The sequence below is a fragment of the Mytilus galloprovincialis genome, unplaced genomic scaffold, assembly GCF_965363235.1.
Source record: "Mytilus galloprovincialis unplaced genomic scaffold, xbMytGall1.hap1.1 HAP1_SCAFFOLD_42, whole genome shotgun sequence".
NCBI lineage: Eukaryota > Metazoa > Mollusca > Bivalvia > Mytilida > Mytilidae > Mytilus > Mytilus galloprovincialis.
In genome coordinates, this window is record NW_027467991.1 from 95,213 (window position 1) to 164,758 (window position 69,546).

The following is a 69,546-nucleotide window of genomic DNA, read 5'->3' on the forward strand; positions in this document are numbered from 1 at the left end:
TAGAGATACACCTTGGTTTGTTGTACGTTGCACCTTTTAGAAAAGGATTTTCAATTGTGTCCATGTCTCTGGTGATAACAATGTGTTCTTAGAGATGAAATGTGTTCTTATAGATGAAATGACCCGCTCGGTTTATATCCTGTTACTTATTCGTTCCTTAATCGCTTTTAATACGCGTGATTTACGTTGCACCTTGAAATAAATCGTTTTTTAATTGTGTTCATGTCACTGGTGGTAATTATGTGTTCTCTGAGTTGAAAAACCCCTATTAGCGCCTATGTACCCGTTTCACCGCTACACTGATATCCTGTTAATTATTCGTTCCTTATTCGCTTATAAAACGTGTGTTATGCGTTTCACTTTAACAAAAGAAATATTTTTGTGTCTCTGGTTGTAATTGTCGGTTCTAAAAGGTGAAATAACCTTAATAGAACATATCTTCCCGTTTCAGCGCTCGACTCAGTGATACCCTGTTACTTATTCGACCCTTATTCGCTTTTAAAACGTGTGTTATGCTTTGCACTTTAAAAAAGAAATGATTTTGTGTCTCTGGTGGTAACTGTCGGTTCTTAGAGGTGAAATAACCCTAAAAGAACATATGTACCCGTTTCAGCGCTCGACTGGTACCCTGTTACTTATTCGTTCCTTATTCGCTTTTAAAATGTGTGTTATGCGTTACACTTTAAAAAAGAAATAGTTTTGTGTCTCTGGTGGTAACAGTATTGGTTCTTAGAGGTGAAATTACCCTAATAGAATATATGTACCCGTTTCAGCGCTAAAGTGATACCCTGTTACTTATTCGTTCCTTATTCGCTTTTAATGCGCAGGGTATACGTTCTTATAATACGTTTGTTGTACGTTGCACCTTTTAGAAAAGGATTTTCAATTGTGTTCATGTCTCTGGTGGTAACAATGTGTTCTTAGAGATGAAATGACCCTATTTGCGCGCATGTACCCGTTCCAGAGCTCTGTTAATACCCTGTTACCTATTCGTTACCTATTCGCTTTTTTACGTTTGTTGTACGTTGCACCTTTTAGAAAAGGATTTTGCAATTGTGTTCATATCTCTGGTGGTAATAATGTGTTCTTATAGATGAAATATCCTTATTAGCGCGTATGTTCCCGTTCCAGCGCTCGGATAATACCCGGTTACTTATTCGTTCCTTATTCGCTTTTAATGCGCAGGGTATACGTTGCACTTTAAAATAAATCGTTTTTTAATTGTGTTCATGTCTCTGGTGGTAACAATGTGTTCTTAGAGATGAAATTACCCTATTAGAGCGCATGTACCCGTTCCAGCACTCGGTAAATACCCTGTTACCTATTTGTTACCTATTCACTTATAATACGTTTGTTGTACGTTGCACCTCTTAGAAAAGGACTTTCAATTAAGTTCATATCTCTGGTGGTAATAATGTTTTCTTATAGATGAAATACCCCTATTAGCGCTATTATTTTTATTGAATATTGCGGTGGACACGTTGCTTGTTTATGTGTTCTGTGTCATTTTGGTCTCTTGTGGAGAGTTGTCTCTTAAGCAATCATACCACATCTTCACATTTTTATATGTCTTATTATGTATATTTTATGTATATGTTCCGGACCATATGAGTATTTGGACCATACGCGTATGGTCATGACCATATGGGTATATACTGATATGGTCCGACCGTACGCGTATGGTCGGGGTAATTAACACTCTGTTACAGTTTACTTTTTTTAAATACTTCTAAACTCTGCATATGGTATGACCGTTCATTAAAAAGACGCTATCATGTAGGTAATTTTATTATTATATTATAATAAAAAGATAAGCTAAATAAAAATAAGAAGTTTCACATAGTTATTTTACTTAATTGTCAAATTTATAGTAAACACATTTTATACCGATGGTCATTACCGATGGTCATTACCGATTTGTTATTTCGAGTAAATGGCAATAGGTCGACTAAAAAATTAAATACCAAAAACTTCTTAATGAACTGTTACATTTATATAAGAAGTCACTGCACTGGAAAGTAACATTCAATTAGTTTATTTAAGTTGTGTTGTGAAGATGGTGTATTGCAGTCATGTTACGATATTTGAGATGTAGAGCTTCTTAAAAACACCGTAGACATCGGAATGGCCAAAGAGCTCGGTATCACTGTATGCAGCTGCAAGAAAGGCTTGTTTTCACTCGCAAACAAAATGTGTAAATGAAAACGATCGTGCACAAATTTCTTGCAAATGCAAAAAAGCTATGATACCATGTGGAAGTGAATGTCAACCAAGCCTACATGCACGAATGTAACTAGCGATGAAAACTAACTATGTCATCAATATTCAATTTTTACGAAGTTTTTGGATTATAAAATTAAAAAATTGTCATGTTTTTAGATAAAGTTTTTGTATTATTGAAACATTATATACCCTTCCGGAGCACCTGAGATCACCCCTAGTTTTTGTTGGGGTTCGTGTTGTTTATTCTTTAGTTTTCTATGTTGTGTCATGTGTACTATTGTTTTTCTGTTTGTCTTTTTCATTTTTAGCCATGGCGTTGTCAGTTTGTTTTAGATTTATGAGTTTGATTGTCCCTTTGGTGTCTTTCGTCCCTCTTTTATAATGTAATTTGAAAAAAAATATACCTCATATGGTCCGGCCCGTTAAAAACCAAATGAGTATTATACTCATATGGTCCGACCATACGCGTATGGTCGGACCATATGAGTATACGCATATGGTCATGACCATACACGTATGGTCAAAATACTCATATGGTCCGGAATATATATAATGAACGCATTTCTAACCCTTTTGAAACCATAAAGCACATGCATATGTATAAAGAAAATTGCAAAAGATTTATATTTTTTTTATTAGATACTATAATCAATAACAGATAAGAATAACAATACATTAAATCATTCGAAAACTGTTCATCTCAAAATGTTTAAATGTTCAATAAATGTTCAATACTGTTCAATCACACAATTGACCACTGAGCGTTTTTCAGCTCTATTGTTGCTTATCTATTCTCTATATGAGCAATCTCATATTTGATTATTGTTTTTACATATTTTAATTCCAGTGAAATATAATTTAATTAGAGCCGGCTAAATAGCAAATTTGCTATTTTGCCGCTGCCAGTCAAATAGCCACTGCCTTTTTTTTTACTATACATTCAATTTTTACTTGAGATCAACAATGTTAATTTTAGAACTGTATTTTCTTCAATTTAAGAACCTTGCTAAACTGCAAAAAAGATATGTTTTAGGAAAACAAAGTTCTCAATCACAACTTCGAAGATATTTATAAATATCTTGATCTTGGACTACTTGGTATTTTTTGCAATTTATTTTAATCTTTATATGATAATGTACTCCAAAGGTTAGTTTTATTTATAGACGAGATTAAAAAATGCAGAAGAATATAAGCTCTCTAAATATAAAAATGCTGTATATTATATTCCCATGAAGCATTTAAAATAAGAAAAGCAAAACCTGAACCTCGTTGGCATTTTGACTGTCCCTCTGGTATCTTTCGTCCCTCTTTTTTAGATATCCATGATTTATCCTTATTCTGTACATGGGATTTGAAAACTGACATGTATTCTTTTAACTTGCGAAAACCAAGAAAATGCTTATTTGGGCCCTTTTTGGCCCCTAATTCCTAAACTGTTGGGACCAAAACTTACAAAAACAATCCAAACCTTTCTTTTATGGTCATAAACCTAGTGTTTAAATTGCATAGATTTCTATTTACTTAAACTAAAGTTATAGTGCGAAAACCAAAAGTATTCGGACGACGACGACGACAACGCCAACCTGATACCAATATACGACCAAAAAATTAAAATTTTTGCGGTCGTATAAAAAAGTTAAAGCACTTTACCCATCTTGGTCGTTGGGTCCAAACAACCTTAGGTAATTCCCTATCATTTGTACTTATTGTTGACAAAGCTGTGCCGTAGGGAATTTTTGATAAATTAAAGTTGGAAGGTGGTAACACTACCCAAACTTTAAACCTTATAAAACCTTACCCACCTTGGTCCCATCATTTGAACTAAGTGTGGACAAAACCTTTCCCGATGGGATTTTTTTTTATGCATTGCAGAATAAAGGAGGTTGTTTCACCCTACCATAACTTTGGAACTCAACTAAAATAGTCCCACCTTTTACCACCTAAGGATTCGGGTCAAAGCAACCTTAGGCAATTGGCTATTATTGGTACCGTGTGTGGATAAAAGCTTAGCATAAGGTTGTCTTAAACACATTTCATTTACCAAAAACTTCTCATTTCCTCTTGCTAAACTGCATCTGCTATGCTTCTTTAATATGTACACATGTATGAATTTAAATGAAAATTTAATTCACTTATTTTCATTCTTCTAAATAATCAAAATTTGTACATTTGTATTCATTGAAATGTATACTAAAGTAATTCAACAGTATAACCAAAATCATATATAAAATAGTGTATAATGTTGCAAAGCATGAGCCAATAAAAAACAGTATTGTGCCTGCACAATTTCTACTTTCAGAATGATAAAACAGAAAAAACTATATTGACAATCCTGTGTATTGTTAGCTTAATTTTGTTGTAAAATTTAATATAGAAAATGTGGAAAAATGATGCAAATTTTACAGATCATAACTATAAAAGAACATTTTTGCTGTAAAATTAGTCAGTTGGCATTTCAACAACCAGGAGTATAGTTTCGTCATTTGATCGAAATAATTTGTTTAATACTCCCGGACAGTTCGCTGATTTGAATTTCATTATTTCTCAAAAGATCACAATTTGAAGTTCGTTCGTCGTCATTTGAACGCATTTTCGTCACAATTAATATAAATTGTCATCAAAAAACTTTGGACATTTCCATTTAAAAAATGACTTGAAATAAGTTCCTGTACTTTACATGATTAAACATATTTATCCTTGTCAACACAAATCACAAAAAAAAAAATCACAGACACTGGATTTCTAATAGTATTTCTTTGTCTTTGGTGTCAATGAGGTTGCACAGGTTGAACATTAGAGCAACAAAAACTTTTTTTTTGTTCACTATAGCACTTGTTGTAAAAACATGAGATTGAATAAGATGCATGGTTGTCTTCTTTGAACAATTAAGTCAAGTATAATTCAATATGTGGAAGACGATCTAGATGATTGAGATAATGAAACAACCACTGCCTATTAGTATAAAACACAGTTGTCAGTGAATGCCTCGTACATGAGAGAGACTATGATCATGATGATATGATGGGATGTATACTGTTACAATCATCTAGATTTGGATATTCCTGAAATGAAAAAAAAATATATTTGAAGAAGTATTGCAACTTTAGTTATAGCTAAAAATGGCAAAGTTTACTTAAAACTACTAATTAATAAGCAGGTTGTCTGATTCATTTGAAAATGTCAGGGCAGACAGATCTTGTCCTGATTAACAATATTACTCCATGTCAGATTTGATGTAAATGCTTTGGTTTCAGAGATATAAGCCAAATCTACATTTTACCCTTATGTTCTATTTTTAGCTATGGAGGCCATTTTGGTTATATCTTTTAAACACTTTACTCCAATGATGATTGTGGCCAAGTTTGGTTAAGTTTGGCCCAGTAGTTTCAGAGATTTTTGTAAAAGTTCAGGCTAGGTGAGCTAAAAATAGCCAAATAATTTTGATGAGAGAAACCTGTGTTCAAAACCCATAACAATAAGTTTGTTTCACTTTTTTGTCATAATTCAATAAGATGTATCACCTCAAAGATTAAATGAACCTGTCAAAACGTGGAAGTCGTCAAGTTAAAGTTAAAATAATTTGGAATTTTCTTGTTTCATAAATAATAAAAAAAACAAAAATCTTCCTTTTGGATAACAAATAGTTATCAAAGGTACCAGGATTATAATTAAGTACGCCAGACGCGCGTTTCGTCTACATAACACTCATCAGTGATGCTCATATTAAAATATTTATAAAGCCAAACAAGTACAAAGTTGAATAGCATTGAGGATCCAAAATTCCATTATTGATATTCAAACAGGAATGCATGACAACTGATGAATTCCAGGAAGACAACTATGAGGATCTGTTTGTGAAATGACAATATAATGTTGTCTTTGTCTGTAGACAAAACTTGGATGAGGATACCATACATTTTTTGTTTATAACCGTTGAGTAATTAAATTTCAAGGATAACAAATTTAAGAAATGATGACAAAATAGCATACCACTCATATTGTTAGAAATGTGAAAGATATTTTTTTTTACATATTTGTGGTCTTGAAAGATATTTTTTACTTTTTTTTCCTACCGACCAACCTGACTTTTTAATGTGAAAAATATGTAAACCAGCAAAATTGAAAAACCCTGGCCTAACAGAAAATACATACAAAATTACACTGACATTTGTATAATATAGACATATATTTGAGAACAAGATTTATAAAGTAAATATCAAACTTTAAATGAATTTATAAAAAAAACCATTTTGACTATTTATTTTTTCTGATAATTCCATAATTATAGAATAAATACTTACTTCACTTCTGTTGTCCATAGAGGTCAACATTTTATTAAAATCAATAACAAGGTTATTGAAAGATGGTCGCCCTGATGGATTCTCATGCCAACAGGACTGCATCGTTTTATTAATTATTTCTGAAGCATATGGAGGTCTGCCCATTCTATGACCTTCTTTTAAAAGTTCAAATAATCTTTCCACAGGTACAGATGGATAAGGATTCCCTCCGAGTGTAAATATCTCCCACAACAATACTCCATAGGACCAACTATGAAAAAAAGATTAAAATTGTAAAGAACAAGGATTAATATATTTATGAATAAATTTAAATTACTTAGTGAATCAAAATATGCTTTTATTTCAACCATCTTTGCAATTTATTTTTACTTGAAGCAAGGTCCTACAAAAATCAGTCATCATAAAGTATCTGTAAGGCCTTTTTTGGGGGAAAATATTACTGCTGTAGAACCTGTGATATAAATTCGTTAAGGTGGTACCCAACACTTTAACTCAAATTAATTTGGCTCCTTTAATTTTCTTAAAATGTTGACAAAGTATTTACTTTGACCCTTTGACAAAAATATAAAAATTTCAAAAAGTTTGAACCAACCGTTTGATCAGAAAAAATTACACTGGTTATATAGCAGTTTGACAAACACTTATTTTGATCATTGAGAAGCTTAATACTCCCTTATGATGCCCCTCATGGGGGGGTCCTAGTAATCACATAATCACCATTTTTTTGCCAATATAATCACATAATCATTAAATATTTGCTTATCGTTAGTAATCAAATAATCATAAACTAAAAATACAGTCCTAGGTAATCAAATAATCATGAAATATTTGGCTTAATAATCAAATAATCATTAAAAAAACGGCCAAGTAATCACATAATCAAAAACCCCATGAGGGCCCTCCCTTATGAACACAACGTCATTAAAACGTTCTGCTGATTTTACAGAGTTATCTCCCTGTAGTGTTAGGTACCATCTTAAGATGATATACAGGCATACATGTCAAGTGACATGATATTCGCGTGTAATACACGCTTTTTTAACAGTTTACACACGAGGATTTTGTCACTTGCGTGCATTGTACAGTACAATATGAAACAAGTTGAATTAAACTATAGTAGCAGTCTTTTGACCTTTGTTTTCGTAAGACTTAATTTCCAGAACATCTACATCATGTTTCTTATAAATGCTAACACAAATTCTTTATAGAATATGGAATCATTTTACTGTTTGTTCAAATCTTTCAGTATTTTAAGCTATAAAATAAAATCCTCTGTTCAAAACAGTTCTCTTTTTTATGTTTTTATTAATATCCAATAATGGCACTTTTCCCTAGTTAATTAAGATTGGAGTTGAGTGCACCTACACAAGGGTGCAATCAACATTTTTTTTCTCTATGACATCATATTTTAGGGACTATGCATGAGTGACCCTTAGTGGTGGAAGGATTAATAAAGATACTTGTATAAAACTAGATATCACTGAAATCAGAATGATCCCTAGTTTATAATGAAATAAAAAAAAAGCGACTTTTAATATATTAAAATAATTTCATCCAAAGAACATTGGGAGGGGGGGGGGGCTTAAAAAAAACTGAAATCAGGTCATGCACACACCTATGAAGACCTGATTGATGTCTTTTGGGGTATTGGTGGCAGAGTGCTCTATAGTAGTCAAAAAAATAACAAACCAGATGCCCCGCAGGGCGCAGCTGTATACTACCGCAGAGTCAAACCTTGAAAAGTTGGCGCAAGTATGGACACAACATAAAAGCTTGGTACAGCTCTGAATTTGGATTGTGATTAAATAGTTGACACAATATAGGTTTCTGACACGAATGAATGTGGTCTATGAACTTAAACATAAAAACTTAAAAATTTCAAATTGGACATTTAAAAACCAATTATGCCCAAATTGGCACCTCAATCAACCAGATGCTCCGAAGGGGGCAGCTTTATACGACAGCAGAGGTTGAACCCTGAACGGTTGGGGCAAGTATGGACACAACATAAAAGCTTGATACAGCTCTGAATTTGGATTGTGATTAAATAAATATAAATAGTTGACACAATATAGGTTTCTGACACAGAATGAATGTGGTCTAACAACTCAAACATAAAAACTTAAAAATTTCAAATTGGACATTTAAAAACCTATTATGGTCCAATATCCAAAATCTAAATATATGGTTAGATTCAGCATATCATAAAACCCCAAGAATTAAATCTTTGATGAAACCAAATCATGTTCAATTTTAGATCCCTTTAATTAGACCTCAATGTGGACCAATTTGATAACCAGGTCCAAATATTAACCAGATGCTCCGCAGGGCGCAGCTTTATACGACCGCATAGGTTGAACCCTGAACGGTCGGGGTAAGTATGGACACAACATTTAAGCTGGATTCAGCTCTAAATTTGGATTGTGATTAAATAGTTGACACAGCATAGGTTTTGGACACAGAATGAATGTAGTCTAATGAACTTAAAATAATTTTTTTGTCTTTGAGCAATCACTATGCTGTTGAATATTAATCCTCTCAAAAAAATGGTTGAAGAAATTTTCTTTTTATTTATGAAATCTGAAATGAGAAAAATTAACCCCCCCCCCCCCCCCACCACCATTTTTTTTTCACATCCCCCTTTCCCTTTTTTCAAAACTGATCTCAATTCAAATTTCTAATGGAGTTTGAAACAATAACTACTCATTTAAATACATCATAAAATATTAAAATGTAACAAAAAGTGCTTGTTATCACTGAATGGTAAAGAGTGTTTTAATTTATCAGTTGGTAGTAAAAGTGAATATACATTGTGCATTGTATAAAACAATGATTTAAGTTGATTCAACTACTATTCTGGACAAAGAAAGATAACTCCAATCAATTGAAAATTTCTTGCTATTGCACAATATTGTGCAATTAGATATTTCTTGCTATTGCGCAATACTGTGCAATTGAAAATATTTGCTATTGCACAATACTGTGCAATTGAAGATTTCTTGCTATTGCACAATACTGTGCAATTGAACATTTTTTGCTATTGCACAATACTGTGCAATTGAAGATTTCTTGCTATTGCTGAATACTGTGCAATTGAAAATTTCTTGCTATTGCACAATACTTAATATAATAATTTTGGATCCTGATTTGAACCAACTTGTAAACTGGGCCCATAATCAAAAATCTATGTACATGATTAAATTCAGCATATCAAAAAAGCCAAAGAATTCAATTTTTATTAAAATCAAACTTAGTTTAATTTTGGACCCTTTGGTATTTAATGTAGACCAATTTGAAAACGGGACTAAAAATTAAGAATCTACATACACAGTTAGATTTGGCATATCAAAGAACCCCAATTATTCAATTTTTGATGAAATCAAACAAAGTTTTATTTTGGACCCCGATTTAAACCAACTTGAAAACTGGGCCAATAATCAAAAATCTAAGTACATTTTTAGATTCAGCATATCAAAGAACCCCAAGGATTCAATTTTTGTTAAAATCAAACTAAGTTTAATTTTGGACCCTTTGGACCTTAATGTAGACCAATTGGAAAACGGGACCAAAAATTAAGAATCTACATACACAGTTAGATCAGGCATATCAAAGAACCCCAATTATTCAATTTTTGATGAAATCAAACAAAGTTCAATTTTGGACCCTTTGGGCCCCTTATTCCTAAAAACCTGTTGGGACCAAAACTCCCAAAATCAAACCCAACCTTCCTTTTATGGTCATAAACCTTGTGTTTAAATTTCAAAGATTTCTATTTACTTATACTAAAGTTATGGTGCGAAAACCAAGAATAATGCTTACTTGGGCCCCTTTTTGGCCCCTTATTCCTAATCTGTTCAGACCTCAACTCCCAAAATCAATCCCAACCTTTCTTTTGTGGTCATAAACCTTGTGTTTAAATTTCATTGATTTCTATTCACTTATACTAAAGTTATTGTGCGAAAACCAAGAATAATGCTTATTTGGGCCCTTTTTTGGCCCCTAATTCCTAAAATTTTGGGACCAAAACTCCCAAAATCAATCTCAACCTTCCTTTTTTGGTCATAAACCTTGTGTCAAAATTTCATAGATTTCTATTTACTGAAACTAAAGTTATAGTGCGAAAACCAAGAAAATGCTTATTTGGGCCCTTTTTGGCCCCTAATTCCTAAAATTTTGGGACCAAAACTCCCAAAATCAATCTCAACCTTCCTTTTGTGGTTATAAACGTTGTTTTAAAATTTCATAGATTTCTATTCACTTTTAGTAAAGTTAGAGTGCGAAAACTAAAAGTATTCGGACGACGACGACGACGACGCAGGACGACGACGCCAACGTGATAGCAATATACGGTCGTATAAAAATCTAAATACATGGTTAGATTCAGCATATTGAAGAACCCCATACATTCAATTTTTGTTGAAATCAAACAAAGTTTAATTTTTGACCCTTTGGTCAAAGGCTGTTCCAATAGATAAACCATCTAACATCATAGTACTATCTTACTACACCATAAAAAAACAATTATACCAAGGATGTTTCAATAGATAAACCATCTTACATCATATAATTATATTACTACACCATAAAAACCAATTATACCAAGCATGTTTCAATAGATATACCATAAAAAATCGTAGTACTATCTCACTAAACAATAAAAACCAATTATACCAAGCATGTTCCAATAGATAGACCATCTAACATCATAGTACTATCTTACTACACAATAAAAAGTAATTATACCAAGCAGGTTTTAATAGATAGACCATCTAACATCATAGTACTATCTTACTACACCATAAAAACCAATTATACCAAGGATGTTTCAATAGATAGCCCATCTTACATTATAGTACTATCTTACTACACAATAAAAACCAATTATACCAAGGATGTTTCAATAGATAAACCATCTAACATCATATAATTATATTACTACACCATAAAAACCAAATATACCAAACATGTTTCAATAGATAGACCATCTTACATGATAGTACAATCTTACTAAACAATAAAATCCAAATATACCAAGCATGTTTCAATAGATATACCATATAAAATCGTAGTACTATCGCGCTACACAAAAAAAAAACCAATTACATCAAGCATGGTTCAATAGATAGCCCATCTAACATTAAAGTACTATCTTACTACACCACAAGAGTGCACACACTGAAATGTCTCGCCTTCTTTACTAATTCCTGATACTATCTTGATAGACCTAAATATAAAGCTTTATTACAACTGTCACATAAACTCAACATTAACCAAGAAAAGGAAACATTTATCAATCAACCATGAAAATGAGGCCAAGGTCAGATGAACCATGCCAGGCAGACATGTACAGCTAACAATTTTTCAATACAACAAATATAGTTGACTTATTGCTTATAAATAAAGAAAAACAGACCACAACACACAAACACTTAAAACTTAGCAATGGACCGTGAAAATGAGGTCAAAGTCAAATTAAACCAGCCTAACCAACATAAAGATCATAAAATATGTCCATACACCAAATATAGTTGACCTAATGCATAAAGTATTAGAAAAATAGACCAAAACTAAAAACTTAACTTTGACCACTGAACCATTAAAAAAAAGGTCAAGGTCAGATGACACCTGTCAGCTAGACATCTACACCTTACAATCATTCCATACACCAATTATAGTAGACCTATTGCATATAGTATAAGAAAAACAGAGCAAAACACAAAAACTTAACTATAACCACTGAACCATGAAAAAATGAGGTCAAGGTCAGATGACACCTGTCAGCTAGACATGTACACCTTACAATCATTCCATACACCAATTATAGTAGACCTATTGCATATAGTATAAGAAAAACAGACCAAAACACAAAAACTTAACTATAACCACTGAACCATGAAAATGAGGTCAAGGTCAGATGACACCTGTCAGCTAGACATGTACACCTTACAATCATCCATACACCAATTATAGTAGACCTATTGCATATAGTATAAGAAAAACAGACCAAAACACAAAAACTTAACTATAACCACTGAACCATGAAAATGAGGTCAAGGTCAGATGACACCTGCCAGTTGGACATGTACACCTTACAGTCCTTCCATACACCGAATATACTAGACCTATTGCTTATAGTATTGAAAACGGGACCAAAAATTAAGAATCTACATACACAGTTAGATTTGGCATATCAAAGAACCCCAATTATTCAATTTTTGATGAAATCAAACAAAGTTTAATTTTGGACCCTTTGGGCCCTTTATTCCTAAACTGTTGGGACCAAAACTCCCAAAATCAATACCAACCTTCTTTTTATGGTCATAAACCTTATGTTTAAATTTCATAAATTTCTATTTATAAATACTAAAGTTATGGTGCAAAAACCAAGAAAAATGCTTATTTGGGTCCCTTTTTGGCCCCTAATTTCTAAACTGTTGGGACCTTAACTCCCAAAATCAATACCAACCTTCCTTTTATGGTCATACACATTGTGTTTAAATTTCATTGATTTCTATTTACTTATACTAAAGTTATTGTGCGAAAACCAAGAATAATGCTTATTTGGGCCCTTTTTTGGCCCCTAATTTCTGAACTGTTGGTACCAAAACTCCCAAAATCAATCCCAACCTTTCTTTTGTGGTCATAAACCTTGTATCAACATTTCATAGATTTCTATTTACTTAAACTAAAGTTATAGTGCGAAAACCAAGAAAATGCTTATTTGGGCCCTTTTTGGCCCCTAATTCCTAAAATATTGGGACCAAAACTGCCAAAATCAATCCCAACCTTCCTTTTGTGGTCATAAACCTTGTGTTAAAATTTCATAGATTTCTATTTACTTTTAGTAAAGTAAGAGTGCGAAAACTAAAAGTATTCGGACGACGACGACGACGACGACGACGACGACGCAGACGACGACGCCAACGTGATAGCAATATACGACGAAATTTTTTTCAAATTTTGCGGTCGTATAAAAATTTTAAAAAATCTTGATTTATTAAAACAGGGGACAATATTAGAAATTTCATCTAACATTTTGATCCTAGTTTTATTAATTTCTGAACATGTTATGATAAAATGAAATTCATCTTCCACCTCTTTATGGCATAAAGGACATATTCTATTTTCTAAAGCTGTTTTGTTGTATCTACCGCGATCAACAGCCAACATACTATAATTACTTATTCCTATTTTAGCATAATTTTTTGTAACATTTTTATCTAAATTCAATATAAGGTACTTTTCTAGTTCATACTTTACTTTAAATTTTCTGTAGGTTCTTAGTTTATTTCCATTTATTGAATTATCATCATTAAAGAGACAATTTCTCCAAAATATAATGTAAATTCCATTGAGCTTCTTCACGACGGCTAAAAGTAATCGTTTTTTTAGAGAAGAACCTACTACCACTTCATCAACAGACCACAGCTCACGTGGGGCTCTTGCTTCGTGGCTTATTCTACTATGCACACTAACAATTTGAAACAAAAGGGTTCTCATTTTATAATGAAGTTTGATGTCTTAATAGCTATTGTAGAATGAAGAACAGCAATCGAAAGGTAGTTAAACATTAATGTATGCTAGAAGATATGTTTCAGGTATTTGTCGAACCTGGGACACATGTCGTAGAAAGCTCGCTACAAGGATAGGGCGGCGACTTCGGTGGCGGCGTTATCTACCTGCCTAAAAGCTTTATATTTTAGAAAGTGGAAGACCTGGAAGCTTCATACTTTGTATATAGATACCTCATGTTACGAAGTTCCCGTCTGTCACATGTCCATTGTCCTTGGCCTCATTTTTATGGTTGTGTGACGACTTGAAAATAGTTAAGATTTTTTTTTAATGTTAATTTCTCTCCTATTAAGAGTACTAGTAATATGAGTTATATGATAACTATATTTGGTATGTGCGTACCTTGCAAGATCCTCATGCCCGTCAGACAGATTTCACTTGACCTCAACCTCATTTTTTGATCAGGGAACAAGGTTAAGTTTTGGTGGTCAAGTCCATATCTTAGATACTCTAAGAAATAGGTCTTGTATATTCGGTGTATGGAAGGACTGTCAGGTGTACATGCCCAACTGACAGGTGTTATCTGACCTTGACCTCATTTTCTTGGTTTAATGGTTATAATTAAGTTTTTGTGTTTTGGTCTGTTTTTCTTAATCTGTTTGCAATAGGTTTACTATATTTGATGTATGGAATGATTGTAAGGTGTACATGTCTAGCTGGCAGGTGTCAATTGGCCTTGAACTCATTTTCATGGTTCAGTGGTTACAGTTAAGTGTTTTGAGTTTTGGTCTTTTTTTCTATTACTATATGCAATAGGTCAACGGATTTGGCTATACTTCTTGGACCTTTTGGATTATAGCTCTTCATCTTTTATATAAGCTTTTGATTTCAAATATTTTGGCCACGAGCATCACTGAAGAGACATGTTTTGTCGAAATGCGCATCTGGTGCAAGAAAATTGGTACCGTTAATATTATTATTTGTTGTATGCAAATATATCATTATGTATTTGTCATTATCGCTATTTTGTGCATTTTGCCTTTGATCTTTTTTTGTGATAATTTTTCAGTTCGTGCTACTTGCTTGAGAAGGAAAATTATAGCTAAAAACTAAGCAGGCACGTGGCGTTGCTAGAATAGCTATAAACAGATTATCATTGGTCATCTCAACTCGATTGCCTTTCTCGATTTCGCCGTCCCGGTTCAAGCGAGAAAATCAATCTCGTTGAGATGATCAACGATATTCTAAATAAAGTCTCGCAGGTTTAATTGACTTTGATCTCATTTTCACGGTTCATTGCTCAGGTTAATTTTTTGTGTTTTGGTCAATTTTTCTTAAACTATAAGCAATAGGTCAACAATACTTGTTGTATAGAAGAATTATAAGCTCCAATTTGATTTCATTCAACAAATTAATTCATGACCTGCATGTATACGCTTAGAACACGGCAACGTAACAAATGGTGAATATTTATCATCCGTGTAATTTGGTCATAAGGATATTTGCAAACTTTCAACGGATTGCCAATGAGACAACTATTCACAAAAGACCAAAATGACACAGACATTATCAACTATAGGTCACCGTACGTAAGAGTTCATAAAATACAAATATTCCGCGTGGAACACCTCCTTTTGCTTCCTTTATTTTCACCCTTTGGATGGGACCTTCAAATTTAATTTTGCTTTCTAACCGATAAATGCATATACAAATCATGATGCATTTTTTATGTGTACTTTAAGGGCCCTTGATTGGAACAATATTCTTCTTTTTTTCTATCATAGAAATTACAATAAAACTTTCCAACAGGCTGTGTCTACTTAACGTTAACATTAATTGGTACTCGTTTCCCCTGATACATGTTAGACTGAGTCCTTTCGCCTGTAGAGTCTGTTCATCAGAAGTTCACAAAACTGTCAACGTTGCTATTACAAAAGGAGTGATTACATTAATTCAAAATCCATGACCCAAAATTTTTTACAAATGTAGTTTATGTCATAAAACATGAAGAAACAAATTTGGGAAGGGTATAAAAATATAGCAAGTAACACACTGTTCACACTAGCAATATTGACTAAGGTGATCAGACACCACTCTTCATATGTTGTCTTAGGTTAACTCTGCTCACCTTGAACACATATTGACAATGTTTACCTCTGGTCCAGTTACAATGATTCTTTGATCAAATAACACACTCATTTATGTTGGTAACCTCTGGTCACCTCGTACATATATTCATTATGTTGACCTCTGGTCACCTTACTATAATGCTCACATAACACAATCGTTCACTTTGGTTACTTCTGGTCACCAAACACATTCATTGACGTTTTTTACCTCTGGTCGCCCTAAACCGCTATTCATATATTAACTTCGGTTCATGTTTGTAGATAATATCAGTCAGTACTTGAGGTACAGTTAATGTGTACGTCAAAAAAACAAAGCATTTTCAAAGTTTTAATGGTTGCATACAATTCAGTACTCACGAGCGTTGGATGTTTGTAGATCATATTGGTCAATGCTTTAGGTACAGTTCATGTGTATGTCAAGAAGGCTGGGGATTTTGAAAGTTTTAATGGTTGCATACATTAGTACTCACAAGGGTTGTATGTTTGTAGATAATATCGGTCAGTACTTGAGGTACAGTTTATGTGTACGTCCACCAGACATAGCATTTTAAAATTTTTATGGTTGCACAACTTAGTATTCACTACGATTGGATACTTATAGATTATATTGGTCAGTACTTGAGGTACAGTTAATGTGTATGCCAAGAAGACAAAGCATTTTGAAAGTCTTAATGGTTGCATACATTAGTACTCACAAGGGTTGGGTGTTTGTAGATTATATTGGTCAGTACTTCAAGGTACAGTTAATGTGTACACCAAGAAGGAACACAAGGAATAAGATTAAGGTTATACTTATATCTATTCATGTTATCATAGTTTTGTAACAGAAATAAACAGGCCCTTAAAATTACATAGAAAATCTATTCGTAACACCAAGTTCAAAAGACAATGAAAGAAGAAGAACAAAGGCTTCATCAGAACATGACATACAAATTACACTGACTTGGGTCAGACAAATGGATTTTTTAAATAATAACAGCAACAGATTCTATTCCTTTTCAATTAAAAACTAAGATTGGTTTGCTCATTGGGAAAGACTGTCCTGTAACCTTTAGTTAATGACCTTCTACATAATGTAGTCCCTGGTGGAGCGTGGTAGCCTTGACAATCATACCACATTTTCTTGTGTCAATCAAATATTATCAATTAGAATGATTCATTTGATTCATATTTAATTAATCTTTATTGCTTTTAAGAATATTAATCAAAATGATAAACAAAAATTACAAGTATATACATTGTTTATTTCTTTAACATATACATGAATGGGAATATTATAATAAAGAATAAAAATTATAATTATAATGTTTACATATCAACACGAAAAACTGATTACATTTTCTGCAAAAAAAAAAAGTAATAATTCAATCGGTTTATAAATATATATATCTGCTATTAAAATATTTCCAAAATAAAAAGTAATTTCACCCGTTGCCTGCATTAATAATAAATAAGTGCTTATTCAAAAATTACAAATTTATCTTAATCCATAAATTCATTGTGTATATAAATAAGTTCATTCAACTTCAATAAATATAGTTTATATGTATAAGCTTATTCAAAGAAAAATAATGATATAATAATAAACTGGCATCAATTAAATGTAAAATGTTTTTGTACAATGTATAAACAGAATAGATTTGCATAAGTTATCATGTTGACTGAAGTGTATAAGTCCATGAAATGGAAATGCATCTACATAATAAACACATAAATGAAAATTACAATTTTTCATCACAGCTACACCAAAAAAGTTCTTGCCAGCTTATGCTATCTCAAATATTCCGACAACAAAAATCTACCTAAATTCAGGAAAATATCTCATGTCATTCAAATGTTATTAAAATTATTGAACTTAATATATACTTATCTAAGTCCAGTATGTTACATTTTAAAATTGATTATGATTCTATAATGTGTTTTCAAAAATAAATATATCATTCAGTGGTTGTTAATTGCAGGCTTATTTACTTATGAGTTTGTTACTAAATTTTACCAAATCTTGACTTTGATAAAAAAAAAAAATCAACACAGAGCATGTGGATCACTTTACAGATGATTTGTTGTATTAAATTTATTCTTTAAGAAACATTTTTTCTACTAGTATTTACCTATCAGTGAATGTTTGATTTTTGTTTCCCACTCCATTTGCACTGCAAGGTTGATGAAGTTGAAACAAGAGGCCTGGTAGATATTGGAAAATATCAGTGAATTAGTGTTTAGAAGCCAATAATTCAAAAATAGTAAAGGGGAATACACCTTTGTCTACATTGTCAGTATAAAAAGTATATATCATACCAAAAAGCAACATCACAAAAATACTGAACTCAAGAGGAAAATCTAATCAGAAAGTCCATAATCACATGGCAAAATCAAATGACAAAACGCACCAAAAACGAATGGACAAGAACTGTCATATTCCTGACTTGGTACAGGCATTTTCAAATATAGAAAATGGTTTGTCGTCAATAAACAACATAAAAAAATGCAAAAATCGGTGTTCCTTAAAATTACATTATAGGGGCAGCAACCAAACAATGTGTTGTTACGTTTGTAGATAATCTTGACCTGAAAAACAATTTTATCCTATGTCAGAAATGCTCTAAACTCTATTTCTTTGTTAGGTTGTGTAAGAGGGTGAGAGCGAGTTGCTTATTTGATTTTTTTTCACATAAACACATTAATTGTGCGTTTAAATTGAGAATAAGGACATCAGGATGAAAGAAAACAGGTTTTAAAAGTCTGCTAAATACATTTATGTTGTCAAAACGCTCCAGATTACACATATACATATGACTTCTTATGAGAAACACAATTTCTATAACTTGACAATCAAACTCAAATAATAAAACCACATGAAAAGTTATAATAAATTAAATAAAGATTTGTCATGTGTTCAATCAAACAAAAGACTTAATATAACAATGTATAAGATGAACTGCAAAGGAAGCATAAAAATGTGTGATCCAATAGTCTTAAATAAATATATCTCAAATGCAAGTAACTCAAAAATTCATTCGATAGGAATACCACATGTAAAAATATAAATACATCTTTGTATTAACACAGACTGAAGTATTGATTTATGCTAAAATAAGACCTCACCTAATATGGCTAACACACTTACATTGATTTTTAAAAGTTGCTGCCTATTAATTTAAACCTACAATCATTCTTCAGATTATATGAGAATTGGTTACAGCCAACTTCAGTCATCAATTTTCAAGAAAGAGGATTCAGGCCATGTGGACAAAACAACATGCATACGAAAAGTCGTGTATCGATATCGAATCTACATTGGTCTTCTAGATACTAGATTAGTCCATGTTGATTTTATTAAGTTTAAGATACAATTTCTTGGTAGTGTAGATTTATTTCATTGTCCTGCTCACAAGCAAACTTAAAACTCACAGTAAAACCCAGTAAGATAATATAATTGAAAAAATTAAAACATTTTTTACTTCCATTAGTAAAATTCAATACATTTGTTTCGAGTTTACACTATTCAAGATGGTTTGCACTTGTTGATAGACCTAAAAGCAAAAAGTGCATACATAATTAACTTAAATTTCTGTATTTGTAAAAAACATGACAGAAGACACCATGTTCTTCATTTAGAAAAAGTTTAAGGAATGAATTAAACATTCTTCTTTTAAAAAATTGCACATTTCTTTAAAAATCTAGGCAGATAGTTTTCTGCTACAATCCAACATGGCAGACACCATTTGATATAGCTTAAGCAAATAAACAAAATAGAGTGGACATAATGTGTTTGTGGTAGGTTTTAAATTTTGGATTTTTATATACTCAGATATGATTGGTAATAATATTAATTTTGTAATCAGGAATGCATTTGACACAAGTTCTTCATTGACAAGATCATGAAGATATAATCCTTATTTCACAAAATGGGTGCATTCTTTCAATAATTGGAACAAATAATTTTAAACAATGACTAACTTGTGAAATTTAACCAATACATTTAAAAAAAGACTGCATTTGACATCTTTTCACATATATTATTAAAATAGTAGTCACAGTACTAATTGATATTTTAGTCTGCAAACATGATTCATTCATTAGTTGTTGCTGCAATTAATTGGAAACTAGCTTGCAGTAACTGTGAGTACTCATAGATCAGTACTTTATGTCTCTAGTGTTTTAGTTTAATTTTGTGATGATGTTAAACCACTGTCCTGGCTTAGAGGAGGGTTGAACCCTGTTCAAATTCAGGAGACTTTAATTCCGAGGTTATGTTTTTTTTACTGTCTCAAGGTAACAAGACTGTAATTCAGTGGTTGCACTTGTCTAATACATATGTTTCTGGTTATTGTTTGGTTTTACTTTTTATCAGATTAGGGTCTTTCATAGCTTGCTTTCAACTATGGATTTCTATTTACTTAAACTAAAGTTATAGTGCGAATACCAAGAAAATGCTTATTTGGGCCATTTTTGGCCCCTAATTCTTAAAATCTTGGGACCAAAACTCCCAAAATCAATCCCAACCTTCCTTTTGTGGTCATAAACCTTGTGTTTAAATTTCATTGATTTCTATTTACTTATACTAAAGTTATTGTGCGAAAACGAAGATTAATGCTTATTTGGGCCCTTTTTTGGCCCCTTATTCCTAAAATCTTGGGACCAAAACTCCCAAAATCACTCCCAACCTTCCTTTTGTGGTCATAAACCTTGTGTTAAAATTTCATAGATTTCTATTCACTGTTACTAAAGTTAGAGTGCGAAAACTAAAAGTATTCAGACGATGACGAAGATGACAATTTCAATGTTGACATTATTTTCCTTTTAATTAGTGAAAACGCCTAGTTCATTATCTTCGCTAGCCAAAGGTTACCATCAACACCCGTTCTCTTCACCCTTGGTGGATTGAGTCAAGATTTGTGATAACAATGTTGCGCCATCTATTGGAAGATTAAAGTCACACCCATTCCAAATACATTATTCTTGACCAATGGTAGAACTTGAACTCTTCAATTTGGAGGTAAAAACATGTAGATTCTACACACTTGGTAAAGCCGGAAACGAAAAATATATGTCAACATTCATGCATTTGTGCATGAGACATACACACAGGAACTTCTAATAGTTGATTAAAAACCTTCAAGTTGTCAATTAATATTTTCATATGTTTAGGGATGTAAAGACTTGTTGCACAATAAACATGTGGCAACTGTTTACAAACACGTCTTACATTTACACGTGTTCATGTTATAGGCGCTTTTTGATTGGATGCAGCGAGTTTCGACTGCAACCAATAACAAGAGGCTGTCACAACGACAGCAAACCAGATTTATTAGCATTTATTTGTGTCCTGGCAATATCACAAGAACCATTACTGATGATTGGTGAAAGTGAAAATCGTCAATATCAAATTTGACCTCTATTTTGTCATCAGTATCAGCATATTAAAATTTGAAAAGCTTAGATTGAATGGTTTGTGAGTAAATGCAACAACGTGAATGGAAACACCATTTTACGATCTTTCAAGAGCCATAACTCTTGAACGGTAAAAGTCAAAATCGTCATTATTGAACTTGAACTCTATTTTGTCATCAGTAACAACATATTAAAATTACATGTTTAGCAAGTACAATTTTTGCAATTGAAAACTCTCTTTAAAAATTTAGTAAATATATAGAATATTTCACCCGTAATATACTGATTAAAATAAAAAAACACTATTTATTAAATAAATTATTTGAATGTGTAGTTACTCAAAAATATAGCATTTTATAGGCGAGTCTGAAGTTTTGTTGTGGCTCAGGTAAAAATAAAATCTGGTCAAGAAAGTTCAATGCATTATATTGTTACTATTTATATATATGTTCCTGCACAATTCATCATCTTAAACAGAAACAAAGTAAGAATTGATTTTATTGTCCATAATAATAGAAAGCAAACTTATATTCAAAGTAAAACACAATCAAGTAGATTATTTTTTGTTTAAATATCACATATTTCTTTTACAAGTTATCTATTAATGTGTATAAATAACTGCCATCATTTTTGCATATGCACAAATAAGAATAACAATATAGATATAAGAACAAAGTCGAATACATTCAGTTAAAATTTAACACCTGTCTTTTAATGCTTTTGTCAATAAACAGAACTCTTAAAGAGCCTGTGTTGCTCACCTGCATCTTTCAGAATGGCCACTTTTAAGTAAAAATCATCATAAAAGGAGAATAACTTTATTAGTTAACTTGCAATTTAAGTCATTTTAACACATTTGTAGATTCTATTCAGCTGAATATTTTTTTGTTTTTAAAGTTTCTATATATCTATTATAGTTTTCAAGATAAAAGGCAAAAAAGAAAAAAAATAGTAATAATTATCATTAAATGGTAAATAACTCAAAAAATTTAATCAAATCAACTAAAGATTTCAGCCATTATGGCTTATCTGTAGATGTTGTCCTGGTGATCATTTTTCTATTACAATTTTTTATCTATCTATATAGTTTTCAAGGAAATAGACAAAACTGCAAAATATTGACTTATTTGTTGATCTTGTCTTGCCAATAATTTTTGCATTTTAAAGTTTTATTTATCATAGTTTTCAAGAAATTGGTAATCCTGGAAAAAAAGGGAAACATCGTCATTAAAGGGCAACAACTTCAATAAGGGGTTGACTGGGGATTTCAATAATGTTGACTTATTTATTAATTTTCTTGTCTTGTTGATCATTTTTGCTATTTAAAGTTTCTGTCTATCTATCATAATTCGAAATAATAGGCAAACATAACTTTTTACTAAACTCAATTAAGGGCAATAACTCGTATAAGAAGTGATCTGACAGTTTTGATGTCAAATGATATTATGTAGATCTCATCATTCTGAAATATTTGTTCCTGCCCAATTTTCTTTATCTATAGCGCTTTCAAGTTAATAGACAAAAATTGCTCTTATATTTTTAGCCATGTGAACCATGTTTGTCGGCAGGCAGGTTGAGATGACACACTTTTTAAAATAGATATCCCGTTGATAATTTTTGCCATGTTTGGTTAAATTTGGTTTAGTAGTTGCAGAGGAGATGATCTATGTATAATTTAACAGAAGACGACAGTTGACAATAAGTGATGTCAAAAGCTCACAGTGGACCTCGTGCCAGGTGAACTAAAAAGGCAAATAGTAATAAAATCTGTATGTATGGTTAAGAGAAAACAGGTTTACAAATAAATAAGATGTTTACTGTAAATATACTTTTATATGTCAGGGCTGGGCTGATAGATGTTACATGATGGTAATTTTTATACAAGAACGGTAAAAGTGACGCCCCAAAAATTGAAACATGATCTGTGTTTTGTGGTAATTGGCATTGTGCATATAAGAGGGGCGAAAGATACCAGAGGGACATTCAAACTCCTAGATCAAAAATAAACTGACAACGCCATGGCTACAAAAGATAAAGACAAACAGACAAACAATAGTACACAAAACACAACATAAGATTCATAACATTTGGTTGAGGCAAACTAAAGTAAGAGAAGGGATACCAAAAAGTCAACAATTTTTCCATTTGTAGAAGGGCATAACTTTAGAACAGTAAAAGTGACGCCACCAAAATTCAAACTTGATCTGTGTTTTTGTGGTAATAAGCATTGTGTATAAATTTCATAACATTTGGTGGAGGCAAACTAAAGTTAGAGAAGGGAAACCAATTTTGGGACGGACGTACAGACGGACAAGGGTTAATCGCAATACCCCCTCCGCTATGGCGGGGGCATAAAAATTGATCTGCACTGATTTTTCAAACTTGTTCTAGACATTGCTGACCTTCAATATAAATTCTATAAATATCTTGCAAGAATAGTACACAGGAGAGCACTTACAAGACTGGATGGATGCAGGGTATTTCTATGTCCCTTGCAATGTGTCAAACAGGGGATGATAAGTAATGGATAATAGATGAATTTCACCATTCTTGCATTTTCTAGTACATTTCCTATGTCACAATAATGTTAATATATATACATATCTTTATATCTAGCTCTGAAAATAACTCTGATGCTGTATAAATAAACTTTTTGTTGCTTTGTTCTTGAATTACAAAATGTTGTGGCAACAATTTCACTAAGATTTTGTACTAAAAAATAAATGTATTTTAAGAGATTCCACCTCTAGGTGTAATACCATCATTGATTTTCCCCTATTAGTCTTTGTTAAATTTGCACTTTTCAAAAAATTGTGCAGAATTTATCTTTGTTTCAAATAAAGAAATACTTGGCATGAGTAAAGTTTTATCCTGTCCAGTTCTATAGAAAAAGTTTCACATAACATTTCATTGCATATAAGAAAATAAAAATCATTGGAAGTTAACCAATCAAATTTCTCCTCTTATTCTATCTGTGTACAAGGTTTAGTAACCATGTAACCTCAAGATTACAAAATTTTCTATAGAAATCACAAATAAAAATAATGGTGTTTTGAAATACCCAAGACATATGTTTATGACACAGAAATAGTTTTACTGCAATAAAATGTAGGATTAATTACCTACAACGGTCAAATTCAAGGGAATATTTTTTAAGACCTACTTTCGTATGCAACCAGATGTGACGTACCATGATTTGGTGGTATTACACCTCTATATTCATTACTATGAATCAACTTTGGTATTCACTTTAGCTTTGATAGGGTGAGCAGATTCTAGTAACACAAAAGGCAGATTATACTTTTGGTATTCCTAATCTTTGTCGGTTTCCTAAACGTAGAAAAGCTTTTATCAGCTGGCTCCTCTCCCTTGCCTTTAATATATCATAAGGTCCAATAAAATGCAGAGTAGCTTTGTCTTCTGGACCTAATTTATCTTTGATATATGTACAATACCTGGGTGATGTAGACAGGCATGTTATCAGTATCTGAAAAGAAAAATCAGTTATACTTAATTAGTATACCACTAGAAAGTTACTTGTTACCTGCCCAAGAGATGGTATAAAAGACACTTTAAACTGATATTTGTGAATATAGCACACTGGAAAAAAAGTAGAAGTACCCAGTGATCTTGCTCCACAAAATGATAAACCCTTCCCCTTGCAAAGTCCATGATTTGCTAAGGGGAAACCCTAAAAATAATTTTAATAAAAAAATTAAAGAACCTCACATACCCCACACCCCCACATTGTCACTTGACAAACAAAATCTCACCAGATTCCTAAGTTCAAAGACTCATAACTCTACAAAAGTCAACTGATAAAAATTTTCTTGTGGATATGCACAATTAACATATTATGTCCTCATAAACTACAAAGTTTCAACTGTTGCAGTAGTATAATTGGGCCAAAATTCTAAGTTCTAAGGGGCATAACTCCTAGAAAAAAAATTGAATCGTAATTTCCTGCAATAAGTTCATCTACATAGTATGTCCTTATTATCTACAAAGTGTCATGAAATTTTGTTGTGTGGTTTCAGAGAAGTTGCAATGACAAACTGTTGCAGTAGTATATTTTGGCCAAAATTCTAGGTAAAAGGGGCATAACTTCTAGAAAAAAATTGAATCGTAATTTCTTGTCGATATGCACATCTACATAGTATGTCCTTATTATCTACAAAGTTTCATGAAATTCTGTTGTGTGGTTTCAGAGGAGTTGCGATGACAAACTGTTGCAGTAGTATATTTTGGCCAAAATTCTAAGTTAAAGGGGCATTACTCCTACAATAAAAATTGAATCGTAATTTCCTGCCGATATGCACATCTACATAGTAAGTCCTTATTATCTACAAAGTTTCATGAAATTCTGTTGTGTGGTTTCAGAGAAGTTTGGATGACAAACTGTTGCAGTAGTATATTTTGGCCAAAGTTCTAAGTTACAGGGGCATAACTCCTACAAAAAAAAAATCGTAATTTCCTGTCGATATGCACATCTACATAGTAAGTCCTTATTATCTACAAAGTTTCATGAAATTCTGATGTGTGGTTTCAGAGAAGTTGGGATGACAAACTGTTGCAGTAGTATATTTTGGCCAAAATTTTAAGTTAAAGGGGCATAACTTCTACAAAAAAAAAAATCGTAATTTCCTGTCGATATGCACATCTACATAGTAAGTCCTTATTATCTACAAAGTTTCATGAAATTCTGTTGTGTGGTTTCAGAGAAGTTGGGATGACAAACTGTTGCAGTAGTATATTTTGGCCAAAATTCTAAGTAAAAGGGGCATAACTCCTACAAAAAAAAATTCGTAATTTCCTGTCGATATGCACATGTACATAGTAAGTCCTTATTATCTACAAAGTTTCATGAAATTCTGTTGTGTGGTTTCAGAGAAGTTGGGATGACAAACTGTTGCAGTAGTATATTTTGGCCAAAATTCTAAGTTAAAGGGGCATAACTCCTACAAAAAAAAATCGTAATTTCCTGTCGATATGCACATCTACATAGTAAGTCCTTATTTGTTGTGTGGGGTATAATTAACTGCTGACACAGAGAAATGTCTTGCTGTCAGCAGAAAATTCTGAAAAAGACAATTTGAGGGACAGCAGCATTGACAATTAATACAAAGTCGCTAGACCATGACATCGGGACAGGGCATCCAAATAACTAAACTGATTTGTACTGATAGTAATGCAATTTTATAGAAAATATCATTTATCTATCAAAAGGGATCATTAATTTTACTGGACTGAAAGTGTTAATCATTTAAGAGTTGATCGAAACATTTTAATCAATTAGCTATATATTAACATTACCTTTGTCTCATGGAGCAAAAGGCCAAGACATTCTTTTTTGAAGCAAGAATTGCCTAGTCCAATGATCAGCTGTCCAACATGTTGGCTAAATCCTCTTATCTTTGATGGATCCATAGTTTGAAGTGTCTCCTTATCACATGTATCAATAGCCTCTGGTTTTTGTCTAGTAACATGAATCTTTTGATCAACTAATGAATCATTGGTTGAAACTTTAACCTAAGAACAAGGAAAACCATATAGGACCCACTAATTCATAATTAATAACTACTGTACATTCAGAAATTATTGCAAGGTTTCTTTATACAAATAATTTGACTGGTTTAATATCGCAATAATAACTAGAGGCTCTTAAGAGCCGGTGTTGCTCACCTTGGTCAATGTGTTGCAGTGCATATTAAACAAAGGACACTCTACATTATTTAAGACAAGAATAGAATTCATGACAAAACTCTCTGTTTTTGTGTCAGTGACTTGTTTGTAGAACTTACTTTACTGAACATTCTTGCTTACAGTTATCTCTATCTATAATGAGCTTGGCCCAGTAGTTTCAGAGCAGAAAATTTTTGTAGAAGATTAACTCCTGAAGTGGTCAATTGACAATTTTGATCATGGTGACTTATTTGTAGAGCTTACTTTGCTGTTTACAGTTTATCTCTTTCTATTATAATATTCAAGGTTATAACCAATAAACTGCTTCGCTGAGCGCAGCTGGATACGCCCCCAGAGGTCCAACCCTGAACAGTTGGGGCAAAAATGGACACAATATTCAAGCTTGATACAGGTCTGAATTTGGATTGTAATTAAATATTTGACATATTATAGGTTTCTGAATAAATGTAGCCAAAGAACTTGGAATTGGTTATATGAATAAAACCCCAAAACTTGGAAACGGTAATTCTGAAATTTATAAAAAATGAAAGGGAGCTCACGTCAATAGATATAAACAATTCACCAAAGTTTCATGCATATTGGTTAAAGCTTTTTTGAGTTAATGTCCGACATGTTGACGAAGGACGGACGGACAGACGGTCAACGGTATACCATAATACGACCCGTAAACGGGCATAAAAAAACTGCAAAATTTCCTTAAAATTAACAATTCAGGGGCAGCAACCCAACAACAGGTTGTCTGATGCATTTGAAAATTTCAGGGCAGAAAGATTTGTACCTGATAAACAATTTTACTCCTTCTCAGATTTGCTCTAAATGCTTTAGTTTCAGATATATAAGCCAAAATCTGCATTTGACCACAAGGTTCTATTTCTAGCCATGGCAGCCATCTTGGTCAATGGGTGTGGTCATCGGATACATTTTTTAAAGAAGATACCCTAAGCATAATTTAGGCCAAGTTTGGTTTAATTTGGCACAGTAATTTCAGAGGAGATTTTTGTAAAAGACTACAATAAAATGCTCCGCTGGGTGCAGCTTGATACGACCGCAGAGGTCGAACCCTGAACAGTTGGGGCAAGTATGGACACAACATTCAAGCTTGATACAGCACTGAATTTGGATTGTGATTAAATATTTGACATAGCATAGGTTTCTGACACAGAATGAATGTGCTCTAAGAACTAAAAAAATTTTTAATTTACCTATTCAAACCATATCATTATCATTTGCTTTTATATATAAATCATAAATAACCAATTTAAAATGGAAAATTTTAAAGAAGAAAAAAGGGAAAAAAAATCCCCCCCCCCTAATTTTGTGAACCCCCTTATGATTCATCACCCCCAAACTCAATACCAGCCTTCCCTTTGTGGTATGGTACCTTGCAGTACAATTTCATAGAGATCTATACACCTGAACACAAGTTATTGTCTGGAAACTAGAACCAGATGCTCCACAGGGCGTAGCTTTATACGACCGCAGAGGTTGAACCCTGAACGGTTGGGGCAAGTATGGACACAACATTCAAGCTGGATTCAGCTCTAAATTTGGATTGTGATTAAATAGTTGACACAGCATAGGTTTCTGACACAGAATGAATGTGTTCTAATGAACTTAAAATTTTTGTTTTCTCTTACAGCAATTCACTATGCTGTTGAATATTAATCCTCTCAAAAAATGTTTGAAGAAATTTTCTTTTTATTTATGAAATTTCAAATGAGAAAATGGAACCTAATTTTTTTAATCACATCCCCCTTTCCCTTATTCCAAAACTAATCTCAATTAAAATTTCTAATGGAGTTTGCAACAATAACTACTCATTTAAATACATCATAAAATATTAAGATGTAAACAAAACTGCTTGTTATCACTGAATGGTAAAGATTATTTTAATTTATTAGTTGGTAGTAAAAAGTGAATATACATTGTATATTGTATATAACAAAGATTTAAGTTGATTCTGGACAAAGAAAGATAACTCCAATTAAAAAAAATTCTTGCTATTGCACAACATTGTGCAATTAGATATTTCTTGCTTACTATTCTGGACAAAGAAAGATAACTCTAATTAAAAAAAAAATTGCTATTTCCCAATATTGTGTAATTAGATATTTCTTGCCATTGCGCAATACTGTGCAATTGAAAAGACTTGCTATTGCACAATACTTAATATAAAAATTTTAGATCCTGATTTGGACCAATGTAGACCAATTTGAAAACAAGACCAAAAATGAAGAATCTACATACACAGTTAGATTTGGCATATCAAAGAACCCCATTTATTCAATTTGTGATGAAATCAAACAAAGTTTAATTTTGGACCCCGATTTGGACCAACTTGAAAACTGGGCCAATAATCAAGAATCTAAGTACATTTTTAGATTCAGCATATCAAAGAACCCAACCGATTCATTTTTTGTCAAAATCAAACTAAGTTTAATTTTTGACCCTTTGGACCTTAATGTAGACCAATTTGAAAACGAGACCAAAAGTTAAGAATCTACATACACAGTTAGATTCAGCATATCAAAGAACCCCAATTATTCAATTTTGATAAAATCAAACAAAGTTTAATTTTGGACCCTTTGGGCCCCTTATTCCTAAACTGTTGGGACCAAAACTCCGAAAATCAATACCAACCTTCCTTTTATGGTCATAGACCTTGTGTTTAAATTTCATAGATTTCTATTTACTTATACTAACGTTATGGTGCAAAAACCAAGAAAAATACCTTTTTGGGTCCCTTTTTGGCCCCTAATTCCTAAACTGTTGGGACCTAAACTCCCAAAATCAATACCAACCTTCCTTTTGAGGAAAAAAACATTGTGTTTAAATTTCATAGATTTCTATTTACTTATACTAACGTTATGGTGCAAAAACCAAGAAAAATGCTTTTTTGGGTCCCTTTTTGGCCCCTTATTCCTAAACTGTTGGGACCTAAACTCCCACAATCTATACCAACCTTCCTTTTGTGGAAAAAAACATTGTGTTTAAATTTCATTGATTTCTATTTACTTAAACTAAAGTTATTGTGCGAAAACCAAGAACAATGCTTATTTGGGCCCTTTTTTGGACCCTAATTCCTAAAATGTTGAAACCAACACTCCCAAAATCAATCCCAAGATTTCTTTTGTCGTCATAAACCTTGTGTCAAAATTTCATAGATTTATATTAACTTAAACTATAGTTATAGTGCGAAAACCAAGAAAATGCTTATTTGGGCCTTTTTTGGCCCCTAATTCCTAAAATATTGGGACCAAAACTCCCAAAATCAATACCAACCTTTCTTTTGTGGTCATAAACCTTGTGTTAAAATTTCATAGATTTCTATTCACTTTTACTAAAGTTCGAGTGCAAAAACTAAAAGTATTCAGACGACGACGACGACGCAGACGACGACGCCAACGTGATAGCAATATACGACGAAAATTTTTTCAAATTTTGCGGTCGTATAAAAATGCCTGTTTTTTGGCCTCTTTTTGGCCCCATATTCCTAAACATTTAAAGTAATTACCCCCAAACTCAAACCCAGCTTTCCCTTTGTGATATGGAACCTTGTAGTACAATTTCATAAAGATCCATACACTTACACACAAGTTATTGTCATGACTCTAGAAAAATGCTTGTTTTTTGCCCCTTTTTTTGCCCCTAATTCCTACAATTTTGAGGCAATTACCCCAAAATCAATCCAAACATTCCCTTTGTGATATGGAACCTTGCAGTACAATTTCAGAGAGATACATACACTTGCACAAGTTATTGTCTGGAAACTAGAAAAATGCTTATTTTTGGCCCCTTTTTCCTAAACGTTTTGGGCAATTACCCCCAAAACTCAATTCCAGCTTTCCCTTTGTAATATGGACCCTTGTAGTACAATTTCAGAAAATTCCATACACTTACACACAAGTTATTGTCATGAAACTAGAAAAATGCTTGTTTTTTGCCCCTTTTTTAGCCCCTAATTCCTAAAATTTTAAGGCAATTACCCCCAAAATCAATCCAAACATTCCCTTTGTGATATGGAACCTTGTGGTACAATGTCAGAGAGATCCATACACTAACACACAAGTTATGTCAGGAAGTTACAAAAATGCTTATTTTTGGCCCCTAATTCCTTAACTGTTTGTACCATAATCCCCAAAATCAATCCCAACTTTCCTTTTGTGGTATCGAACCTTATGGTAAAATTTCATAGAGATCCATTCACTTAAACTAAAGTTAAGAGTGCGAAAACCAATCGGTCTTCATAGACTAAATGTAGTTTTCATGATTTTAAACACCATTTTATATGATAAAATAAAGAATTTATCAGATTTGAGAGGAGTATAGAGATAAAGGGTTACTTTGAAAATAATGTCAAAAATATTACTTGAATAAGTTATTTTTAACATTTTTGAAAAAAAATAGAAATTACACTTACCTATTAAAGGCACATAATTGAATTAGGTTACAAATTATAAATAACTTCAGGTCTTAATTAATTCACAAGTATCAATCTATTTATATCAGTCTACCTTCAAGATTTTAGAGGAAAATGATAATTTAATAGTCCCAAGAGACCAATCTTTGACCCAGAAGCGTTGGTATGTAAGATAAGTGTGTGGGAAAGTTAATTAGTGTTTCTGAAGAATTAGTTTTTATATATCAAGGGAAAAATAACCAGATAACTGTGAAAATTATTTAAAGCTAGTAAAATCTGTATTCTTAAACACCTATAAAAATAATATTTAGAAAAATAACTTGTATAAGTTATATTTAAATTAGCCTCGTTTTCAACATTACTTGTATAGGTAATTTTAATTGTTACTTGTTTAAGTAATGCCCCTGACTGATCTATTATAATATTCAAGATAATAACAAAAAACTGCAAAATTTCCTTAAAATTACAAATTCAGAGGCAGCAACCCAACAACGGATTGTCTGATGCATCTGAAAATTTCAGGGCAGATAGATCTTGGCCTGATGAACATATTCACCCCTGTCAGATTTGCTCTAAATGCTTTAGTTTCAGAGATATAAGCCAAAAACTGCATTTTACACCCATGTTCTATTTTTAGCCATGGTGGCCATCTTGGTTAATGGGCGGGGTCATCGAATAGTTTTTTTATAACTAGATACCCTAAGGATGATTTAGGCAAAGTTTGCTTTAATTTGGACCAGTAGTTTCAGAGGATATGATTTTTGTAAAAGTTAAGGGACGACGATGATGATGGACGCCAAGTGATGAGAAAAGCTCACTTGGCCCTTTGGGCCAGTTGAGCTAAAAATTGCATTCTGATATCTGATACATAGTTCTGTATGCAGATTTCTTAAGTCTAGTCTTGTAAGTGCTCTCCTGTGTACTATTTTTGCCAAATATTTAAAGAATTTATATCGAAGGTTTATATCAGATGGCTTAAAATTTCTCCACTGATTTTTTTCAAAAAACTAAAATCCATGAACATGTATTGTAGCTTTTGCTCATACCACATGTACCACGAAAATATAAGTACTTTCACAGTTTTTGAGTTATATGTTTTACAATTGGAAATGAAAATTAATTGTTGACACACAAGCCTGAATTTTTTTTACTTTATTTATATATGAAGAAGTACCTCTGCAACTGTCATTATCTGTATTACATCAGGCATTTCATTTGATGAAATTCTGAAAGTTAAGTCTGGAACTGCCACAACACGTACATCCTTGATCATGGTTTCCTCGACCAATCCTATACTACAAAAAGAACCATTTTCAAAATTAACCTTTCATCATTTTCATATACAGGGTACCAGGATTTGATGATTTAGGTCGAGTCAATCGATTGCGATCTTGTTTTAATCAGTTATTTAAGGTGGTTACAATATTTCATGGATTTTAAATATGTCAAGGGCTAAATATTTTTGTGAGGTTTTTTGTTGATGCTTTTCTTGTCACTGATTTTGATCTTCCTAAATGTTTATAGGACAAGGTACAATTTGGGCTAAAAGTGAAAACTGTATGACTGGCATGAGGACCTTGCAAGGTACACACATTCCAAATATAGTTATCCTATTACTTAGAATAAGAGAGAATTCAACAATACAAAAAATTTTAACTTTTTTTTCAAGTAGTCACTGAACCATAAAAATGAGGTCAAGGACATTGGACATGTGACTGACAGAAACTTCGTAACATGAGGCATCTATATACAAAGTATGAAGCATCTAGGTCTTCCACCTTCTAAAATATATAGCTTTTAAGAAGTGAGCTAACACCGCCGCCGCCGTAGCCGCCGCCGTAGCCGCCGCCGTAGCCGCCGCCGGAACACTATCCCTAAGTCGAGCTTTCTGCAACTAAAGTCGCAGGCTCGACAATAAAACCACTGCAAGCAAAACGCATTTTTATTGTGCCATTCTTTAATTCTTATCTGGTGTCTATTTGAAAGCAGAAGTCATTGATATCATCTTTCACTGTGGATAGACAGGATAATGTTCCATGTCTTGGGCATTCGTCTTTACCAAACATAATACCTTTATTTCCTGCAGATGTTGTTTGATCTGTTTTAGAATCCTGCAACCAAAACCAGACGTCTTTAATCATGTTTTCAAAAATTAAATTGCCATAAAAGTTATTGCCTTTATTGAGGACATATTATTGCTAAAAGTTTTGAGATGTTCTGGTGTTTTAAAGTGGACACGCTTTGCAAATAATAATAATTGAACACCTTTGGATCATTTAGGATTTTGAGGACACGTTTGGGCATTGTTGGGGAGATTGACACTTTTGGAAGTGTTACATATACATTGTATCATGTCTGTCTGAATTTCAAAATTATAAAGAAATAACATTTTCATTCCACTAATTAAGCTTGCTCATGTTGTTTCAATTCTTGTTGTAGCAAGATGTTGGTAAGGAATCTTACTGCTATTCTCAATTTAAAAAAAACAAGATCTTACTGGTTTTACATGTATGTACATGTATTGTAACACAATAGTCCAGCAATGTGAAAAAAAACCCTGAAAAGTCAGTCCTCATTCTGCAGTATGTTAAGGTTAAGCACAAAGTGGTTAAAGAAACAGTCTTGTCAATAGTCATGATAGTAATGGTCAAAATTTATTTTCACCATATTTTTTAAAGAATTTACCTTCCCTTTAGGTTACACATTCTGCAAAACTTCTCCAGCATTGTTGTGAACCTCATTTCTTCCACTGTTCTAGAAGTCAACAACAAATCATAAAGTATTTCTTTTAGGTCATTTTGAAAGTCATGTCTTCCAGCTTCAATATGATGTATCAAAACTCTGAAAAAAAAATCCTAATTATTTATATAAGAACTGGACACTGCTTAGAGGTGCATAGAATCTGCTGTCGATTTGGAAACTTGTTCTATAATCTATTATTAAGTCAGACTTGGTGTCTATTTGAGTCGTACCTGTACATATATATATATGCAAAATCAAATAAATGGGGAATATGTCTATGGGACACAGATGATGCCCCCGCTAGCATATCATATAAAGTTATAAAGGGCAGGGTTTTCCCCGAGTCAATTATTTTTTTCACCAACTTACATAAATATATTTTTCGTTTAAAATGTTCCTTCTTTCTAACTCCCCCCCCCCCCCCCCCCCATTTACTTTTTAAAAGATACTATAAAAATAGCAATATAGACATCATAATTTTGACTTCTGGGACACAAGATTCATCTTCAAAAGTTTATCGGATATACATTTCCCTTCCAGTTGAAGGATAAAGACTAAAGGCAGAGACTTTTCTTACTTTTCAACAGGTTTTGGAACAACCCTCCAAATGTGGGATATCCCTTAAATAAGGGACTGTCCCTCAGACAAGGGATCATTTTGCTGTTGTAGAAAAGTAAAAAGAAAAATTTAGCTTTTTTTTAACTTAAAAGGGGAAAAATTCATTATATTTGGAACAACTTTTCTTAAAGAGGGGTCCACTTATTTTTAAAAATAAAGAAGATACATGTATAAGTCCAGGAATATTACAAAATTCTTGGACATGTTTTGACCATATAATACCAGATAGTTGTATAGTTCTTTGGGAAAAGTTTCTTCAAATGATATGAATATGTGCCCTTTTGTACTAAGAAGTGGTTTTTACAACAAAACATTTTTTTTTTATCACTTGAAATTGATCCCTGATTTAAGGGATAGTTATTACATTGAAGGGTTACTTATTTGAGGAGTTGTTCCCAACCTGTTGAATATATTTCTTCATAACAACAGTTTTCTTTTCTGGACCATCGTAAATGAAAAAGTTGAGACGTAAAAATATGCTTGAAACACGTGCGTCGCCAAAACGAAAAATAAATAAGATGGATGAAATCAAATCATTATGTATATTTCTTTCGCCAAATTCTTTCGCAAATGATGAATTTTAATGGCCACAATTTTTATTTTTTTGCAAAATGCGAAAATGGAGAACGCCAGCGGTAACCTTGAAAGGGACATAACTGAAGAACAGTAAAAGTGACGCTACTCAAATTTGTACTTGATCTGAGTTTTGTGGTTATATGTATTGTGTATAAGTTTTATAACATTTCGTTGAGGCAAACTGAAGGTAGAGAACAGAAACAAAAAATTCAGCAATTATTCCATTTGTAAAGGGGCATAACTCTAGAACAGTAAAAGTGACACCACCAAAATTCAAACTTGATCTGTCATGTCTGTATTTTGTGGTATTAAGCATTGTGTATAAGTTTCATAACATTTGGTTGAGGCTAACTTTAGTTAGGGAATGGAAAGGAAAACTAGTATTTTTTCCATTTGTAAAGGGGCATAACTCTAGAACAGTAAAAGTGACACTACCAAAACTCAAACTTGATCTGTGTTTTATGGTAATAAGCATTGTGAATAAGTTTCATAACATTTGGTTGAGGCAACCTGAACTAGATTTGATTTGATTTTTGGTGTTTTAACGCCACTTTTAAGCACCGCTTTTGGGCCAATTTTTATTGGTGGAGGGAGACGGAGTGCCAGGAGAAAACCACCGACCTGTGATAGGAAAACTGACAATCCTAGTCAATTTAGATTGGAGTCTAGTGCACCCGCACAAGCGGGATTCGAACTCACAACCTCAGTGTTGACTGGCTAGTGATTACAGTAGTAACTACTTAGACCACTCGGCCACTGAGGCCCCTCCTAAACTAGAGAACGGGAATGAAAAATTCAGCAATTTTTCCATTTGTAAAGGGGCATAACTCTAGAACGGTTTAAGTGACGCCACTGAAATTTAAACTTGATCTGTGTTTTGTGGTAATAAGCCTTTTGTAGAAGTTTTATAACATTTGGTTGAGGCAAACTAAAGTTAGAGGACGGAAACCAACTTTGGGAAGTAAGCCAAAATATTTATCAAATGGAATTTATTTTAATATGTTGCATTAGAATGGAGATATCTGTATTGTATTTCGTTGCTAGCTCAGTATATAGGTAAACTCAATTTGTGACAGTCAAATCTACGTTTCACGAAGGCCAAGCTTAAAATACAATACAGATATCTCCCAATTACAGATATTTGAATTTTAATGAGGGCCTGTAAATAATGAAAACTTATAAATGTAAATAAAATGCTCCGCTGGGTGCAGCTTGATACGACCACAGAGGTCGAAACCTGAACAGTTGGGGCAAGTATGGACACAACATTCAAGCTTGATACAGCACTGAATTTGGATTGTGGTTAAATATTTGACACAGCATAGGTTTCTGACACAGAATGAATGTGGTCTAAGAACTTAAAGATATTTTTAATTTACCTATTCAAACCATATCATTATTATTTGCTTTTATATATAAATCAGAAATAACCAATTTAAAATGGAAAATTTTAAAGAAAAAAAAGGAAAAAAAAGGAAAAAAAAATCCCTCCCCCAAATTTTTTGAACCTGTGGCCCTTATGATTCATTACCCCCAAACTCAATCCCAGCCTTCCCTTTATAGTATGGTACATTGCAGTACAATTTCAGAGAGATCCATATATACACTTGAACACAAGTTATTGTCTTGAAAGTAGAAAAATGCTTGTTTTTAGGCCCCTTTTTGGCCCCAAATTCCTAAATGTTCAGGGCAATTACCCCAACCTCAAACCAAGCTTTCCCTTTGTGATATGGAACCTTGTAGTATAATTTCAGAAAGATCAATACACTTACACACAAGTTATTGTCTTGAAAGTAGAAAAATGCTTGTTTTTAGGCCCCTTTTTGGCCCCAAATTCCTAAACGTTTTGGGCAATTACCCCCAAACTCAATTCCAGCTTTCCCTTTGTAATATGGACCCTTGTAGTACAATTTCAGAAAATTCCATACACTTACACACAAGTTATTGTCATGAAACTAGAAAAATGCTTGTTTTTTGCCCCTTTTTTGGCCCCTAATTCCTAAAATTTTAAGGCAATTACCCCCATAATCAATCCCAGCATTCCCTTTGTGATATGGAACCTTGTGGTACAATGTCAGAGAGATCCATACACTAACACACAAGTTATGTCTGGAAGGTTTTTTTTGTCCCCTTTTTGACCCCTTATTCCTTAACTGTTGGTACCATTATCCCTAAAATCAATCTTAACCTTTCTGTTGTGGTATTGAACCTTATGGTAAAATTTCATAGAGATCTATTCACTTAAATTAAAGTTAGAGTGCGAAAACCAATGTGTCTTCTGACGACAACGACAACGACGCCGACTTCATACCAATATACGACCACAAAAATTTTTTTGCAGTCGTATAAAAATGGAAAAAAAATGGTAACATTTGTCATTTCCATGTGTAAGGGCAATAACTCCCATAAGAAGTTGTCTGACAGTTTTACAGCTGTGAGGTTTAATTATGCATACAAATTTTCCAAAATGCTAAAATTATCACTGATACCTTTATCTTACATTCATTTAGAGTATTTTCCTGAAGAAATAACTGTGAAGAACTTCTTAAAAGCAATCGTGCTTTGAAAACGTACACAGATTTAACATATCCGTCTCTGGTCCATGTTTTACCATTGTCAAGTCAACATCCAGTATTAGAAAAATGTGATTTTTAAAATATAAAGCAAAGTTGTTGAGAACATAATGTCTGTCACCATGCTGGTGACGATTTGTCTCGGTGCTGAAGTGTCTAGAATGCTGCAAACTTGACACATTCAGTCAGGGGTACTACTTGTACAAGTTATTATTATCCACCCTTAGTTGATCCGGCCCTATAATAAAATAATAATGAATAATTAACTTCGGCGGATTTTGTGACATATCTGAATCAGTATAAATGGAATTTGTAAAAAGTATCGATGAATAGTGACAGCAGGTAAGTGAAGGATGCCTAATATTACCTTTAGCATGTTTAGAGAAACATTCAGATGAATTACTTTAAATCGATACAAAAATGAGTAATCAGTATGATTTGTACAATTTGTTAAGCAGCATCGATATTAGTAGAGTGGGGCGCTCATATTCGCCGTGGACACAATTTCGCCGTTTTATGATTTTGAGGTGTAAAAACTTCAAAGGATGGTTGAAATGGAAGAAATATGCTGTTAAATCATATTTTTATAACAAATATGATTATTTTAGAAAATGTGACTAAACTTCGGCACCTACGGCAAAGGACCGAAAAATGGACAACGATTTTCAGCCAATTTCCTGAATGACAAAAACGATTTCAAAGAAGCATTCCTAAATAATTGTTTGACTGATTGCCCTAAATTTCAGTTTTTTACATCTTTCAAATGTCTGCTATTCGTCTATAATGAAATTTATTTGATAAATAAAGTTAAAAGCTGCAGTTATTTGGTTTTAAATAGATATGTCAAAACGGCGAATATGTGTCTCCCATCGACAAAATGTTAGGAAATTTCAAACACCCTTTAATCCAACTCTGCAGATGATTTTACTCAAAACAAACACGCTTTCAAGCTAAGAATATTTTGCATTTGAAGTTATCTTCATATAGAAATATCAGTATACTTCAAAAACATAAAGACCTGAACATAAACTGAAGAAAACATGGAAAGATATGGCGAAAATGAGCACCCCACTCTATATGAATATGAAGTTATTTTCCATGATAACTCAGAATACAATTGGGAAAAGTTTATATTCAATTCCGACACATAGAAGAGATAAATAGATATTCACAATCCACTGGAACACATAATAATGTAATTACCATAATGATCATTAGTCTATAGATACATTTGTAATTGGTTTGTTTATTCAACAATTGTCTGATGATCGTGAACCAAAGTAAGGCTGGTCGTAATCACTTAATTCAATTAAAATCATAGCTATTAAAATTTACTAAGAGCTAATTTCCTAATTCTTGTAGAGTAAAACTTTGGTGGCTTGCTTGCTTTGTTTGTATAAACTTTTAACTCAAGCTTTGACATCTTCAAACAATATATATAGGCATAGTTAAACCTGTATATATTATATTTACATTTAATTGGACGTTATCCCAATAAAATTGTACAATATACAAACAAAGCAAGTAAGTAAGCTAACCTGAAAGTCTTGCTCTACATGCATTAGGAAATTAGCTCTAAATAAACAATTCACAGGGCTGTAACTAGGCCTTGGGAACAGACGAGGCAGGGGTTTAATGGGAGCCGCCGATTGAGGCCCCCTGGCCGAAAATTGTAACATTATGGTTCGAAATATATCTTGTTACCTCCGTTGTTTGTATCATATTTATTGTTTTTGTTTCATATTTACGGTAAAATATCGGGAAACAAAGTGTGTTCTAACGTCTGTCAAATATGAAGTCGATTTTGTCAAGTCATTGTGCATTTATTTTCACACAGGATCGTATTTAACATTATGCACATAGGAAAAATAACAGACCACCGGCGCAATCTCTTTGACAATTGTATTTTCCTCTTTTAAACAAGACGAAACAAGTCTACAGATTATGTTTGCTAACATCCCGTTGGAAACAAAAACAATGTTTAGACCTAGTATTTCGTACATCCGGCCGTAATGGCGTTATCACATGTTAGTCACATGTTTCACGTATGACTGGAAATGATTAGAACTTTAGGACAAAAACAATTTTAATATATAACTGGACTTCTGTTTCCTGTGAAATGTAACGCATAACGATAAAGTAATTTTCTTACTTAATTATTACGAAGATCAAAACAAGAATGTAAATCATCTTGGATTTATCTGTTTGAACATCTCGCAAGAGTTCATATTTGCATATTGTTTTTAAGAATGCTATTACAACAAAGCAGATTACATCATCTAAAAATTGCGTTACGAAATCCGACACAAAAATCACGCCACTGTTCTTACATCTGCTACATAAATACTTATAGTTCTGGGCATTTTCTTCTCACTATTCTTATTGGTCGCGAGAAACGACACAAAAATACGGTTGTAGAATCTTTGATATTCGTATATTTTATTTTTTTTTCTAGGGAAGAGTAGCATACACTTGTATGTTGATAAAAATAATGGCATCTTTAGATGTAGTTGCAACTTTTCTTACAGTAATTCACATTTTATCACTTTTCTATAGTTATAGGAAACGGAGCCCAATAGCAAATTATGGTCCATATACATGGTTTAAAAAATAATAGTAATGATACAAAAAAAAAATAATGAATAAAATAAAATAATGTAGATAAATTACATATATATATTATATTTATATAATCTTCCTTTATTTCTTATCATTTAAATTTAGAAAAAACGATTGAATAAATTCAATTAAAATATATATGTCTTTATTTTCTATTAATAATACTCCACTTACAGGTGATGTTTTGTTTGTTTTTGTATGTTTCTTAGGTATGAAAAACCAACACTGTCAGAACAAATGCTGAATATAATTATAATAAATAAAGTTGTACAGGATTCTTTAATAAAATCAGATTATAATATGTCTCTGATTAAATTTAACAAATCTCACACTTTTCATCATTTTTGTGACTGTCATTTAATGACAGGAAACACAAGAAATGTTTATTGTAGTCATCTACTAATGGCACACTTCAAAGGTAATCATAGCAATAAAAATCATGTTGTTGGGAGAAACCACACCAAGGTAATAAACAATTAAGGAGTTTTAGGGAGGAATTAGTCCAAGTTTCCTCCCAAGATTTGGAGAGAGTTGCTGGAATTTCTTGGTGTGACACCAAGTTTTTACAGTGTAGGGAGTATGACATTACATCCTCTCTGTGTGTACTGTAGTACACATTATTGTTTAGAGGCCAGCTGAAGCACACCTCTGGATTCAGGATTTTCTCGCTGTACTGAAGACCCATTGGTGGCCTTCGGCTGTTTTCTGCTCTTTGGTCGGGTTGTTGTCTCTTTGACACATTCCACATTTCCATTCTCAATTTTATTACACCCAATCAATAATGATAAAAATTAAATACTCTCTAGTCACCTTTACCATGGTTAATTGTGCGACCGTCTTTATTTCACAAGCCCAAAGTATTCCCACAATACTCCATGGAAATTCAAAGTATCAAGCAATCAAATTGTCATTCTGCCAAGGTCTTGTCCTGTCCTTTTAACATTTGAATGGAATAATCACATACATTTTGTAACTTGCTCTCTATATATAGCTAAAAGAAAGCCTACTTCATGTATTTGCCGTTAAACCAAACAAATCCTCCATCCATCCAAAATAAATGTTTTGTTTTCGAATAGCAGCCAGGTTTGTAGCAAAACATTTGAAAATGCCTCAAATCTTCATTTTATTTGAAAGAGAACTACATACAAATTGTGGGGTGTTTAGGTATTCATGTGTGATCTGTGAATGCTTCTTTAATAATATTAACTGAGCAAGGTGAAGAATTCAAACTATTTTAATTTTGATTTACTTTGCGAACTGATAATGTTGGAAATATCCATTATCAATAATTCATTTTAACGGGAAATAAATAATTACAGAACCAAATGCCGGTTTACTGGCGATGGTAATCAGATACAGAGATATTACGTTGAAATAAAAGTACAGAAGCTGCACGTCAACATAAATTACTATTCGAAGTATGCATTACTTAATTCTTGATGTTAAAATGCAAGGATGTGTTCTACCCTCTGCATGCATGCCTAACTTTCTCCATTTTCTTTTTTTCCCTTATTATTTTTTTTTGCCAGCAATTGCCTCGTCTGCCTCATTGTAGTTACGGCCCTGATTCAAGGTCTTTATAGTTGGATCTTTTATTAGAAGTTCTAATAACGTTTGTCAGGACCTCAGCAGGAATATCAACTCTTCCTGCTGCTTTTCGAAGATAAGCATGAAATACATGTACAGCTTTTAAGACTTCTTCTTATATCTATCTATAATAATATTCAAGATAATAACAAAAAACTGCAAAATTTTGTTAAAACTACCAATTTGGTGGCAGAAACCCAACAATGGGTTGCTCGATTTGTCTGATAATTTCAGGGCCGATAGATCTTGACAAATTGAACAATTTAACTCCATGTCAGATTTGCTCTAAAAGCTTTAGTTTTTAAGATATAAGCTAAAAACTGCATTTGACCCCTATGTTCTATTTGTAGCCATGGTGGCCATGTTTGACCATGGATCAAATCTTCGGAGTTTCAGAGAAGAAGATTTTTGAAATATTTTATGACAACAGACGACGAAGGACGCCAAGTGATGGCATAAGCTCACATGGGGCCCTTTGGGCTCCGGTGATCTAAAAAGGGAGACAATGCCATTTAATATAAGGCAAAATAATAAAAAAAATCTTAAAGATCCATTATCTTTAATAAATATGTACAATGATGTATGGAAAAGTTTGACACAAGCTTTCTGTTTTTTTGGTGGTTTTTTTTTCGATTTTAAAGACTGAAAATAAAATATATTGACTCTGAAATTAAAATTTTGGGTTATATATTAAAACCACTATATACTCATGATACTGCACAGACTTTAAACCCATTGACAAGGATGATGGTGTCTAAGTAACTGCAATTCAGAATACCGAACATGTTGAATGAGGGCATTTTTTTAAAGAAAATACTTTTAACCATGCTATTGACATTCTTATCTTTATCTATAATCATATTTTTTACTTTTCTTTATTTTCTGTTTTTTTTTATATTTTTGGTTTATTTTTCTATTTCAACAATTTCTTTATCATATTGGCTTGAATTTTTTTATTTTGTTCATCTAAAGTTCCTTTCTTAGTGGTCCATTTATAAACATGATAAAACATCATTTCCTTAAGTTCTAGTTCGTTAATATATGATCATGATGATAAACCTGTCATCCATACATGTTTACTACGCATGGACGGACTTACCGGACAACCACACTTCTGTGAAAACAGAGGTGACCCATTTGTCTGATTGATTTTCAAATCTTTTCAGATATATGATTGCGGAAATAAGATAGTAAAAAATGTACGTAACATTGAGTTTTCAGTGAATAGATTCAAATCAAATTTGATGCAATTTTTATATAATAAAGAAGAAATATACACGATCAAAGCCTTAGATGGGCGGAGTTACAAGACTGCATCGTATCTTAATTTTTATTCCCTATAAATATTTTTTTATATTGGGGCGGATCGACTAAGGGCCCGATTGACATGAAAGCTACAAGAACTTGAGAAGTACCTGACTGACATTGCAGTAGTGAATGAAAAGATGGTAATTTTAATTTTACCTGGAACTACTACCCACAGTTTTCATCAACTCTTCATCATCATGGTGTTCATCTGAATCAGCATCAACTTTGGGAAGAAAGTTTTTAACAAGATATTCTCTAACTTTAACATAATTTTCCTGTTCAAGTTCTTTGACACTTGTGTCAAATGTCAAGTTAGCATTCAAATAATCCATCATCTTGATTAAATCTGCATCGAGGGGTGGCAAACCTGCATTTATATTTGAAAACATGTCGAAAAATTCATCAATGCTCTTCGTGGATGGGTCGATCCAGTTCCAATTAATCTGAAGATTTTCTAGTTCGCTCATCGTCCAATCACTTGTTTCACGCGGAATGTAACTACTCAGTGCAGTTAATTTCTTCTTCTTATCGCTTGATGCGGAATAATAATCGCCATCTAATCTATTTGTCCACAGTGGATCATCTTCTGAATTTGAGCTGTGCCGTTGGCGTTTGCGTTTAGGTTTCGAGGATGACGCCATGTTGTGCCGAGGATAATTGTTCTCAACTCATCAGTATACGGCAGCCGGTACGGTCACAGAACCGTTCGAATGCAGCACCGGAATACGTCCCCAGAACCATTTAAAAGTCATGCGCAGCACTTGTTAGCTAAATACCGACAAACAATTGTGACCTGAATGACCACAAATAAACACAACATAATATAATATATTATATATATATATTGTAATCACAGTAGTCTTAGATTATAATTATCAGTTTCGTTTGTTTGTCTCAGTGATTAAGGAGGTTATATGAGACATATAACCTCCTTGGTCTGATTAAATGATAACGAGGTGTTTGTCGCTCCTTTTTTTAAATAAATTGTGACCTATATTATAGTTGTTATAGTCATATCCCATAATTATTGTAGCTGAATATTTCTCTTATGTAAAAAGTACCCAGTAATCAATAAAAAAATTATTTGATCTATATGTATTCATCCATACGGAGACGCCCTTTAATTTCAACGATGAGTATTAATGGTATTAATATCAAAAGTCTATTATAGTTTAATACTTGTATACGTTATATTATTAGATCTTTAATTATAGGTATCTCCCAAGAGCGTTGCTGGAAAAGCTGGTTTGCGGGACGGTGACTTGATTTGCTACATTAACAAAGCTTACGTCGCTGACGTCACACATCAACACATGTTGATTTTCATTTGTAAATGAGTGGTTTGGCAAAGTTGCATGTCCACCGATGTCCAGACAAACCAAATTCTATTTGGAAGTCTCATACCTTGATAAACTCGTAATATTATATATAGTGTAAATCTCAAAATATATATAACTTTCATTTTCTACAGATTGTACATAAAATCAAATGTCCTTCACATTACATGTGATGTATTTCATCACGTGAGATTCATTGCTAGAAAAAAAAACTTTTAACGAGGCGTATATATCGGTTTATCAAATATATCTTTTTAAGGATGTCTGCTTGTCATGTTTAGAAATTTTTGAATTTGAGCGGTGCCGTTTGCGTTTAGGTTTCGAGGATGACGCCATGTTGTGGGTTGTGCCGAGTATAATTGTTCTCAACTCGGACTACCAGATATCTCGGCCCAAAACAAACTCGGCCTATTACAAAGTCGGCTTCACAAACTTGGTCTATAACAGACTCAGCCTATCACAAACTCGGACTGCTAAAAGATAAAAGTATGATAAACGAAATAAGTATTATTTTATTTGAAATTAACTATCAGTACTTTATCTTAAACGTTTTTACACTTTTGGTATTTGGCTGGATGTTGTCTCCAAATGACCTTAGATCGCCTCCAAATAACCCTTTGACGTCAAGCAATAATCACTTTTTTATTGTGAATTGTTATGTCAAAGTTTACGGGAACCTGTGTGATTCTACGTAATGGCGGACAAATTTGCATACAAGTGTAAATACGTCAAATTGCACCCATTTCAACAGTTTTTCACCTACATTTATTCAAAGAACAGACAAAAATGTTCATTCTGGGTTTTTTGTAGACGTATCCAATTTACTAGTTCAACACTGAATCACCGAAAAATGGGTTTGAACCTTCCTCCAAATAACACAAGAATCTGTAATGAAGAGTATCTAAACTTGCAAGTGAATATAGTTCATCAGCAATGTTTCTGAGCTTATTTTGTCAAAATTGAAGCAAACTTGCCACTAAAAGCGTATTATTATTTCACTGTTTGACTATGAATGAACTTGGCCAAAAATAACTATATCTTGCTTTATTATATTTCTTGTAGCTAAAACCCTTTAAACATTGTATTTTTAAAATCAATATGAGATAAGGTATCTTCTGCTACCAGTCATACTTTATCAATTATTTTTTTTATCTTAAGTGAATTTTGGTGGAATTAGACCTCAGTCAATTATTCTCTGAACAATTTTTAAAAAAAAAATTTCCCCCGTCTTATTCTTTAAATTGCAAGGTTTTCTTGTTTTAAAAAGATGTTTCCAAGTTATTTTATATATGATATCAAGCAGATTATACATTATTGAAACTGACCCAGTTTAACTGAACGCCTTTCTTCGTAAGAGTTATCTCCCCAAACACTATTTTTCTTGTTATCTCTACTACTTTAATTCACAACAGTAAAGACCATGACAAAACTACTTTCCCACATTGGTATTAAATCCTCAGGATGTTGACCACAATTTTGACCAGATAAATAATTAAAATGGCAAGGTGCACAACTATAGATGTCATGATGGAAGTACACCACTAATTCATATGGCCCCATTGCTTTCTATGTTAAATTCCTCAATTTCAAGCACTCAGGCACAGCTCTTTTGTTTTAAGTTCAAATAAAATGACAATCATTGCATGTCAAAGCAACACTTCATGGTGTCTTGTACTGACAAAAAATCAGCATACCTTTAATGGCATATAAGAAAGAACTGGTTCCCAAAACTTCGGATGTACCAAAATAGGTACTTCAGATCTGACAAACAGGCAAAATGTACCCTCTTTTTTAAATTTCATGCAATTTTTTTTATTATTAAAAATTATAAGTCAAAAAGTGTTCAACAATGATCACCAGTCATTCAGCTTTCATTTGATATCAAAATTGCCTAAATATTCTACATATTTTGAAAGTTACACCCATGCGTAGGAACTATTTTGTGTTAAATACGTACTACTTTCTGGCAATGGTATGTGCTTTCCGGCCGGGCCCGAATTAGTGTTGTTACACCTATAACAAAACCAAACTTGCCATATTGACTTCAGCATTTCTTAATTTCATTCTATGATATATTCTAAGCAATAAAAAACATATAAAGCTTTAGTCCAAACACTATTTTACTGATTTTAAGCTCAAATTGGACTGGTAGTAACATATGTGTTATGCAAAAAAAACCTGCATATAGGGATATTACCAATGGCCAGTATGATTTTTTTTATTCTCAATATCGTGGTTCTATTTGTTAATTTAAACTAGGAAAACAATGTGCTTACCAATAGTCATATTTTTGTCAGAGGATGTTCATTTAATAAAAATATATTAGTCCAAACCTAAGACATAATTGAGAATATTGTCCCCCCTTTTTTCTTCAAATTAGAAAAGGGACATTTTTGGTACAAACCAAACTTCTGTGGTACAATACAGATTATTGAGAGCAATTTATATATCCCTCAGCTGGATAACATGCAAAACTGGTTCAAAATTGCATGTACAGTGAGATTTTGGAATTCTTATATGAGTGTATAAAACCAATAAAACTTGAAAAATCATTGGATTATTTGACCAAGAGCTATTTTTTTTTAAAAATAAACAAGTCATAATATGCATGTTTTATTGATTTAAATCCCAAATAATGCAAAAATAAGAACTTGGGGTGACAAGTCTTAACTGCATGCATGTTGTATGACCATAAAAGGCTAAAATACCTTATTGTGTCAATTTAAGAGCTGAAACTTGGCATAAACAGAATTGTTCATCCACAAAAGTTGATTAATCATGATTACTGACATCAAATATGACCAATTTTCATTGGAATAGGTAAAACTTCTAAAAATTGAATTTCTGATGATTCTCTGTAATAGGAAGTACACCACTAATTCATGGCCCCATTGCTTGCTATGTTAATTCCTCAATTTCAAGCAGACACAGCTCTTTTGTTTTAAGTTCAAATAAAGTGACAATCATTGCATGTCAAAGCAACACTTTATGGTGTCTTAATGTACTGAAAAAAATCAGCATACCTTTAATGGCATATAAGTAAGGACTCTGTGGGAACGTCACGTCAATAAACTCATATCTGCCGTAATGCATAATTGGTGTTATCGACGTTGGTAAAAAATTACAAAAAAAGACTTTTTCACTCGATGTCCGTTAAAAATTAAATATCACAGGAAACTTAAATTTTAGCTCTTCAAACTAGGCTAAAAGTTATAGATTTTACCTTTTTGTATCTGTAATTCATAACAATGTGAAAATCGGTAATATTATCCACAACGTTTATTTTTCGCTATCATATGCAACAATTTAATATGCTATCGGGACCTAGCGCTATTTATAGAATCGTAAACAGACATCAAAATTTTACATGCATCATCCTGAAGTTGAGAACAGTAAAGTTTTGTAGGTATCCTAATCCAATGTTGTCAATAAGGTGTCTAATTTTGAAGAAAATCAACAAAATTTTGAGTTTTCCCCCGAAAAGATACCCATTGTTCACATATTTTTCAAGGATCTGTAATGTTTATTGGTCGTTATGGTTATAAATCAAGTAGAATCTTAGTGTAACAATGTATGGTTTACGCTCGAGAAAGAGTTACGCAGATTTAGACGTTTGGCGGGGAAATTAGTGGCAGGGTCGAAAGTTATAGGGGTGATCGTAAAGGACTCGCTATGCTCCGTAAGGGTAACATTTAGAGAACACCCCTATCAAGGAAATAGTATAGTCGCCCTGGGGTATATAACAGAGTGAGAAACGGCACTCGAGGCTGTCGGTTGGCTGTCGATGAGCCGTCTCAAGTCAACAGAGCGTACGTTGATTATATTAAGCGCTAGTAAGAGCCTTAATATATAAAGGACACTTTGTACCGGGTACAAAGTGAACGTACACATTGACAGGATTGACAAGGCAGACTGTCCAACTCGGAGGACAGGCTGTACCAGCCCGCCTTGTCTGGTAGTGACAGGTTGTTCCAGCCCGCACTGTCTGGTAGTGACAGGTTGTCCCATTCGGAGGACAAGTTGTTCCAGCCCGCACTGTCTGGTAGTGACAGGTTGTCCCACTGGGAGGACAAGTTGTACCAGGCCGCTCTGTCTTGTATTGACAGACTGTCCCATCCGGAGGACAAGCTGTACCAGCCATATTGTCTATCAGTGACACATCGTCCCATCTTGAGGACAGGCTGGTTTATTGTATTATATTTGTATATATATAATTGTCCATTGTTACTTTATATCGACAAAGAGTCAATGTGTATATTTTAGTTCATTGTGCATAATTTAGATAGTTGTAGTTTTTAGCATTACCGTATTGTTTGTGGACAACTTGGATCCAAGTATTGACTGGAACGGACGTTTGGGATATTAACGCCTGGTTACACGTTACATATTTGGTGGCTAGCGGTTGGGATTCAAGTTGTCTATCAATTAATTTTTGGATTGATTTGTCGTCATTTAATGTGTTTTCAGTATTGATTTGAAAGATTAAAGCGGATCAACCGTGAGGCATAGTTATTAGTCACGGCTGAGTTGTAACACGAGTGTATTATTTAATAAAAATTGTATTATTTTGATTACACTGTACTGTAATAAATATGTCAAATATTGACGATCAGATTGCAGAAATAAGTAGACAAATACAGTCTCTTAGTGAAAGCACAATACAACATGGACAAGGTTTTATATCATCTACACCTAAAGAGCAGGGTGTACGTCCAATGGTTGTTAAAGATAAAGATAGATATTTCAATCATAAGCAGGAATTAACGAAAAATCAAAGTACTGCTCATACTGTTTGCTATGGTTCGAATGATTTGAAAATCAAACCTTCAAAATATGATGGCAATACTCCTTGGATAGATTACTTAGCACACTTTGAGATGTGTACACTTGTTAATATGTGGTCTGAATACCAGAAAGGTTTGTACTTGGCCGTGTCACTGGTTGGAAAGGCTCAAGCAGTCCTTGGTGATTTACCAAAGGAAAAGAGACAAATATTTTCAGACCTAGTATATGCATTGGAGGAACGCTTTGCTCCATCTTGTCAAACTGAACTGTATCGTGTACAATTCAAGGAATATCGACAAAAAGCAAGTGACACTTTGCCGGGGTTAGGTCAGTCAGTTCGAAGACTTTCTAATCTGGCATACCCGACTGCTCCGTTAGAATTAAGAGACACGCTCGCCAAAGAACAATTTATAGATGCGTTAGTAGACTCTGAAATGAGATTGAGAATTAAACAGTCTCGTCCAAAAGGTCTTAACGATGCTATACGGTTGGCAGTTGAACTTGAAGCATATAACAAACCTGAGAGTAGAGCAATAGAAAGTATAGGTCACTTACGACGGACTACTAGTGACGAACGGACAGAAGCACCTACTAGTCCTGATACGGCTGTATCTATGACACAAATGACGACGTGGATGCAGACAATTGAAAATAGTATACAATCCTTAACAAAAGAAATTAAAGATTTAAAGTCCCAAAGAAAGTTCCAACCACGGAGAAAGATAAATAACTTACAAAGTAAAGGTAAAATGGGTGGTCCTTGTTTTAGTTGTGAAGAAATAGGACACTTTGCAAGAAATTGTCCCAATAATATTCAGATACTTAGTACTCGGGAAACAGATAATAACGGAACATATACGGACGGTACGGTCAAGACACTGAAGTCTGAGGTTAAGTATAATGACAAAGGCGCTGTTGTTGTTACAGCATCAGAGAATGCAGGAATGTTTGTTGAGCTGAGCATTCAAGGTGTACCAGTCAAATTTGTGGTTGATACCGGAGCTACACTTACTTTAGTTTCTACAAGAGTATATGATTCAATTCCTGATTTATGTAGGCCACATTTGAGTAAAACTAGGTCACAGATAAAGTCCGTCAGTGACAAGTATTTAAGCCCTCGGGGAAAAGGTAATTTTACACTTGATTTTGGTCAAGAGAAGCTTACTTCAGAGGCTGTTGTAGCTGACCTACAAGTCGAAGGAATTCAAGGTTTAGACTTTATGAAGAAAAATAAGTGTTTGATTGACGTGTCTGCTAACGTATTACACATCGATAACGTCAAGGTCCCCCTATGTGTTCAAGGTACCCAAAATAGAAATGCTGATGTTCAGAGAAAACAATGTCGGTTAACATCAGACAGACAGTCAATAACGGTTTCTGATTGTTCTAAGAGAGAACAAAGTCAGGTGAATACAGTTAAAAGTCAGATGCCCGACAAAAGTAAAGACTTGACTTTAATAGAGTTGCAATCAAATGACTCGGACCTTACACTTGTTAAGCGGTGGCTGACAGAAGGTCAAAGGCCACAGTGCAATGAGGTATCAAGTAAGGGATATTCTCTAAGGTCATTATGGAGTCAGTTTGGTTGTTTAGAAGTCCTTCGTGATGTAGTAGTTAGACGTCACGACGATCGGGAGCGGAACATTGTGAAATTACAAGCGGTAATTCCAATGTCGGAGCGCAAGCAAGTATTAGAATACTGTCATGACACAGACTATGCTGGTCACTTAGGTACGCGTACGACTCGAGAGAAGATATGTCAGTCTTACTATTGGCCTGGTATACAGTCCGACGTTAGGGCATATGTCGCTAGTTGTGCTAAGTGTTATAAGAGAAAACGCCAAATGAAAAGGAAGCGTGTCTCAATAAGATTAGAGGAGGGTAATGGTCGTCATGAGAGTAAGAGACCAGCATGTATGGCTGATAATGTAAATAAGTGAAATTCATATTGTGTCTAAATTTTGTTGAATTATATTTTGTAATTTTGAATGTATCATGCGGGACGCATGTAGATTGAGGCGTGGGTTATGTAATGTTTATTGGTCGTTATGGTTATAAATCAAGTAGAATCTTAGTGTAACAATGTATGGTTTACGCTCGAGAAAGAGTTACGCAGATTTAGACGTTTGGCGGGGAAATTAGTGGCAGGGTCGAAAGTTATAGGGGTGATCGTAAAGGACTTGCTATGCTCCGTAAGGGTAACATTTAGAGAACACCCCTATCAAGGAAATAGTATAGTCGCCCTGGGGTATATAACAGAGTGAGAAACGGCACTCGAGGCTGTCGGTTGGCTGTCCGTAAGGGTAACATTTAGAGAACACCCCTATCAAGGAAATAGTATAGTCGCCCTGGGGTATATAACAGAGTGAGAAACGGCACTCGAGGCTGTCGGTTGGCTGTCGATGAGCCGTCTCAAGTCAACAGAGCGTACGTTGATTATATTAAGCGCTAGTAAGAGCCTTAATATATAAAGGACACTTTGTACCAAGTACAAAGTGAACGTACACATTGACAGGATTGACAAGGCAGACTGTCCAACTCGGAGGACAGGCTGTACCAGCCCGCCTTGTCTGGTAGTGACAGGTTGTTCCAGCCCGCACTGTCTGGTAGTGACAGGTTGTCCCATTCGGAGGACAAGTTGTTCCAGCCCGCACTGTCTGGTAGTGACAGGTTGTCCCACTGGGAGGACAAGTTGTACCAGACCGCTTGCTTGTATTGACAGACTGTCCCATCCGGAGGACAAGCTGTACCAGCCAAACTGTCTATCAGTGACACATCGTCCCATCTTGAGGACAGGCTGGTTTATTGTATTATATTTGTATATATATAATTGTCCATTGTTACTTTATATCGACAAAGAGTCAATGTGTATATTTTAGTTCATTGTGCATAATTTAGATAGTTGTAGTTTTTAGCATTACCGTATTGTTTGTGGACAACTTGGATCCAAGTATTGACTGGAACGGACGTTTGGGATATTAACGCCTGGTTACACGTTACAGATCCATCGCTCCACGCAATCTACAACATATCATCTTTACAACAATGGCCAGTTTAGGTAAATGTGTTACGAATTGACGAGGCGCCAGTGCGTCAAAGGCGGCAAGGTCCAGCATTAAAAGAACCAAAAAGCGCCGTAACGTTAGATTTATTCACTGTTCACATCATCATGCAGTTAGTTAAACTTTCAATTTCTGCTAAAAAAAAAATACACTGACGAACGTAATGGTTGCGTTATTCACGATCCATTGTTGTCAATTAATCAGATTATAAATTCGAATACATATTTACTTCCATGCACAAATACGACAAAGAACGCTCGAAAACTAACTTCATGAAATATTGTCATATAAAGGTTAATTCCCTTTGTTTATAAAAAATAGTTTGGGTTACTTTGCAGAATATTCTGTACACTTGAATTCACATAACTTAATAAAAACTGTAATGCAATAGTAAGAGTTAAGTATAAATAATTTATTTACTCAACCAATTAATACTTTCCTTTAAAGAAAAAATATATTATTATAATTGAATTCAAACAGTCCACGTTTTGTAAAAATAATTTGAAAAAATAAACTATTCCCCCTTTTTCCAAAAGTAAAAAAAAAAAACAAGACGAAAAAGAAAAGTCAAAATGATTAAACGAAAAATTAAAATGAAAATAAGCAAAACAAGCAAAAAAGAATTAACAACTTCATGTTTTATTTTAAAACAATATGGATACAAAACAAAATAAAAATAAGGAGATGTGGTATGATTGCCAACGAAAAAAAATATCCATCAAAGTTCAAATGAAGTGGATGTAGCAATTAAAGACAACCGTACGGCCTTTAACAATGAGAAAAAAACCATACCATATGGTCGGCTATAAAAGCTTGTTATTGATTGTCCTCAGTTATTACCATTCAGTATTGATTAAATTTGAAAGCAACAAGTATAATATTTATAATAAGCATTTGATTCAACATTGAATTTGTGTCACGGAACACATACTACACGAAACACGTCTTCTTTAAAATATTAGACCCCGTTTACAATTGTACGAAATTGAACTGATCTTTATTTGAATCGATCTTAAAAAGACCAGTTCGCGTTTACATTTGCAAAAGCAAGATCGATCGAGATCGATCTTATTTAATCTAGTGCGTTTACACTGCATCATAAACAGAAACGGTCTGATCTGATTACTTTACATTTCGTAAACAAATAATCGTAAAAATAGAATTGAATAATAACGAGCGCATTTCGCGCGGACTATCACACACTGCAAAATTATGGAGAAAATAGTTGGATCATTGGAATGTGGTATGCAGTTATCAATTATCTTTTTGGTTCACAAGTCACAAGTTATTAAACAAAGAAATGCGAGACGACTATCACTTAAAAACAAACTGTCAATGCCTTTGAAGATAAGGATTTGCAGCAAAGAACTAGAATTTATCGGTTCAGAAAAATGATCCAAAAACGGCGGAATCATTTCCCATTCATCGTTTTTAAACACGTGTGTTTTTGCCACCGAACATGCACAGATTTATTTTCATATCCAAATAGAACATTCACTTGAAGAAAGCTCGATCACGATCGATTGCGATCGATCTTAGCGTTTACACTTGAAGAAAGATCGATTCAAATCTTTTTAAGTCCGATTAAAGATCGATCTTTCCCGTTTACATTAGACTAAGAATCGGTCTCAAAAAAGATCGATCTCAAGAAAGATTGATCTCTTTTACAAGTGTAAACGGGGTATTAGAAATTTACATAAATACTTCCAATCAAAAAATACTAAACCACTCACTAAATTCATTTCGAAATTGCAAAATTGCTGCACTTATTTGAACCAAGCGTATGTCAAAGTGTTACATGTATATGTTTAAAATCTAATAACATATCCCAAGTCAAAGTTAAAGGCAGTTTCTTGGCAGTTTTTTAGCCTTCCCAGTTCAGAAATTTAGCAGTTTCTGATGCTTGGTAGTTGTTAACCTTTCAAAATTAACCAGTTACTTCATATAAAAAAATAGCAGTTTTTCTAAACCTTCACAGTTATTCTGGCAGTTCAAAGCAGTTCCTTAGCTGTTTTAGGCAGTTCGTTAGCATTTTTTTTTTACGAAATATTTAAATTAGGTACAAAAAACTGCTTTCAGTTCATGAATATTCATATCTAACTGCTTCAGGTTAATTGATATTCATATAACATTGGGAAATAACTACTAAGGAAATGTTAATATGGTCATGATCTTATGCATTATTCATACTAGTAGCTGTTAAAAAGTAACATAATTATCTAAAACAAAAATATACTTTCTGAACAAATTTATTGTTGTTATCCATGCAACTGACACAAAAGACATAAAGTTACCTTAAATAACAAGTGACAAATGAAGAACATATTATTGTCATTTTTTATTATACAATACTAATAATTAAGTAGAATACTGGAAAGAAATATTTCCGATGAAGAAACTACTTTTTATTTTTTGAATTCGCCCAAAGGTCCCATATTTACTTATTTTTTTTCAACCAAAGATACCTTTTATTTATAAAAAAAACTTCAACCTTAAGGTAAAGACCAACTTATGTTTATGAATTTTTGAAGCATGACATCTAACCTTCTTTAATATAAAGCATAATGCTGTCATTAATGATAAGCATTTATCTAATATAGTAGTGTATTATATAGATAATTAATTGCTTATACGCACTAGAATATATTTTCATATTGAAGCATATATTGTTCATAAGTTATTTACACAAAAATGTTGCATTTAAATACAAAGGCACATCCGATTAGAAATGGAAAACATGGACATTTTGCTAATTAAGGAAAACTCAACATCTTGAAAGCGGAACAATTAATCAAGAAATTTGTCTTACGCCTTACCCTTTTAAGAAGAAAGGTCATATAAAGTTTGTGTGCGAAAAAAAAAAAGACACAACGTTACCTTAAATAACAAGTGACAAATGAAGAACATATTATTGTCCTTTCTTGATACAATACTAATTATTGAATAGAATATTGGAAAGAAATAACTACGATGAAGAAACTATTTTTATTTTTGAATTCGCCCAAAGGTCCCATATTTACTTATTTTATTCACCCAAAGGTCCCTTTTATTTATCAAACAATTATCAACCTTAAGGCAAAGACCAACTTATGTTTATCAATCTTAGTTGCATGAATTTTAACCTTCTTTCATATAAAGCATAATGCTGCCATTAATGATAAGCATTTTACTAATATAGTAGTGAAGTATATAGATAATTAATTGCTTATACGCACTAGAATATATTTTCATATTGAAGCATATATTGTTCTTAAGTTATTTACATAAAAATGTTGTATTTAAATACAAAGGCATACCCGATTATAAATGGAAAACATGGAGAGTTTGCTTATAAAGGAAACTCACCATCTTGAAAGCGGAACAATGAATCTCGACATTTGCCTCACGCCTTACCATTTTAAGAAGAAAGGTCCTATGAAGGTGGTGTTCGAAAAATAAAGACACAAAGTTACCTTAAATAACAAGTGACAAATTAAGAAAATATTATTGCCCTTTTTTGATACAATACTAATAATTAAATAGAATATTGGAAAGAAATAACTCCGATGAAGAAACTATTTTTAATTTTTTAATTCGCCAAAAGGTCCCATATTTATTTATTTTATTCACCCGAAAGTCCCTTTTATTTATCAAAAAATTATCAACCTTAAGGCAAATACCAACTTATGTTTATCAATTTTAGTTGCATGAACTTTAACTATCTTTAATATAAAACATAATGCTGCCTTCAATGATAAGCATTTTATTAATATAACAGTGTAGTATATAGACAGTTAATTAATTATACGCACTAGAAAATATTTTCATATTGAAGCATAGATTGTTCTTTAGTTATTTACACAAAAATGTTTTATTTAAATAACAAGTCATATCCAATCAGTAATGAAAGACATGCAGAGTTAGCTAATAAAGAAAAACTCACCATCTTAAAAGCGGAACAATGAATCAAGACATTTGTCTCACGCCTTACCCTTTTAAGAAGAAAGGTCATATGAAGGTGGTGTTCGGAAAAAAAAGACACAAAGTTAACTTGAATAACAAGTGACAAATGAAGAACATATTATTGTCACTTTTTTTATACAATACTAATAATTAAATAGAATATTGGAAAGAAATAATTCCGATGAAGAAACTATTTTTTATTTTTGAATTCGCCCAAAGGTCCCACATTTACTTATTTTATTCACCCAAAGGTCCCTTTAATTGATCAAAACATTATCAACCTTAAGGCAAATACCAACTTATGTTGATCAATTTTAGTTGCAATAACTTAAACCTTTTTTAATATAAAACATAATGCTGCCTTCAATGATAATCATTTTACTAATATAACAGTGTAGTATATAGATAATTAATTGCTTATACGCACTAGAAAATATTTTCATATTGAAGCATATATTGTTCTTTAGTTATTTACTCAAAAATGCTTTATTTAAATAACAAGGCATATCCAATCAGTAGTGAAAGACCTTTTATTTATCAAAAAACTACAAACCTTAAGGTAAAGACCAACTTATGTTTATGAATTTTTGTAGCATGACATTTAACTTTCTTTAATATAAAGCATAATGCTGACATTTATGATAAGCATTTTTCTAATATAATAGTGTAGTATAAAGATAATTAATTGCTTATACGCACTAAAATATGTTTTCATATTGAAGCATAGATTGTTCTTAAGTTATTTACACAAAAATGTTGTATTTAAATACAAAGTCATATCCGATTAGAAATCGAAAACATGGAGAGTTTGCTAATTAAGGAAAACTGACCATCTTGAAAGCGGAACAATGAATCAAAATATTTGCCTCACGCCACACCCTTTCAAGAAGAAGGGTCATATGAAGGTGGTGTTCGAAAAATAAAGACACAAAGTTACCTTAAATATCAAGTGACAAATGAAGAACATGTTATTGTCCTTTTTTGATACAAAACTAATAATTGAATAGAATATTGGAAAGAAATAATTCCGATGAAGAAACTTTTTTTAATTTTTGAATTCGCCCAAAGGTCCTATATTTACTTATTTTATTCACCCAACGGTCCCTTTAATTGAACAAAAAAGTATCAACCTTAAGGCAAATACCAACTTATGTTTATCAATTTTAGTTGCATGAACTTTAACCTTCTTTAATATAAAACATAATGCTGTCATTAATGGTAAGCATTTAACTAATATAACAGTGTAGTATATAGATAATTAATTGCTTATCCGTACTAGAAAATATTTTCATATTGAAGCATAAATTGTTCTTTAGTTATTTACACAAAAATGTTTTATTTAAATAACAAGGCATATCCAATCAGTAATGAAAGACATGCAGAGTTTGCTAATGAAGGAAAACTCACATTCTTGAAAACGGAACAATGAATCAAGACATTTGCCTCACGCCTTACCCTTTTAAGAAGAAAGGTCATATGAAGGTGGTGTTGGAAAAATAAAGACACAAAGTTACCTTAAATAACAAGTGACAAATGAAGAACATATTATTGTCCTTTTTTGATGCAACATTAATAATTAAACAGAATATCGGAAAGAAATAATTCCGATGAAGAAACTTTTTTTATTTTTGAATTCGCCCAAAGGTCCCATATTTACTTATTTTATTCACGCAAAGGTCCCTTTTATTTAAAAAAAAAATGCAAACCTTAAGGTAATGCCCAACTTACGTTTATGAATTTTTGTAGCATGACATTTAACCTTCTTTGATATAAAGCATAATGCTGTCATTAATGATAAGCATTTTACGAATATAATAGTGAAGTTCATAGATAATTACTTGCTTATACGCATTAGAATATATTTTCATATAGAAGCATAGCTTGTTCTTTATTTATTTACACAAAAATGTTTTATTTAAATAAAAAGGCATACCCAATCAATAATGAAAGACATGCAGAGTTTGCTAATATAGGAAAACTCACCATCTTGAAAGCGGAAAAATGAATCTAGATATTTGCCTTACGCCGTACCCTTTTATAGTGAGTTGCTTATAGGTGTTACTGTAAAATTTTACCTATAGCTCAACCTGTTTTTAAAATTGTCAACACAATAGGGACATTTAAATTGACCAGTTGGTATTGTTAAATTTAAATCTACCTTGATGCTACCTGTAAAAATATTTATTCACCTAACCAAAAGTTTCAGCATGCTTTTTTCCTGAACTTTTTTTTACCTAGGATTATTCTATTGAGAGATTTTTATTTTACTGTCATTCAAAATCTTATGAGTGATCAAGCCAAACAAGAATGACTTTATCATATATTTTATTTTCTTGCAGTTAATTCAAAATTGCATGACCTAAAATGCACTACATTTCATCTAAATGTTTGCATAGCCACTACTAGCAGTGTTTAATACCCCAAATAATCCAGTCGTAATATTTCACTCACTATAATGAAACCTCAAAATCATATTTGAATAAACAATTTCCTTTATTTTTTTACACTAATATTTGACATCTCATCCAGAATTCCAAAGATTTTAAATAATTCCCAATTTTATTCATTTTTCACTACTTCACAAGATTTTTTTCTAAATCCATAGTATGAATTCTGATTAACTTCCAATGATATACATCCTAATTTAACAGGTGCAGAATTTATACATAATTCAGAATCATTTCCATTACTTTATTCCAAATAGTTATCCTCACTTATATTTTGTAAAATTTTATTTATATTTTTACTGTATATCACCTGATTTTAATATATCCACAGTAAACATTTTATTTCATTTCCTATAATAAATTTCCAAATCAAACAATATTTGATTCAGAATTTTATAATGACTATTAACAATTTCACATTCACTTAAAACATTGACTCATGTTAGGAGTATTTTAGAATATTTTACTTTCATTTTTCACTTTATCACTAGATTAGACTATATCCACTGCATTACTTCAACATTTTATTTCATTTCCAAGATCCCATTTAAATAGGGAATCATCTTAAATTTGTAATAGATCCCAAAATTAATAATGAATATTTCAAAAATCACATTTAAAGCCACAGAAACATGTTGGATGAACACACACTATATCTCCTACTTGAATTCCAGTTTTGAAATTTTTAAATCTTTAACATAACTAAATCCCATCGTATGAAAAATTGAATTTCCTTTAGTGATCACAGCATTTTATGCTCAAAACTCCCACTTATATTATAATTGAATTCAAATAAAAAACACATCAAGGTATACTCCAAAATTATTTTGAATTTTATATGTACAACATCATATGTAAGCACCACAAAACGGTTTGAATGAATTATTTCCTCCTTGATGTCCTTCATGACAATAAAATCTTGAAAGAAACACACCACATTTTAAGAAGCAAAATTGCTATAAAAAGTCTGAGTAGTGAATTCAAATAAAATAAATCCAATATTGTACACACAATGACACCAAAAGATTAAAATATTGCAAATAATAATCCAAAATGAGAATCTTGAAGGGTCATGTGAAGAAAAGAACAACATATCCCTCTGAAAATTTAAACTGTAAACACCTGAGCAGCTATTTCTTGTTTCACTGGCAGCTGGACAATACTATACATGTATAAGGGTTAGAATACTATACATGTATAAGGGTTAGAATTTTAAAGAAGCATTTTGGTGTAAAAACAGTTTAAATTTTCAAACAAATTAATACATATTTATTTTAATCTTTTACTGATTTAGAATTTTAGGTAAAAAATAGATAAATCATATATATCAGGGATTTAAAACAATGAAAACCAAAACTATTTTCTTCCCTATCAATTTTTAATAGAATAATCCTAGGTAATAAAATCTTCAGGAAAAAAGCATGCTGAAACTTTAGGTTAGGTGAATAAAAATCTGTACAGGTAGAATCAAGGTATATTTTAAATCTAACAATACCAACTGGTCAATTCAAATGTCCCTATTGTGTTGACAATTTTAAAAACAGGTTGAGCTATAGGTAAAATTTTACAGTAACACCTATAAGCAACTCACTGTAAGAAGAAAGTTCATATGAAAGTGGTGTTCGAAAAATAAAGACACAAAGTAACCTTAAACAACAAGTGACAAATTAAGAAAATATTATTGTCCTTTTTTGATACAATACTAATAATTAAATAGAATATTGGAAAGAAATAATTACGATGAAGAAACTTTTTTTTATTTTTGAATTCGCCCAAAGGTCCCATTTTTACTTATTTTATTCACCCAAAGGTCCCTTTAATTGATCAAAACATTATCAACCTTAAGGCAAATACCAATTTATGATTATCAATTTTAGTTGCATGAACTTTAACTTACTTTAATATAAAACATAATGCTGTCATTAATGGTAAGCATTTAACTAATATAACAGTGTAGTATATAGATAATTAATTGCTTATACGTACTAGAAAATATTTTCATATTGAAGCATAAATTGTTCTTTAGTTATTTACACAAAAATGTTTTATCTAAATAACAAGACGTATCCAATCAATAATGAAAGACATGCAGAGTTTGCTAATAAAGGAAAACTCACTATCTTGAAAGCGGAAAAATGAATCAAGATATTTGCCTTACGCTGTACCCTTTTAAGAAGAAAGGTGATATGAAAGTGGTGTTCGGAAAATAAAGACACAAAGTTACCTTAAATAACAAGTAACAAATGTAGAACATATTAAAAGACATGCGGAGTTTGCTAATAACGGAAAACTCACCATCTTGAAAGCGGAACAATGAATCAAGACATTTGCCTCACGCCTTACCCTTTTAAGAAGAAAGGTCATATAAAGGTGGTGTTCGAAAAATAAAGACACAAAGTTACCTTAAATAACAAGTGACAAATGAAGAACATATTATTGTCCTTTTTTGATACAACATTAATAATTAAACAGAATATCGGAAAGAAATAACTCCGATGAAGAAACTATTTTTAATTTTTGAATTCGCCCAAAGGTCCCATATTTACTTATTTTATTCACCCAAAGGTCCCTTTTATTTATAAAAAAACTGCAAACCTTAAGGTAATGCCCAACTTACGTTTATGAATTTTTGTAGCATGACATTTAACCTTCTTTGATATAAAGCATAATGCTGTCATTAATGATAAGCATTTTACGAATATAGTAGTGAAGTTCATAGATAATTACTTGCTTATACGCATTAGAATAATTATATTTTCATATTGAAGCATAGATTGTTCTTTATTTTTACACAAAAATGTTTTTTTTAAATAAAAAGGCATACCCAATCAGTAATGAAAGACATGCAGAGTTTGCTTATAAAGGAAAACTAACCATCTTGAAAGCGGAAAAATGAATCAAGATATTTGCCTTACGCCGTATCATTTTAAGAAGAAAGTTGAAATGAAAGTGGTGTTCGGAAAATAAAGACACAAAGTTACCTTAAATAACAGGTGACAGATGAAGAAAATATTAATTGTCCTTTTTTGATACAATACTAATAATTAAATAGAATATTGGAAAGAAATAATTCCGATGAAGAAACTTTTTTTTTATTTTTGAATTCGCCCAAAGGTCCCATATTTACTTATTTTATTCACCCAAAGGTCCTTTTAATTGATCAAAACATTATCAACCTTAAGGCAAATACCAACTTATGTTGATCAATTTTAGTTGCAATAATTTTAACTAACCTTCTTTAATATAAAACATAATGCTGCCTTCAATGATAAGCATTTTACTAATATAACAGTGTAGTATATAGATACTTAATTGCTTATACGCACTAGAAAATATTTTCATATTGAAGCATAGATTGTTCTTTAGTTATTTACTCAAAAATGTTTTATTTAAATAACAAGGCATATCCAATCAGTAATGAAAAACATGCAGAGTTTGCTAATAAAGGAAAACTCACTATCTTGAAAGCGGAAAAATGAATCAAGATATTTGCCTTACGCTGTACCATTTTAAGAAGAAAGTTGATATAAAAGTGGTGTTCGGAAAATAAAGACACAAAGTTACATTAAATAACAAGTAATAAATGTAGAACATATTATTGTCCTTTTTTGATACAATACTAATAATTAAATAGAATATTGGAAAGAAATAATTCCGATGAAGAAACTATTTTTTTATTTTTGAATTCGCCCAAAGGTCCCATATTTACCTATTTTATTCACCCAAAGGTCCCTTTTATTTAAAAAAAAAATATCATCCTTAAGGCAAATACCAACTTATGTTTATCAATTTTAGTTGCATGAACTTTAACATTCTTTAATATAAAACAGAATGCTGCCATTACTGATTAGCATTTAACTAATATAATTGTGTGGTAAATAGATAATTAATTGCTTATACGCACTAGAAAATATTTTCATATTGAAGCATAGATTGTTCTTTAGTTATTTACACAAAAATGTTTTATTTTAATAAGAAGGCATATCCAATCAGTAATGAAAGACATGCAAAGTTTGCTAATAAAGGAAAACTCACTATCTTGAAAGCGGAAAAATGAATCAAGATATTTGCCTTACGCTGTACCCTTTTAAGAAGAAAGGTGATATGAAAGTGGTGTTCGGAAAATAAAGACACAAAGTTACCTTAAATAACAAGTAACAAATGTAGAACATATTAAAAGACATGCGGAGTTTGCTAATAACGGAAAACTCACCATCTTGAAAGCGGAACAATGAATCAAGACATTTGCCTCACGCCTTACCCTTTTAAGAAGAAAGGTCATATAAAGGTGGTGTTCGAAAAATAAAGACACAAAGTTACCTTAAATAACAAGTGACAAATGAAGAACATATTATTGTCCTTTTTTGATACAACATTAATAATTAAACAGAATATCGGAAAGAAATAACTCCGATGAAGAAACTATTTTTAATTTTTGAATTCGCCCAAAGGTCCCATATTTACTTATTTTATTCACCCAAAGGTCCCTTTTATTTATAAAAAAACTGCAAACCTTAAGGTAATGCCCAACTTACGTTTATGAATTTTTGTAGCATGACATTTAACCTTCTTTGATATAAAGCATAATGCTGTCATTAATGATAAGCATTTTACGAATATAGTAGTGAAGTTCATAGATAATTACTTGCTTATACGCATTAGAATAATTATATTTTCATATTGAAGCATAGATTGTTCTTTATTTTTACACAAAAATGTTTTTTTTAAATAAAAAGGCATACCCAATCAGTAATGAAAGACATGCAGAGTTTGCTTATAAAGGAAAACTAACCATCTTGAAAGCGGAAAAATGAATCAAGATATTTGCCTTACGCCGTATCATTTTAAGAAGAAAGTTGAAATGAAAGTGGTGTTCGGAAAATAAAGACACAAAGTTACCTTAAATAACAGGTGACAGATGAAGAAAATATTAATTGTCCTTTTTTGATACAATACTAATAATTAAATAGAATATTGGAAAGAAATAATTCCGATGAAGAAACTTTTTTTTTATTTTTGAATTCGCCCAAAGGTCCCATATTTACTTATTTTATTCACCCAAAGGTCCTTTTAATTGATCAAAACATTATCAACCTTAAGGCAAATACCAACTTATGTTGATCAATTTTAGTTGCAATAATTTTAACTAACCTTCTTTAATATAAAACATAATGCTGCCTTCAATGATAAGCATTTTACTAATATAACAGTGTAGTATATAGATACTTAATTGCTTATACGCACTAGAAAATATTTTCATATTGAAGCATAGATTGTTCTTTAGTTATTTACTCAAAAATGTTTTATTTAAATAACAAGGCATATCCAATCAGTAATGAAAAACATGCAGAGTTTGCTAATAAAGGAAAACTCACTATCTTGAAAGCGGAAAAATGAATCAAGATATTTGCCTTACGCTGTACCATTTTAAGAAGAAAGTTGATATAAAAGTGGTGTTCGGAAAATAAAGACACAAAGTTACATTAAATAACAAGTAATAAATGTAGAACATATTATTGTCCTTTTTTGATACAATACTAATAATTAAATAGAATATTGGAAAGAAATAATTCCGATGAAGAAACTATTTTTTTATTTTTGAATTCGCCCAAAGGTCCCATATTTACCTATTTTATTCACCCAAAGGTCCCTTTTATTTAAAAAAAAAATATCATCCTTAAGGCAAATACCAACTTATGTTTATCAATTTTAGTTGCATGAACTTTAACATTCTTTAATATAAAACAGAATGCTGCCATTACTGATTAGCATTTAACTAATATAATTGTGTGGTAAATAGATAATTAATTGCTTATACGCACTAGAAAATATTTTCATATTGAAGCATAGATTGTTCTTTAGTTATTTACACAAAAATGTTTTATTTTAATAAGAAGGCATATCCAATCAGTAATGAAAGACATGCAAAGTTTGCTAATAAAGGAAAACTCACCATCTTGAAAGCGGAACAACGAATCTGGATATTTGCCTTACGCCGAACCCTTTTAAGAAGAAAGTTGATATGAAAGTGGTTTTCGAAAAATAAAGACACAAAGTGACCTTAAATAACAAGTGACAAATGAAGAATATATTACTGTCCTTTTTTGATAAAATACTAATAATTAAATAGAATATTGGAAACAAAAATTCCGATGAAGAAACTATTTTTTATTTTTGAATTCGCCCAAAGGTCCCATATTTACCTATCTTATTCACCCAAAGGTCCCGTTTATTTATCAACAAATTATCATCCTTAAGGCAAATACCAACTTATGTTTATCAATTTTAGTTGCATGAACTTTAACCTGCTTTAATATAAAACATAATGTTGCCTTCAATGATAAGCATTTTACTAATATAATTGTGTAGTAAACAGATAATTAATTGTTTATACGCACTAGCATATGTTTTCAAATTGAAGCATATATTGTTCTTTAGTTATTTACACAAAAATGTTTTATTTAAATAAGAAGGCATATCCAATCACTAATGAAAGACATGCAGAGTTTGTTAACAAAGCAAAACTCACCATCTTGAAAGCGGAACAAAGAATCTAGATATTTGCCTTACGCCGTACCCTTTTAAGAAGAAAGTTCATATGAAAGTGGTGTTCGAAAAATAAAGACACAAAGTTACCTTAAATAACAAGTGACAAATTAAGAAAATATTATTGTCCTTTTTTGATACAATACTAATAATTAAATAGAATATTGGAAAGAAATAATTCCGATGAAGAAACCTTTTTTTATTTTTGAATTCGCACAAAGGTCCCATATTTACCTATTTTATTCACCCAAAGGTCCCTTTTATTTATAAAAAAAATATCATCCTTAAGGCAAAGACCAACTTATGTTGATCAATTTTTGTTGCAATAATTTGAACTAACCTTCTTTAATATAAAACATAATGCTGCCTTCAATGATAAGCATTTTACTAATATAACAGTGTAGTATATAGATACTTAATTGCTTATACGCACTAGAAAATATTTTCGTATTGAAGCATAGATTGTTCTTTAGTTATTTACTCAAAAATGTTTTATTTAAATAACAAGGCATATCCAATCAGTAATGAAAGACAAGCGGAGTTTGCTAATAAGGGAAAACTCACTATCTTGAAAGCGGAACAATGAATCAAGACATTTGCCTCACGCCTTACCCTTTTAAGAAGAAAGGACATATGAAGGTGGTGTTCGAAAAATAAAGACACAAAGTTACCTTAAATAACAAGTGACAAATGAAGAACATATTATTGTCCTTTTTTGATACAACATTAATAATTAAACAGAATATCGGAAAGAAATAACTCCGATGAAGAAACTATTTTTAATTTTTGAATTCGCCCAAAGGTCCCATATTTACTTATTTTATTCACCCAAAGGTCCCTTTTATTTATAAAAAAACTGCAAACCTTAAGGTAATGCCCAACTTACGTTTATGAATTTTTGTAGCATGACATTTAACCTTCTTTGATATAAAGCATAATGCTGTCATTAATGATAAGCATTTTACGAATATAGTAGTGAAGTTCATAGATAATTACTTGCTTATACGCATTAGAATAATTATATTTTCATATTGAAGCATAGATTGTTCTTTATTTTTACACAAAAATGTTTTTTTTAAATAAAAAGGCATACCCAATCAGTAATGAAAGACATGCAGAGTTTGCTTATAAAGGAAAACTAACCATCTTGAAAGCGGAAAAATGAATCAAGATATTTGCCTTACGCCGTATCATTTTAAGAAGAAAGTTGAAATGAAAGTGGTGTTCGGAAAATAAAGACACAAAGTTACCTTAAATAACAGGTGACAGATGAAGAAAATATTAATTGTCCTTTTTTGATACAATACTAATAATTAAATAGAATATTGGAAAGAAATAATTCCGATGAAGAAACTTTTTTTTTATTTTTGAATTCGCCCAAAGGTCCCATATTTACTTATTTTATTCACCCAAAGGTCCTTTTAATTGATCAAAACATTATCAACCTTAAGGCAAATACCAACTTATGTTGATCAATTTTAGTTGCAATAATTTTAACTAACCTTCTTTAATATAAAACATAATGCTGCCTTCAATGATAAGCATTTTACTAATATAACAGTGTAGTATATAGATACTTAATTGCTTATACGCACTAGAAAATATTTTCATATTGAAGCATAGATTGTTCTTTAGTTATTTACTCAAAAATGTTTTATTTAAATAACAAGGCATATCCAATCAGTAATGAAAAACATGCAGAGTTTGCTAATAAAGGAAAACTCACTATCTTGAAAGCGGAAAAATGAATCAAGATATTTGCCTTACGCTGTACCATTTTAAGAAGAAAGTTGATATAAAAGTGGTGTTCGGAAAATAAAGACACAAAGTTACATTAAATAACAAGTAATAAATGTAGAACATATTATTGTCCTTTTTTGATACAATACTAATAATTAAATAGAATATTGGAAAGAAATAATTCCGATGAAGAAACTATTTTTTTATTTTTGAATTCGCCCAAAGGTCCCATATTTACCTATTTTATTCACCCAAAGGTCCCTTTTATTTAAAAAAAAAATATCATCCTTAAGGCAAATACCAACTTATGTTTATCAATTTTAGTTGCATGAACTTTAACATTCTTTAATATAAAACAGAATGCTGCCATTACTGATTAGCATTTAACTAATATAATTGTGTGGTAAATAGATAATTAATTGCTTATACGCACTAGAAAATATTTTCATATTGAAGCATAGATTGTTCTTTAGTTATTTACACAAAAATGTTTTATTTTAATAAGAAGGCATATCCAATCAGTAATGAAAGACATGCAAAGTTTGCTAATAAAGGAAAACTCACCATCTTGAAAGCGGAACAACGAATCTGGATATTTGCCTTACGCCGAACCCTTTTAAGAAGAAAGTTGATATGAAAGTGGTTTTCGAAAAATAAAGACACAAAGTGACCTTAAATAACAAGTGACAAATGAAGAATATATTACTGTCCTTTTTTGATAAAATACTAATAATTAAATAGAATATTGGAAACAAAAATTCCGATGAAGAAACTATTTTTTATTTTTGAATTCGCCCAAAGGTCCCATATTTACCTATCTTATTCACCCAAAGGTCCCGTTTATTTATCAACAAATTATCATCCTTAAGGCAAATACCAACTTATGTTTATCAATTTTAGTTGCATGAACTTTAACCTGCTTTAATATAAAACATAATGTTGCCTTCAATGATAAGCATTTTACTAATATAATTGTGTAGTAAACAGATAATTAATTGTTTATACGCACTAGCATATGTTTTCATATTGAAGCATATATTGTTCTTTAGTTATTTACACAAAAATGTTTTATTTAAAAAGAAGGCATATCCAATCACTAATGAAAGACATGCAGAGTTTGCTAATAAAGCAAAACTCACCATCTTGAAAGCGGAACAATGAATCTAGATATTTGCCTTACGCCGTACCCTTTTAAGAAGAAAGTTCATATGAAAGTGGTGTTCGAAAAATAAAGACACAAAGTTACCTTAAATAACAAGTGACAAATTAAGAAAATATTATTGTCCTTTTTTGATACAATACTAATAATTAAATAGAATATTGGAAAGAAATAATTCCGATGAAGAAACTATTTTTTATTTTTGAATTCGCCCAAAGGTCCCATATTTACCTATTTTATTCACCCAAAGGTCCCTTTTATTTATAAAAAAAATATCATCCTTAAGGCAAAGACCAACTTATGTTGATCAATTTTAGTTGCAATAATTTTAACTAACCTTCTTTAATATAAAACATAATGCTGCCTTCAATGATAAGCATTTTACTAATATAACAGTGTAGTATATATATACTTAATTGCTTATACGCACTAGAAAATATTTTCATATTGAAGCATAGATTGTTCTTTAGTTATTTACTCAAAAATGTTTTATTTAAATAACAAGGCATATCCAATCAGTAATAAAAGACATGCAGAGTTTGCTAATAAAGGAAAACTCACTATCTTGAAAGCGGAAAAATAAATCAAGATATTTGCCTTACGCTGTACCCTTTTAAGAAGAAAGTTGATATGAAAGTGGTGTTCGGAAAATAAAGACACAAAATTACCTAAAATAACAAGTTACAAATGAAGAACATATTATTGTCCTTTTTTGATACAACATTAATAATTAAACAGAATATCGGAAAGAAATAACTCCGATGAAGAAACTATTTTTAATTTTTGAATTCGCCCAAAGGTCCCATATTTACTTATTTTATTC

At 32.0% G+C, this 69,546-nt stretch overlaps 2 protein-coding genes across 3 annotated transcripts; both read right to left on the bottom strand.

Moving 5' to 3' along the window:
- Positions 1–2,838: 2,838 nt before the first annotated feature.
- On the bottom strand, positions 2,839–15,664 carry LOC143059918 (fibroblast growth factor receptor 4-like). Its single transcript, XM_076233501.1, has 3 exons — positions 14,270–15,664; positions 6,525–6,774; positions 2,839–5,285 (listed from the first exon to the last, which is right to left on the bottom strand). Exons 1-3 carry the CDS (start codon positions 14,272–14,274, stop codon positions 5,232–5,234), a joined length of 309 nt encoding a protein of 102 aa, XP_076089616.1. The 5' UTR covers positions 14,275–15,664; the 3' UTR covers positions 2,839–5,231.
- Positions 15,665–17,388: 1,724 nt separating this feature from the next.
- On the bottom strand, positions 17,389–44,448 carry LOC143059917 (uncharacterized). 2 transcript variants are annotated; one of them, XR_012973678.1, is made up of 6 exons: positions 43,862–44,448; positions 34,368–34,523; positions 32,857–32,977; positions 26,873–27,088; positions 24,771–25,046; positions 17,389–24,303 (listed from the first exon to the last, which is right to left on the bottom strand). XR_012973678.1 is itself a non-coding variant. In XM_076233500.1 (5 exons), exons 1-5 carry the CDS (start codon positions 44,344–44,346, stop codon positions 24,855–24,857), a joined length of 1,170 nt encoding a protein of 389 aa, XP_076089615.1. In that variant the 5' UTR covers positions 44,347–44,448; the 3' UTR covers positions 17,389–24,854. The 2 variants fall into 2 exon arrangements, 1 of the variants encoding a protein (XP_076089615.1); XM_076233500.1 differs by having other exon boundaries at positions 17,389–25,046.
- Between the last annotated feature and the right edge of the window lie 25,098 nt (positions 44,449–69,546).

Excerpts from the sequence above, each read along its gene's own strand:
- LOC143059917 (XM_076233500.1), bottom strand. The coding sequence starts at position 44,346 with ATGGCGTCATCCTCGAAACCTAAACGCAAACGCCAACGGCACAGCTCA. Across the intron at positions 34,524-43,861 it reads ACTGTGGGTAGTAGTTCCAG|AGTTTTGATACATCATATTG; the intron begins GTAAAATTAAAA and ends TTTTTTTTTCAG. Across the intron at positions 32,978-34,367 it reads ATGTGTAACCTAAAGGGAAG|TATAGGATTGGTCGAGGAAA; the intron begins GTAAATTCTTTA and ends TTCTTTTTGTAG.
- LOC143059918 (XM_076233501.1), bottom strand. Across the intron at positions 5,286-6,524 it reads CTATGGACAACAGAAGTGAA|GAATATCCAAATCTAGATGA; the intron begins GTAAGTATTTAT and ends TTTTCATTTCAG.